We start from the raw sequence: 60,948 nt of genomic DNA, 5'->3' as shown, positions 1-60,948 counted from the left end.
TTCTTCATATTAATATGTGCTTGGGGACCAAATTTTACATTTTTTGGAATTTGTTTACTATTTATTAAGCAATTTTGAAAGTCGCTGATCTGATGGTCCAGAAAATTTTACTGTTTTTACACAGCAAAAACAGCAATTTTCAAAAATGCTTAATAAATAGTAAACAAATTCCAAAAAATGTAAAATTTGGTCTCCAAGCACATTTCTATATGGATTAAACATCTAACGGTTCGGATCGGTCGTTTGGTACTTTAAATCCGTGATTATAGTGCAATGCATAAGGGGGTTCATGCATTGCAATGCACCATAGCCCATCTCTCTCTCTCTCTCTCTCTCTCTCTCTCTCTCTCTATATATATATATATATATATATATATATATAGTAAGGCTTGGGTGCTATGGATAGCATAGCGGCCTACGGTGCTACGGTTTAATATTCGAGTTTTTAAAATCCTAACGGTTAATCCGAACCGTTCATCTTGTTCTCCATATTAATAAGTGTTTGGAGACCAAATTTTACATTTTTTGAAAATTTTTTACTATTTTTTTAGATAGGTAGAAAATCAAATATCTGAATGGTGCAGAATTTTTTAGATCGAGTGATTTTCTACCTAGCTAAACAAATAGTAAAAAATTTCCAAAAAATATAAAATTTGGTCTCCAAACACATATTAATATGGAGAACAAGATGAACGGTTCGGATCGACCGTTAGGATTTTAAAAACTCGAATATTGAGCCGTAGCACCGTAGGCTTCTATGCTATCCATAGCACCCAAGCCTTACTCTATATATATATATATCCCGTATAGCAGTGCAACATTAGCGCAACATCTTTTGGAAGGTCTATCAATATTTCAAGTTATATCACTTGCTTTAGCTGATAATTAATTAGCTAGTCAGTATAATTTTTGGACTAATTATAGTGACGTACGTAATCTCTTACATACAGTGAATACTAGCTAGTCATCAAATCTCACAAAATTAAAGAACTATATGGAGCATTAATTTTAAGAGTTGATTAAATTGTGCCTACTGAACTCCCTCCCTGTTGTGCAGCATCGAGTGGCGTGTTTATGCGTGCATGTCAGAGATGTTGCATGTCGTACGGTAACATACTGAAAACTGTAAGAACCGAGTCCCACAAGCGTAAGGATATGATACGTACTGGCACATCGTGCATGTGGATCATGAGCATGCATACCACAACAACAAAATTCGTTTGGTGTAACATACTGATAGCAATGCACATTCCCACTAGACTATTCCTAGATATGTCTAGCTATGCATACCATTACACATGTCTAGTGACGTGTTAGGCGTGCCCAGGCATCCTTCGTCATGCTCGTGCCGTGTCAATATGTGTTTGACAATTACTAATCGTGACCTAGCTACGAATGCATATTTAAAAAAATATATATACATGTATTTACATTGTCTTTTTTTTTTTTAATGAAAATCGGGCATAAGCTGCCAGGCGTACGTATGCACATTATCTAGTTATTAACAAATTTAGCTTTCTTTTATATGTATTTAGATTTCTTTCTTTTTGGCTACGCCAGTAAAATAATTAGCTAGGTAGATAGGAATGAAGTGAAAACAGAACTACTACCTTCATTCCTATTCAAAAAATTACAAATTACAAATTCGAATTCGAATTCATTAAATTCTGAGCAGATAAGAAATTAATATCATGTTGAGAAATATGATTGCTAGCCTCAAAATATTCATCATAGGCATATTTTAGACAACATATCAGCTAGCTTTCACAATGGGTACCTAGCTTGATTATGTAATTAAGGTTTAATTAGAATAGAATCAGGCAACATATCTTGCGGTCTTGCCTTAATTTGCAAATTAGGAATTAGCCCAATTAACGACTAATAGGGATACACATCAAATATTAGACTAATAGGGATACACATCAATATCAGAACAATTCAATAAGAATTATTATTTATCATTTCTCTCTCTCTCTCTCTCTCTAAATTCAATATATCATTTGGAAGTATATAAGTATATAAGACAGAAAATAATACAGTTTTGAATGTTATCGGTACTGATCTAGGAAAAGTTTAGATATCCAGATATAGATACTCACATATTTTGCAATCTATTATTAATATACTATTTCAATATTTAAATACGGATTCAAATTAAATATTCTCAAATCACAAAGCTTATTAGCCAAAATTTTATTTCTGATATTAAGTGTATTATAATTATAACTTTTATTCTTATATATCATGAAATATATGAATCCAGTCTTTTCACTCAATAAAAGATTACTTGTATCGTACAGATACATGACTTATTATTATATATATAATCATGCATATATGATAAATAATTTACTAATTAACATTATTAATTTAAATAATATGTTTATAGTGGCTGTTGGATATTAGAAGTTATTCATATGGCTATATATAATATATAGTTTGATTACTATCTGGTTTGTATCCGTCTGTGTTCACCCCTGATCTAATTAAGCTTTTAAGAGTTAATGATTTAAAGCTCTGAAATTATACAATCTGAGCGTACGGTTTCTGTTGGTTGGGTCGACTGTAGAAATGTTTCGTTTAGAAAACATGCTGGATTCGACGATTGTGTGTTAGTTGGGTCCACTCTAGAAAAGCTCGTAAATTAGCTAATTAATTATAGTACTAGGATCTGTCACCTTCTTAATTGATTGCTTAATTAATTGCGATATTCTAGGCTAGCTACTTAATTCATATACAGTAACATAAACAGAGTCAATGCAATACATGATTCTATTCAGGTCAAAATATAAAACAAATAATTAATTTCCTTGTAACTGTGATTTCAGTGTGGTTAATATATAACCTAACTTTTCAGATTAAGTAGCGAGAGTTACAAATAATTAACTAATTATATTTGCTTTTTTTTTTTTTTTTTTTTAGTACCTCGATCCCAATACGTACCAAGGAATTAATATTAATTAGACGGCTGTAATAAATTTATACAAATAGTACGCAATTCATACTCAGTAAATATTGCTGATTTTATAAATTCATACTGTTTTACAGATCTGTCATCACTGTTGTACCGATATTGATGATGTCTTCTGTACTAGTGGCAAAAAAAAATATATATATTTCTCTTTAGTTTATTATTTGCATCATATAACATTAAGCTACTTCTAAATTATCTCCCATACTATATACTCGTATTATATATGGATTTTAAATCTGATCTAGAAATATATTATGAATTTTAAACCTGCAGCTTTCAGTTCATGTGCACAGCACCGTACGTCAGGGTTAATTAGCTTTAGCAGGAAAACAAAATTATAATATTGGAAGAGAAAAATTGGGGGCTAAACATGCCAATGCCACGTATTATGGTGATGGTGTAGATTTCAAGATATACATAAATGGATAAAATTATTCCTTCTTATTTTTTTACTACTTTTAGATAACTAAATTGTGAAGTAATGCGAAGAATTTAGACATGCAAGATGTGTCATCCTTCTTAATACTACTTACCAATTGTAGTCTAGGACTATATATATATATAGAGCTGGGCTACGGTGAGTTGCGAAGTAAAGCGACTATTTTACTTCACGCTCATATTTTGCGATTTTAAAGTTCAAAACGTCGATCCGAACCGTTCATCTTGTTCTCCATATTGAAATGTGTTTGGAGACCAAATTTTACATTTTTTGGAATTGTTTTACTATTTTTTAAGCAATTTTGAAAGTCGCTGATCTGATGGTTCAGAAAATTTTACTGTTTTTCACTGTTCACAGCAAAACAGCAATTTTCAAAAATGCTTAATAAATAGTAAAAAAATTCCAAAAAATATAAAATTTGGTCTCCAAGCACATTTCAATATGGATTAAACATCTAACGGTTCGGATCGGTCGTTTGGAGTTTCAAAATAAAAATACGGCTTGAAATAGAAACGCGTTTTACTTCGCAACTCACCATAGCCTATCTCATATATAGAGTTAGGCTAGGGTGCTATGGATAGCATAGTGGCCTCTGTGCTACGGCTCAATATTCGAGTTTTCAAAATCCAAACGGTCGATCCGAACCGTTCATCTTATTCTCCATATTAATATCTGCTTGGAGACCAAATTTTATAATTTTCTGAATTTTTTTACTATTTATTAAGTATTTTACAAAATTGTTGATCCAACGGTGGCTGCACAAAACAGTAAAACCGTTGGATTAGCAATTTTCAAAGTGGCTTAATAAATAGTAAAAAATTCAGAAAATTATAAAATTTGGTCTCCAAGCAGATATTAATATGGAGAATAAGATGAACGGTTCGGATCGACCGTTTGGATTTTGAAAACTCGAATATTGAGCCGTAGCATAGAGGCCACTATGCTATCCATAGCACCCCAGCCTAACTCTATATATATATATATGTATATATATACATATATATATAGAGAATGGCTAAGCTCAAATTGTTTGTTCCTGGGCTCAGGAACAAACGATTGGGTTCTCCAATTTCCGAAGTTTAAACGGCCGATCCAAACCGTTAGATGTTTAATCTATATTAAAATGTGCTTGGAGACAAAATTTCATATTTTTTGGAATTTTTTTACTATTTATTAAGAGGGTTTGAAAGTTGCTGTTTTTATTAAAATTCTGCACCATAAAAAAACAACGACTTTCAAACCCTCTTAATAAATAGCAAAAAAATTTCAAAAAATATAAAATTTTGTCCCCAAGCACATTTTAATATAGATTAAACATCTAACGGTTTGGATCGGCCGTTTGAACTTCGGAAATTAGAGAACCCAATCGTTTGTTCCTGAGCCCAGGAACAAACGATTTGAGCTTAGCCACTCTCTCTCTCTCTCTCTCTCTCTCTCTCTATATATATATATATATATGTATAGAGGTGGGCTACGGTGAGTTGTGAAGTAAAACGCATTTCTACTTCACGCCGTATTTTTATTTTGAAAGTCCAAACGACCGATCCGAACTGTTAGATGTTTAATCCATATTGAAATGTGCTTGGAGACCAAATTTTACATTTTTGGAATTTTTTTAATATTTATTAAGCATTTTTGAAAATTGTTGTTTTGCTGTGAACAGTAAAAATTTCTGGGCCATTAGATCAGCGACTTTCAAAATTGCTTAATAAATAGTAAAAAAATTCCAAAAAATATAAAATTTGGTCTCCAATCACATTTCAATATGAAGAACAAGATGAACGGTTCGGATTGACGTTTTGAACTTTAAAATCGCAAAATATGAGCGTGAAGTAAAATAGTTGCTTTACTTCGCAACTCACCGTAGCCTAGCTCTATATGTATATATATATGTATGTATATATATATAAAAGTATAATAAGCTAGATAAATAAGATGGAAGATTAGAAGATTATAACCTCTAGAAACGAGGGAATTTCATGTATGCCCTTCAAAAAAATTTGAAATTCCCCCTATAAAATTCATAATATATATCTTTTTGAAGGTCTGGAATTAATAGACACCAAAAAAAAAAAAAATTAGTTATCATCAGCTCATATTGTACCTAACCTATCTAGTACCTGCTGGTACATGTATCAATCTCAATCTAAATCTGACAAAAAGATTTTATAACATCTTATTTACCCTTCTAAATTTAGAAACACACAAAATTTACTCAATTAATTATCCTTTCTATTAAAATTCATTTAAAATTTATAAAGTATGATTTTACTCTTTATTAAAAAAATACATAGTACGTTTAAGAGAATGTTCATTATTATAATTGATATGTATATGAGGGTAAATGATTCATTTTTCTTACTTTTGATGAGCACACAAACATATGCTTTAATACTACTGTATGCATCATAAATAAAAAAATAAATCATTTTTCCTCAAAAATTGACCAAAGAAGAAGAAACATTTTTCTTACACAAACTAAATATTTTATTTTTTAATAAAGGACAAAATGTGATTTTTATAAATTTAAATAAATTTTAATAGAAAAGGCAATTAAGTAGGTAAATTTGTGTGTTTTTGGAATTTAGAAGGGTAAATATGGTATTATAAATTTTGGAGGAGCACATATGTAATTTTGTAGTTTTGAGGGCATACATGAAATTCCCCGAGAAACAAATTCAATACTGGACCTCTGCCGCTTTTCGTCACCGGAGAAGGCATAAATCATTATAAAAGATAACTATGTCCTATTTAGCAAATTGGTATATATAGCTGCTGGTCATTATGTCAGAAGTCAGAACTCGGATGAATGCAACACACATTGTCTCAAAGGTTGATTCCGCAGGCAATCCGGACAGAGCAGTGAGATTTGGTGATTTATTTTTAGGAGAAGAGATTTATTTGGTGATAAGACCGGGGCCAGAGGCGCACACGTGTGCACTGAAGCACCGATAATTCCTTTCCCCAAGTCAGCCACTTGTAAATTATAATTCGAGGCTTAAACATTAAAAGGTGGATTTTCGAGTCCAATGAGTCACATGCTTTTGTATCATCTCTCGGATTCACGCCAACTTTACCCTCACTCACATGGCTTCAGTACTTAGTATCATCTCTCGCAGTTTCCACAGAAATTTAGTTAATTACTTCCCCAAAAGGTCGGGCACTTGATTTCAACAATACATTTTTATTAAGAATCTTATCTCATAACTAAAGGAATATTTTTAGGCACAAAAAAAAGGAATAATTTCTTGGTCTCATTAAAAGTGCTTTGATCCTGCACGGATTTTTAGTTCAAATGAATTGAATCAAGAATCCAAAATGTACATCCGTTTATCCGCCGTGTTGATTGGAATACTTTTCATCATTCGCAGAATCTTGGCCACACAAAATTTAATGATTTTAATCACTTCTAAAAGTTTCAATAAAAGGGCAACATGTTTTATTGAAGGCGTTACGATATCGGGCCTTGGCCCAGTACGATGTAGTATAAGGCCGAGAACATAGGACCAATAAAAGGCTTATAAATTCAGTTGTAAAAACACTGAAATAAACATAGCTACGGATATGAATTTTCCCTAATTGTTGTTCTAGAAATAAATTATTTTGTAGGATTGGCACAATTTCCATCACGTATAGTCATACAGAGAAAGAACACTGCTAGCTCCACTAAATTTCCAAGCAACTTTAATGCACAAATGTGAAAGTATCAACCAACTATTTAGTATTAGGTCTTCAAATTTCAACCAACTAAAAGCCTGTTATACAAGTTGGGAGGGCAATGAATAGCATAGCAGAAAACAAACAGTAAATTTCTCAATATACATTAATTGTTTCCATCCAATATGAACACATACACATGAATTCATTTATATTAACTAATTTACTATAAATACTAGGTTAATGGAGATGCATTTATCTTGCAATCATCACAAGAAGAACAAATATTCTCTCTAATGGATGCAACAAGACTTGCAGTTTCTGGGTTTTCCTCTATTGATGTCCTCCTCAAACTCTGCAATTGTGTTGTAAAATCAGGGAACAATGTATAACTAATATTGCATTTTCAAGAGGTATAGAGAACCATTATTTGGTCTAGTGACAAAGGCACATATCTCTTATGTGAGAGGTCATGAGTTCTAAACCCAGATAAGGGAAATCCTTTGTTACAAAGGTTGAAATAAAGAGTCTTGGGTGGCCTGACCCCCATTACTCATTTCAAAAAAAAAAAAAAAAAAAAAAAAAAAAAAAGAGGTACAGTATTGGACTATTGGTACATCTGGTAAAATTTCCCCCACAATGGCCCAATGGTTGCAAATTTCCCAATAAAGCCTCCAATATATATTTAATGACTACAATTTTAATTTAAATTTTAAAAAAAAAAGGACTAATATTTTAACAAAAAAAAATAGGACGAACATACTAAACTGGTAAGACTAGACTAGCACAACCATCAACTGATATTGTTTACATGTTATTGACTAGTATATGTGCGCACTAGAAAAAATTAATACAACTTTACCTCAGATGGCCATAACCTATCACCAGCTTTACGAGGTATTATGTGAAAATGAGTCTGTCAAATAAAAACAAAAAAAATCAGGTTAATTACCTTTTAAAATATCAAAAATCAGGTGAATTACCTCAATAGACCCACATTATATAAAATAAAATAAAAAGACAAGGAAATAAAATAAGTGACCATGCCAATATGATAGCACTCCTGATGGTAGATGCTTTCATTTGGTTCACCTGATTAAAAATCAAATGCAATTAACCGACAGTGGGGATCACTTCACAATATGACCCCAGCCCTGGGATCAATGCACATAGTAGTGAGTGAGATTCAACTTAGATCACTCCCTTTTACAGTAACAGGAAACCCCATCCCACTAGTTATATCCTAATAAAATTATGTCCATCTCCACTACTTTGGGTGATCTGTGTTAAATTACAGGATTTTGCTATACACCTATTAAAGGAGTGCTATCACTTTGTCTGAAAAATTCTGCATCTAGTAGGATTTAATTAAGAAGAAATCTTCAAATTTTGATTAGCATCGGATGATATGTAAACTAGATACTAAATATACTGTTATTGGATGTTGTTGTTAAATTGTTAGCAATTTCAAAATTTTGTGGTTATAGTCATGTGCGAGGAGAAATTATTGAACATTAGACATCTATTTTCTCACCTTCTGATTTTTGAAGTAATTTTGAGTATTATTTTGTCAAGATAGGATTGAGGTTTTAAATTGAAGAGAGAGAGCATGCAAGGTGAAAACTTATTAGAGTTTCTAACATTTTTCTCATGGGACTCAAAAGCTTAGGAAAGGAGAGAGAGTGGAGAGTAAAGAGATAGGACACAGGAGAGCTCGTGTGCTGTCAGTATGAAGGATTAGATCATAAATCTCAACTGCTCATCAGAAATTTCATCCAATTTCTGAGATTAGATTGTCAATTTGTCAAAATTTTCATTGTCTAGTGATCCCCACTCATTAGAACAAATCAAACTTTTGTCAGATTACAACTGGAAAACAAAATCAAATGAAATTATATATCAAACTGAAGCAAATTTTGCATAACTAATATTTACTATTAACTTTTTTATTATGTGTAGGAATAGGATCTCTTCAAAATCAAAAGGTTTGTAAGTGTGTTGTTGGATATATTCATAATCCCCATACAAAATTTCATGCCATTAAGTTCAGCCCACTGAGAAGTTTAAAATCATTCAATGAATCGTACAAACATGCACCAAATTCATTTACTTTTTATATGCATGATCTGTGTACCACATAGATCAGACCTTAATATTGGATTTCATAATTGAACTTTAAAAGAGAATGTCAAATTAATTAGTACTCTGCCGATGCCGTTGTGATGTGTGCCTTGTCTTTCCTGACAAAAAGTGATGCCAATTTTCTTGAAGTTTATGTGCTCAAAGACCCAATAAAAACAATCTCCAAAAATATATGAAATACTTGTAGTACTTAACTTTGGTTTATTTGGTCAGTTCGGTTTATTTTGTTTTAAATATCCAAATCAAACCGAAGACCAAAAAGAACAGTATAATTTCTTCAGTACATGAGTTGCAAAAGAAGAATCCTACCACCTAGTACCAAAATCAGGTATATTTTGTAGAATACTCACATGAAATATAACTTGACCAGCAGCTTTTCCATTGTTGACCAGAAAATTAAATGAATCTGCAAAGCATACCATTAATTAGAAATGTTTAGTTCCAGATAATACGTTTGACAAGAACACCATTTCAGAAGCAAGACATACCACATTGAGCAGCTCTCATGATTGCATTACTGAGAAATGGTACTTTTGAGCACATTGCTGCCACAACCTGCATTGCCAACACCAGCTAATTAGAGAAATAAAAATCTTTCTCTTTCTTTTTCCTATCCAAAAAAGAGAAGAACTTACTGATGGAGGGGTTGCGTCAAGAGAAGGAAAATGACACTTTGGAATAATAAGAGCATGCCTGCACAAACCAACACACTCAAAAAATAATAAGAATGTTAGTTCTCGTAATATTATGATAACCACATCAAATGAAATTAGGCTGATGATTTCATTTGTGATAAACACATAGCACGCAATTCTCAAGTAAAAAGGCTTTTCCAATTAATATATAGAAAATAACATACCCGTGAGTTAATGGATTAGAATCCAAGATACACAAGCATACATCATCTTCATACAGCTACAGAGAGGACAAAAGAATTCATATAAAAATTAAATAATTAAATAGTACAATATTTAACAAAAATAAGAGGTCATTTCTTCATGTATAGTACCCAAGTATTTTCCACTTCAGAATTCCCAGTTAAGGCTTCATTTTGCCTTAATTGTTGATTTACCCCAATTGACTACTTCGTCCTCAATTAAATTGGTTCTCATGCTAGCAGAGTATAACTTGGTTAAGATTTTGCTTATGGAATGAATAAATATGGAGTAGAAAAGAGCACCCTTTAAACCAAAAGTTCGGAACAGTTCTATTAGGAGAGCTCCTAATTTGAACACCAAAAACAACTCAAACCAAAACTCAGTTAAGTTCCTCTCTAAACTTCACATAAAGAAATCAAGAAATTGTACTGGAATGACAAAATAGCATGAGACATAGAACTGTTAACTGCAGAGCAGAAAGTTGCAAATAGCTGCTGAAGAGAAAGAATTAAATACCAAGTAATAAATTCAACAAAACTTGAAGAAGAAAGGAGAGAGACTGAGAGAATAAATTACCTTAAAAGCAGGCGCCTCGCCGCGAACTATCATACAAAACACACATCCGTCCTGAGCGCAGCCGTTTCCGTTCTCCCCCTCTTTGGGGGCGGAAGTGGACGCTTCCAGTGGAGCTTCCCCAGTGGACGGGGAGAGGTGCGAACAGAGGACGGCCAGCCTGCGCGTTTCCATTCTTCGTTCCAACTGGAGAAACGATTGGATAGGGTGTCGAACTGTCGATTTATCCGATTGGATTGGATTGGATTGGATTGAGAGAAGATGGAAGTTGTTTCCGATTTTGGGACCAGTCAGTTGCAGACTTGCAGTGTGAAAGATATAACCTAGAAGCGAGAAAGGTCCTGATTTCTGGGCCCACCGGTATGTTAAAAATTATATGGCACGCCACTCTGTCTCCCCGAGGAGACCGAATTTTCTGCATCCTGAGATGAGCTACGGTATGGTTATAAAATTATATTGCAATATTTTATAATATATATATATATATATATATATATATATATAGAGAGAGTTAGGCTGGGTGCTATGGATAGCATAGTGGCCTCTATGCTACGGCTCAATATTTGAGTTTTTAAAATCTAAACGGTCGATCCGAACCGTTCATCTTATTCTCCATATTAATATCTGCTTGGAGACCAAATTTTATAATTTTCTGAATTTTTTTACTATTTATTAAGTCACTTTGAAAATCGCTAATCCAACGGTTTTACTGTTTTGTGCAGCCACCGTTGGATCAACAATTTTGTAAAATACTTAATAAATAGTAAAAAATTTCAGAAAAATGTAAAATTTGGTCTCCAAGCAGATATTAATATGGAGAATAAGATGAACGGTTCGGATCGACCGTTTGAATTTTGAAAACTCGAATATTGAGTCGTAGCATAGAGGCCACTATGCTATCCATAGCACCAGCCTAACTCTATATATATATATATATATATATATATATATATATATATATGAGAGAAAAGAATCTGTATTGAAAGGGCTGTAAGCCTGTAACAATATGTTAGGATATGATAGGATATGATTTGTCTACGCAATACAAGCTTGTGGGCCGAGATTGTTAGATTTCTGGAGCCGTTGCCCGTGGTAACTTTCCGTCCTTTTTTCTTTTACTCAAATATCCATTGGTCAGAATTGGTGTATTTGTTCATCCGAAAATCAATTATAAACAGTACATGAGTTTATAGAGTATAATCTTGAGATCACCACAAAATGAGCTTAATTATAAAATTTATCAGATTAATTTTAAATAATAAATTTAAATTATAAGTAATTTTGTTTACATTTCAAATTTATAATTTTTTTAAATTAATTTAGTATAAAATTCAATAGTTAAAAAAAATGTAAAATTAGCATATTAAAATTAACTTATAAACTTTATTTGTTTTTTACTACTTTGATTTATACTGAATTAATTAAAAAAAATTAAAATTTTGACTTGTAATTGTGTGACTCGAGTAAACCGGTTTCAATAATTTGAATTTATCATTTAAAGTTATTATGATGGATTTTAGAGTTAAGTTCACTCATCTTTGGATGAGATTAAGAAAACCCTAGTTGTACTAAGTTTATGAACTTAATCAGCACATGAGCTTTCTCAAAGAATAAAAGAGAAAAAAAAATTCATGTCCCCGTTTCTCAAAAGTAGTAGTCCGAAGAATTAGACTGAAGACTCCGATTTTGAACTCAAGAACTCGAGAAATTTAATCTGATTTTTTTATTATTTTACTGAGAATTGAGCATCCGAACATATCAGTGTTAATTTAAGTTGCTATATTAATTGACTAATACTGATACTTTTTTTTTCGGTTACAAGACTCTTAAGATCCAAAACTCTCCTAAGAAAACAGACCTCATCAATGTAATAGCTGCAAACAAATCCAACCGAGTCAAACTTAACTCAATTCAAGTTCGAGTTTGAATTAATTTCAAATCGAACTGGTTCAAAAATGAAGGAGGGTTACGAACTAAAAAGAAGAGTTCAAGTTTGATTCGGTGCGATTCGAATCAATTTTGAACCGAATTGGTTTGAAATTGAAACATGATTTAGAACTAAAAAGAAAAGTTTCGAACCGAGTCAGATTCAGTATGAGTTCAATTCAAATCAATTTCGAGCCAAACTAGATTTGATTCATTTCAAAACCGAGCTGGTTTGATTCGTTTCGAACCGAACTCCTTTTCGAATCGAACTCAATCGAATCACAAGCTAGGAGCTTTTTGTGCATCTCTAATTGTATGGTTCAAAGGCCAAACAAATAAGTAGATTTAAAATGTTTGAGAAAAAACTAAAGTACTAATTTATATTCACCAACTACGGTTACAGATTCAGAATTTTAATATAAAAAGGTCTAAGAATATTTTAATCATTTAGGAGAAAGAGTAAATACTATTCATTTTATTCATAAAATAAAATTATACTACTATTATTTTTGAATTGTCAATCTCGATTTTCTAATCCGTACACAAGTGAAGTGCAATTTATTGTAAAAAGGTTGTATGGTGTGCATTTGACCTCGTATATATGGTTGCAGTGCGACAATGCTGATAGCGGTTGACAGTGGCTGTCAAGAGTACAATGGCATATTAGCAGATCTAATTCTCGCTTCTTATTTCTAATTGACTTGAAAAATCTTTCTGTGTTTTTTTTTTCTTTTTCTTTATGATTGAAACCTCTCCGTAGGGGTGTCAATGGCACATTTTTACCCGTTTATCCGATCCGTATCGTATCCGGAAACACGGATAAGGGTAAGATTTTTTTTTTTCCGTTAGCTAATCAGGTACGGGTAAGGGTAATGATTTTTTTCCGTTATCTTACCCGTTTTCATATAAGATAATTTTTAAAAATAAAATTATATATATATAGATATATATTTATATGAAGATGATACATGATACAATAAAATTTTGTATTTTATTAAATTTTCATATTACAAATTAGTTGTATTTATTATTTTTTTTCTTATTTTGAAAAATATTTTATGGAAAGCACAAATTGAAATATTAATGACACTTTTTAATCCGTTTACCCGACCTGTATTGTATTCGAAAAGACGGGTAAGGGTAAAGATTTTTTTTCGTTATCATAATGGGTACGGATATGAAAATATCTCCACCCGACTCGTATCGTACCGATTGACACCCCTACCTCTCCAAGAGAAAAAAAAACAATTTAATTAGAATGTGAACCTTGATGCATTTACATTTTACAAGTTATCCCAACACTCCCAATACTTTAGATAATTTGGTAACAGTATAAAAAAAAAAAAAAAAAAAAAAACTGTTTCTAAACGAGAAGCTTGCATAAAGGCGTACACTGAGAGAATTAAGGAAATTTGAATTGAATAACAAAAAAAAGGGCTTTAATTGGGGCAGTACTACATATTATCAACTGAAAATCTAATAGAGCTAAGTGGGGGCGGTCCAATGTCCGGTTGGAACCATCTAATCCGTACACATAGCTATAAGATTTGTGCGGATCAAATGCGCACGAATCTTGATGCGAATTTGATGGCTCTGAATTCGGTCCGATGTTCATGGTTCGCCGCTTACTCCCTAATAGAGAAGCACAACTTATCACTTGCATCAGATTTAATTGAAGGGGCCTACTCGAAATTTTAAAATCATCCAAGAGAAATAGCCCCCTGGTTCTCCTCTACCCAACAATGTTTGTTATTTCAAAGAGTAACAATGCATGAAGGAATGACAACAAATTATCAAATAAAACACTTAACCTATATAACATTTGTGGTGCAAATGATTGTGAAAATTTTAATTTTTGGTAGATTATGATGGTACAAAAACCCGACATATCGTACACGTATACATCCCTACTCTATGGGGGCACTGATACCACGTTCGTCATTTTCTCAAAGGCAAATATGAAATGGAATCAAATTAAATAAAGTTCCATAAAATTAATTGATTCAATTGGATTCTAATCTTTTAGAATATAGCAATTTGGAACATCACTAAATTTTTTTTTAACCAAATCTTTTAATTGACGATACTGATGAAAAATACTGACTTTGCTATTGAAGTTATTCTGACAAAATAATTCATCAATTCGAGTGCTAATGAGGATTCTCCTTTGTTCTCACAAAACTATTGACGGCATGAACCAAAGAGAACAAATCCGATTATTTAACTAGTCATTATAAATAACTGTAGGCCTAGTACATATAATGTTGAATCTTGCAGGGACATGCACAGCTAGAACTGCGGCATACGGGGCCCGAGAAAAAAAAAATAACAAATTAATAAAAATAAAAACCTGCATGAGATTTCTAGTGGTGTCCTTCCTGATCAACCCAAGAAGGTAGTTTATTGGCAAGAAAAGGAAGGTCAAAGCTCTGGTAATCTCCAACCTCCTGTTACTGTCCCAACAGTAAAAAGGCAACGACTTAATGCTGGTGACTTTAGCCTAGATACCTCTTCCTCTGATTCAGTGACTTAAACCTAAGAAGATTTATCTTCAGTTGAGAAGGAGAGGCTGGACTAGAGAACCTAATGAGCATGGGTGATGTACTTGAAGCCTTGAAGGTAGTGTGGCACTGCTAAGTGCTAACTGTTAGTTGTGTATACTGCTAACTGTTCTCTGTGATGGATAATTTATTTGATGATGGTGCACCACAGGTGCAGTACTGCAGAGAGAGGCACCCAGGTTGTCTCCTAAGGATACGATCATGCGATGTGTGACGACAGTGCACATTTGGTTCATTTGACCCAGCAGCTGCCAGTAAACATCATAATTCTTCAAGTTAAAAAGAGACTCACTACCTCTAGATGAGCTTGATGTGACCTCCTTTGCTCAGCTACTGCCTGGAGCAGCTCGGCATGGATTGAAACAAAAGAATCAAAAAGAAGAAATTCAAGGCAAACGATCAACAATTAATGGTCTTACTAGCCTCCCTCTCTGATAAGCAAGATTTAATAAGGCACAATAATTACCATTTATGAATAAATTGGTATATATAACCTACGGAAGTCAAAAAAAAAAAATTCAGATCCAGTCAAAGTGCCTGAATGAGATCTGTACCGTTTATATTAATCTGGCACGAACATCAAATGCCCGTGCATCTAAGCCAGGTCCGAATAGAAATTGCTCAGCTGGGACTCAGGTAAATGTGGTGCCTGAGGGGATGCTCATTCAGAAAGAAAAAAAAAAGAAGCGGATAAACTGATGGATGAGATATGGAGACGCCAGTTATGCAGTTATGTCAATATCAGGAGATCAAATCAGATGAGCAGATCATGAAGATCACATTACGTTGAATTTGATTTTGAGGGTCTTAATTAAATTTGTATAATTTCTCTTATGTTGTTTTTGTCTAGTTAAAAGGGTTATTGATTTTTTTTTTTTTAGGGTTTTTGATTTTTGTTATTGATTTAATTTGTTGATAGGTTACTTCCTGGTTTGATAGTACTATTAACTGATAGGTATCAGGAAATAGCCATGGCGTGGGGGTAATCATAATTTGAGTTCTTTTTTCTTTTGTTAATTAAACTCATGTAATTTTGGTTTCTATAGAAATAAAAATTGGGCAATGCCACTCTTCTCAAGAAAAAAAACTAACCATTATAAAGACTAGGGGAATTTTAACATAAAAATAGAAAGCATCAAAAACTTGGAACTTCCAAAATTAAGAATATAAGAATTATTCGGGATTAAGAAGTAGCACAAACCTTGTATGATAAGCAACATTATCCGTATAACAACTAATTGTTCTCGCTTAATACAAAGACAGCGCACGCCACCTGTAATTCATGCAAGAGGCATTTTAATTAATAGATCTGTGGTCAATTAATTACTAGAAACTCATTCGGTGGTAGCCGAATCTGATCCAATATTCTTTCCTCTTTTAAGGTTTCCTTTTGTTTAGAGATAACTCATTTTAAGGTTTTAATGAATTATAAAGTATAATTAAACTTCACTCGTAAATGGTTAGGGCATCTGGTTCTTCTAATTAATTGATTAACTACCAATCGGAGTACTGTAATGAGAGAACTATACAGATATATATGGGTGCTGATGTTAACACAATTTGTTTTCTTATCAACACTGTGTTTTTACGAATTCTACTTTTTGGTCGTTAATTTTCCATTCAAAATATACTGTGCGCTCTCCTATTTCATCGTAGTGTTCCTTATAAGCTATATAATTTCTTTAATTGGTAGATTTTTTTTCTGTAAATATAGTGCTTTTTGGAAGGAAAAAATAAAGAAATGCAAAATAAAAGAATGTATTCATGTTAAAATAAATTATGATATGAACAGTGATGGGATTCAAAACGTTTAACGGATCAGATCCTTTACAAATTTCAGATAGACCAATCACACGGTCACAAGTCAAGTAAGTTCAAGAAAATAATACAAGGATTGGTGCAATTCACTGGGACTGATATGGAAGCATTATCAAGCAAGGTTCCAACATGTAAGATGGGATTAAAAGAAGAAAGAAATATAATTAATTTGATTCAGGCTGTGGCAGAAGGCGGTGTTTTAATTAGAATAATCGTTATGTTTTATATTTAAATAATTTTGTACATGAGTTTTATTTCCTTTCAGTTTTGATCAGTAACCTTGCTGATTAAGTTTTGTGATTTTAAGTTTTTTTTTTTTTTTTTTTAAATTTTGGACAACAATTCAAATAATCTCTGCATGCTGCAGCGGCTCCGCCTGAACTCCACCATAAGCTGCCTCATACTCCTGGAATTGGAACTCCAAAGCATCTGGAGTTCCACCAGTTCCTTCTATGTCGCCGTTGAGCATGTTCAAACTCCCCTTTGTTCTTCCTTGCAAGATCTTGTCGCCTTGAAATCGCCTCCTTAACCGGTCCTCTTACTTGGATCCGCTCCCGATTATAACCCTCCAAGTACATATTAAAATGGAGAACAAGATGAACAGTTTGGATCAGTTATTTGGGTTTTGAATCTGGTGATTTATAGTCTAATGTACAAAAATGCCTATGCATTTAGCCTTACTATATATATATATATATATAGACACACACACACACACACACACACAGATGGGCTATGGTGCAGTGCAACGTATAGTCTCTTTTGTACATTAGACTATAAATCACCGAATTCAAAGTTCAAATGACCGATCCAAACTATTCATCTTATTCTCCATATTAATATGTGTTTGGAGACCAAATTTTACATTTTAAAAAAAAAATTACTATTTTTTTAGATTTATTGAAAATCGTTGTTTTCAGACAAATCTGGACCATAAAAATACAGTGATTTTCAATAAATCTAAAAAAATAGTAAAATTTTTCCAAAAAATATAAAATTTCGTCTCAAAATACATATTAATATGAAAAAAAAAATTAACGGTTTGGATCGGTTATTTGGACTTTGAATCCGGTGATTTATAGTCCAATGTACAAAAGAGACTATACATTGCAATGCACCGTAGCCCATCTCTATATATATATTAACATAAAATTTGCTCTTTCTACTAAAATATCTGAAAATTGTTTAATCTCTATTATAAATACAAAATTATACAACTTTAGTTTGCAACATTTAAAATCTCTCCGTTCAATTAGGTGGAAGGGGACGAATGTGGGGGTACATAATGGCAAAAGAGAGAATACTTATCGAACTATAAAATGATACTCCATGCACACATGCCACCGGTGAAGGAAGAGCAACTACCAGTCCAAGTGTTATCCGACAAGTATAATAGATAGAACACACAAGTTTAGGATTCATATTAATCCCAAATTGTAGGAGCAAAATAAATTCGGATTCCATTGGAATAATCTAACAACGTCAGAAAATGGTCCCTCAGCATTGAATTAGAAGGAACTCTCTGCACCAAGTTATTCTATTACAAGATTTTAAACAAATTTAAAATATAAAATCAAGAAAAAAAAAGATTCATTTCGTTATAACTACAGGCGGAGTCAAATTTTCAAGCTGTAGGTCAAACATGAATAAAGAGTAATCATATAAATTTTTCATGTATGGAGGTCAATTTTACATGTATATTTTTTTTTAATATGAATGTGATCAATTGACCATATATGTTAAATGTGCATATGCCTTTGATTATACCAATAAGGCTGTTCGGCAACACAACTAGGATTAAATCTTAATCCATGTTAAAGAACCGATGTTGAGTTGTCTTAATTAATGGGTGAAAGTTAAGGAAGCTAAAAGAAGGAATAAAGGTGTCTTAAGGTTCGGACAAGGAATTAAGATCCAGATAAAAAGAGGATAAAGAAAGTGATCTTAATCCTCGCTAAGAAACTAGTATTCAGTAAAATTAAGCAGCTATAAAAGTTAAAAATTAAAAAATCCTTAAGGCTTAAGGCTTAATTCCTCCTTACTTAAACAGCACCAATGCGACCTGTAATCCACTGGGAAAAACAAAGTATTCTAAACTATAGTATATCAGACATGTGAGATATTGAGTTTCTTAATTAGCTTTTGAACAGTATAATTTGGTCAACCTCCGAAAAAACAAGATACAAATATACAATCCAAATTTCACAATTTAATTAAAAACAAATTGACTGCTTATTTTTGAGTCAATGCTAATTAATGCATATTTTTACTAGTCGGAGAGGATATGGCTAGTTTGCTAAGCATCCTTTTCTAAGGTATAATGGGACACTTCACAAAATGAACCAAAGAAAGCTAGTCGAATATATAAAACATCAATTTGGTTATTCGAGGATAGATCGCGCGGTGAGAGAGAATGTACACGTCTAAGCAACCAAAAACACATGCAAAGGAATAAAGGATCAAGTGATGACAACAAGAATCGTTTTCATTCCCCTCAAATTGCTTGCCTAATTCCTTTCATAACTCTTGGCCTGCTGGCCGTAAAAAAAAATTCCTTTATGCTACTGGCCTATACGCATCTAAGATCTCTTCATATTCCTCAAATATTGGTATCCTCGTCACACCTCAATATTTATTCTAGTTTTGTAACTCCATTAGCACACTATAAATACCGAACCGTGCTTATCCATTTCCTCATAAACCTCCTACAATTCAGTTTATATACTTTCAGAGACCCATATTTAAACGCACATGGCTGTTACAACCAGGACAAATAGTTGTAATAATTGGTATTCATGTCTAACACTGAACCATCATCAAGTAGCGAGCGAGTCGGTACATGGAGCCAGATTTGCACAGGCCCGTCTTGCAGAGAAGTACAGTACGAAGTGTTCTGTTTGTGTGGAAGAGAACAAGGAATGCAAGTGTACAGATCATACAAGTCGGGTTGCGATTGCTGTAACTGAGCATCATGTCAAGCGTAGCAGCTCTTTTACTCACTCTGTGATCAACATGATCGGAATGCTTATAGGTATAACATAGCATATATAACATAAAACACAAATTAAATAACCACAGAAACATTGTTAGCAATACAAAGTTAGGTAATATAAATGGTAGAATGATAATATATATAACACAAATACTGTTGAAAATAAGTCATGAATGTTTGGTAGATATCATTTGCTTACATATCTGACATAGTAATTACAGAGAAATGTGTCCCAAATGGACAATATCATTCAAAAATAGTTATATCTATATTTATGCCATATTGTGGATTTGTGTCTAGGTTAAATTTGACAACAATTTCATCGAGGAGTGGAGCTAGACTTTCAAACTATGGGGGTTAAACGTGCAATGGGGGTGAATTATATAAAATTTCCATACTAAAAATGAAGTCAATTATATAGTTCATAAATTACATAGAAAATAATACATAAATATAAAAAAAATTAAAAAAAATAGGGGTCCCCCTTTCATTGTTCATGCCACTGCCCCTGATTTCGTCAATACATTTTTTTCTTTTCATTTAGGACTTGGGCAACTCTCGACCCCTTATGCACTAGAGAATGGAGGTTGGGCCTCAGCATTCCTACTAATAGGCCTAGGCATCATGTGTGCATACACTTCACACATCATAGGCAAATGCCTTGACAAAGATTCCAGCTCGAAAAGTTACCAAGACCTTGGAGAGCAAGCATTTGGAACCAAAGGTAGGGTTCTGGCCTCCACATTCATTTACCTAGAAATCTTCTTTGCGCTCGTGTCATACACCATTTCTCTCAGTGATAACCTACCGTTGGTGTTTGCTGGAGTGCACATGAACCTGCCTTATTTGCATATATCTACTGCTCAACTTCTAACAGTTATAGCGGTTTTGGTAGCACTTCCTAGTGTTTGGTTGAGAGATCTTTCTACAATATCTTTTCTCTCTTTCGGCGGAATATTGATGTCATTCCTCATATTTGCGATGGTGCTGTCGACTGCAGCCTTTGGTGGTGTCAGTGCCAACCAAAGCATTCCCGTGCTTCAGTTGCGAAAAATTCCTGTAATTTCTGGCTTGTATGCCTTTAGTTATGCCGGGCATATTGTTTTCCCTAATATATACACTGCCATGAAAGACCCTTCCAAGTTCACCAAGGTAACTTTTAACCTAATCATTTGCCATTATAATATCAATTACTTGCATTCCTAATCTATGACTATTAATCACAGTAGAGTGTTTTCAGGGAAAAAAAGAAGAAAAAAAACAGAGACACACATACCAACAGGATAAAATTAACATTACAAATTCTTTTGGAGAATACAACTAATGACAAAGTGGATATACCCAGTATTCAATTTGCAAAGAGCAACTAACAAAACATTTTTATATGGAAACTGATGAAATACTTGACTATTTAGTCCAAAACATTTTTGTGGTATTTTTCTATTTATCAAGACAATATCCAAACTTGACACCTTTCACCCCGATTTAATTATACAGGTCTCAATCACAAGCTTCACAATTGTCACAATCCTCTACACATGTCTAGCCTTCACAGGTGCAAAACTCTTTGGTCCATCTGTCAGCTCCCAGATAACCCTAAGCATGCCACCTCATCAAATCGCCACAAAAATCGCACTATGGGCCACTGTTCTCACCCCTATGACCAAATATGCACTCGAGTTTGCACCGTTTGCTATTCAACTGGAGCAAAACCTCCCACCCTCGATGGGTCGCTGGTCTCGCACACTCATTCGGGGAAGTGTTGGGTCAATTCTGTTGCTTCTAATACTTGCACTTGCTCTCTCTGCCCCATATTTCCAGTATGTCCTGAGCCTGACAGGTTCTTTAGTAAGTATTGGCATCTCAGTGGTTTTTCCCTCTGCTTTTTACCTGAAGATCTGCCGGAGACAGTTGCCAAAGTCTGTGGTGGTGCTAAATTTACTAATTATAATTTTTGGGATGATAATTGGAATTATTGGAACCGTTTCATCGTCAAGGTCACTAATTCAGAGCATACAGAGAGGAAAATCTTCTTGATTATGATTGAGAAAATGAAGCTTGCATATATGATAATATGGCCGAATATATTCCGCTTTCCTTTTTTGCCTTTTAGATTAGAATTAGAAGCTTGAGCCGACTTCTGGTATGGAATAAAAAATGGATACTATGTTTGTATGCATGTGTAAAGAAGTTGATTCGTATTCCAATCATCCAATGTAATGGGAAAGAGAACATATTCCTATTTACATTATTTGCCAGTCATATATATTATTCCTTTTCTATTCTTGTTTCTGTATGTTAATTCCAATGTAATGGGAAAGATAATCTTTTCCTTTAATTTGCTCATCATATCTTATTATTTGCTCGCCAAATAGCTAGCAAGGAAATAAATGTTGTCAAACGATTGACTGCATCAGAGAATAGAATTTTTCTTAACATCAATCCAAATATAAAATTGGGGTTTGGTTGCAGACTTAGCCTTTCTTTTAGTCAGTTTATTACTGTAGTTCTTTAGTCAGTTTATAATTTTACTGTATTTTTATTAATTATTGCTTGGCAGCTATCTTCCTTTGTAAAATGTAAATTAATCTTCGGTTAGCAAATATTTTTCTTGTTTAGAAGAATTAGCTTCAACATTTAAGCCTTAAGCCCCTCCTCAACATTTTCAACATCATTCAAATATAAGCTCCACAATTTAGCAACAAATGGGGACTCGGTGTTGACTAGATTGACTCTGACAGAGATCTGCTATTCCAATTTAATGGGCCGATCTTGATATTACAGGCCATGATTGTAAAACTTCATTTGTTGGTTTTGTACCTTTTTAGGAGATTTAGCTCAACATGAGACTGCTAATTTCTTATTGTAAATTCACTGCAAGCCCATCTGGGAGGACCGCAGACCTCTATGCTTTCGTTAAACAGGAGAATTAAAACCGGCCTCCGGTATCCCTACTTTCATTAGCTGCATCCTGCATTTGGTTTTGGCAAGGAAAACAAGTAAGAAAATAATCGACACTAATTAGTTAAAAAAAATTATAGAGTTCACTTTTTATTTAAATTTTTTGGCAAGATCTGTAAACAGATGGAACACAAAAATATTTCGGTATCTCAAATTTTAACTTATTTAAATTTGAGTTAAATCAAGGATCTATCAGTTTGAGTCTGCTTTTTGTTCCCTTTTGAAATTAATATAACAATAAATACTAAATAATTCCTATGTAATTTTAGGTGAATTTGCAATTACTAAAATTTTATTGATCACATAATATAAAATGTTGAGAAAACTTAAGTTCTTTATATATACATATATATATATATCAAGGTTCTAAATAACGTTTATCGCGTCACAGCGGGAATCCTACAAAAAAAACTATAGCGAAAGCTATGTCACATAGGGTTTTTTTTATTTTTATAAAAATTATATCATATATTTGTACTAAATATCAACATTATCTAAGTCTCATAAAATAATAAATAACATCAAATTGATTAAAAAAATTATAATATTCATATTGAACCAATACAAAATTCAAATTGCAACTCAAAATATCCATAGTAATACTAATATTATAAACTATCAATCTTTTTCTATTCAAAATATATTCAGCATCATGACATAATCTATCTTCTTTCTATTTAAATTTCAAAATAACCTAGACATCATGACATAATTAACTATCTTAATCTATTCAAAATATTCAAACTACCATATAGTAAGTATTATTTAGTTACTTCAAGAAATATCTTAATATATTCAATCTGAGCCTTTATTTAAAGCCCATATAAATTGAAAAGAAAAAAAAAACTCATGTTGCATAGCACGCTGTAGTTTCTTTATTTGATTTTGTTTGATGGATCTCTCATTTAACAATTAATAGTTTATAAAGCTTAGTACGTCAATTGCAAAAAAAAAAAAAAAAAAAAAAACACGGTTAAAATCCAATTTGAGCCTTTTTTTTAAAACCCATATAAATTGAAAAAAAAAAAAAAAAAACAGCTCATGTTGCATAGCGGGCGCTATAGCAGACCGCTATTATCACTATAGCGTCTGTAGTTCAAATAGTGTATTTTGATGCCATAACTTAGCGTGTATATGTATATGTATATGTACATATGTATATATATACATATATTCTAAGTGTGCCAAATTGAGTCGACCTCAACCAGCCAATTCAGATGCTATTGAACAGATTGAACTCAAGAGCGTGCCAAATTGGTGCTAAGTTAAAGTCCACTACAAAACGAGTCACTCTTTATGAGCTAAAGTAGCAGCTTTAGTTTAGACTTTCAGACTGTTAATTAACAATGATTAGCTTTTTAATAGCTTTACAGACAATTTATAGTATTTTATTTCTCTTCATGGAACATAGATGTAAACCTCGTGGCTTGTGTGTGTGTGTGTGTGTGTGTGTGTTGTGTTTGTGTGTGTTTAATAGCTTTTTAATAGCTTTAAGACTATACACACGGATGATGTAAACCTCGTGGCTTGTGTGTGTGTGTTTAATATTTAACAATTTCGTTTGTCAAGGTACATAAGCGTTGAGAAATATATTAATATTTGACCTCTGTGCATTTTTACCAACTGACGAAAGGTCAACCTTCAACCGTGTGAAAATCAACCGGTGTGAAAGGTATGACAAAATCAGGGAGAAATAAAATAGTATTTTACTTTGGAATCAGGCTTTATAGTCAATGATAACAATACATTAAATAAATACAAAGTTTAACTCGGCTTAATTCTTGATTTCCAATACGCGGCAATGACACAAGGAAAGATATGTATAGCGACACCGTACCGCACAATTTCCTGTTGAAAGATTTTGGGCGGAGGAAACAGGAAAGAGAGAACTTCTAATGTTTTTTTTTTTTTTTTTTTTTGAAAAATAGACATAAATGCCCTTCTTTTATATAGAACTTCTAATGTTTCATTGATCTTCACGCCATTTAAATCCAAAGGTGGATGGCGTGCTCAAACATTTCTCCGCTGTCGAGGATAAAAAGCCGAGATTTTAATTAACTAGCAATTAAGACGCGCTCTGCAGCCTCTGCTGCGTCTCACATTCTCCAAATAAAAGTTGATTAAAGACCTTATAACAATTTGCACAAAGATATGAACACATAGTATAATAAATTATAGAGAAATTTAGTTATAACCCCATCAAAACTTGTCTTTTTTTATATTTCCCCATCACAATTCAAAATTTAGTTATATCCCATCAAAACTATACTTTTTTATTTATATCCCCATTTCATCATTTAACTATTTAAAATTTAAAATTAATATTATTAAAAAACTTGAAAAGACGATTTTGCCCCTAAATAATCAGGTGCTAACCATTCCTTTTCTTTTTTCCTGCCTCTCTACCCTTCCGTTTCTTTTCCATTTCTCTTCACATTGATCCTTTCGTTTCTTTTTCTTGCCTCTCTGCCCTTCGTCAAGTATCGTGCTTCTTTCTTTGGAGTCCGCTATTTACAATTTGAATATCGAAAAGACAGTGGGTCATATGGTAACATTTCTTCCATGCCTCTGACAGATCTCTCTCTCTATTTACCAGTATGTACCAATGATTCAAAATTAACTGGTATGACCGAGCATATTTACTGGTACGACACAGTAGACTTGAAACTCTTTACTAGCTACTCTCAATAACCACCATTTAAGATAATTCAGTTGCTTGCCGTTTCATTCATACTTATTGATTGTTTTAATAAAAAACGTCACAGTGAAGACATTACATGAATAGTAATTGTAGAAAAAAATGAAAAAAGCTTGAAAAGAAAAAAAAAAAATACAACAACTACCCACTCTATTCAATTTCCTATGTGCATTAACAAAGAAAACGGATCAATATTGTTTGAATCTTCGTCCATCATATACAATTTTTGTGAGAGGGAGAAGAAAGAAAAGGATTGAGAGGAGAACCCAGTTGAGATGTCCAATGGTAAGCAAAACAACTCAAAATTGCAACAAGAAAGCAACAAATGGATTTTTCTTAAAAAAAAAAAGAAAGAAAAAGTTCATATCTAACAGTGGAATAGAATAATTTATTGCTGAATTAAAAAAAAAACTGATAAAAGTTTCATACCGTAGATCAGATTAATTGAATTAGGTAGAGAAAAAATGAGGGAGAGGGAGCATCGGAACAAACGTGGGAAAAAGAAAAAAAAATGAAGGTTCAGCGGGAAGGAAATTAGCGTGAAGAGAAAGAAAAGGAAGGGACTAGCACCTGATTATTTAGGGGCAAAATCATCTTTTCAAGTTTTTTAATAATATTAATTTTAAATTTTAAATAGTTAAATGATGAAATGGGGATATAAATAAAATAGTAGAGTTTTGACGGGGATATAACTAAATTTTGAATTGTGATGGGGAAATATAAAAAAAGACAAGTTTTGATGGGGATATAACTAAATTTCTCTAAATTATATATGCCAGATTCAAATCCAAGTCAAGGACGAAAAGAAAAGAATCAAAAAGAGAAAAAAAAAATGTGTTCTCTGTTGAAGCCCGATAAGAATGTAGAGTAGGGTTAAAATCGGGTAAATATATTAAGATAGCAGTTTTTATTTCATGCAGCGCACTAAGCCAGTAACCATATCTGGTATTGTTTTGATTCTATAGTCCGTGCACTATCTTAAGCCAAAACTGCTCTGTTAAAATATTTTTATCCTTAGAATGCGATATGCATTTACAGCACAACTTACAACTACAACATATATAAGATACAATGAAGAGTCTAATGTACAAACCGATTGATAGTTCCATGCTTAATGCTTAATTCTAGATCTCTACTTACATCAGTTGAATACATCTTTTCTAATCACTAAGAACAAAATAGCAATCTTTATTCGTTCTACCAAATTAATGCATTTTTTCTCATCACAGAGAAAAAAAAGACAATAGAATTTTTCTCTGACCAAATAAATCAAATCTACGGTATCCTTGAACAATTCCATAACAATACTATTTTGTTAATTTCCTCTACCTAAATATCACCTACAAATTCACACTTTGGAGTTTGGACTGTATTTAGCACTTGCATTATAGAAATAACAGCTTTCTTATTGCTTCACTATACCTTTCATGCATCATGCTGATTTTCGCACAACTGTGAAGGCTCCGTCAGGAAGCATCGCAGCAACCAGAATCAACACAAGTCATAATTAAATTTCAAACAATTCAATAACTAATTCAAAGTTCTCTCAAAATTATGCCAAATATTTGCAAAAAAACACTCAATAGTTTAAGTTTTTTAAAAACCAAGCCAGGTTAGAATGTGTGGCACTCATGGAATTATACTATATCCTAAGACAAATTTTATTTGCAAATAATACCTTCAAACTAATCTGATGAAAAGATATATTCAATTAAATGGGACAATTTCAGCTCTACCATTAATGTGTTCTGTATTTTCTCCAAATCAAAATAATCAAGCTGAAACTAAACAAATTAAGAATATTCCTATGTTGGCTTCAAGCTTCTATGTTGTAGGCATAACATATTTGGTTGGGTCCGAGGTGACAAAATCAGGAGCAATATAGTCAGTTTATAAACTCAAGCTTGTATGATGTCGGTATAAAATATTTCGTTGGGTCTGAGATGACAAAATCAGGGGGATAATATAGTCATTTTTGCTTTCAAGGTTTGGTGCCTTTTTAAATAGCCCGAAAGAGTGTATGTCATCCTTCGCAAATATTATGGAACTCTGAGTTTATATCAAAGCCTTGTTTTATCAATGATTATAACTTACAGAGAATTGAAGAACTTCACCAATATAGTGAAAGTGAAAAACCGACGAAATCCTTTCCACGGTCATTGTGAGCAGGTGCGCTGAGCTTACGACAGCCTCCAGAAGCCCTCCCCCAATTCGGTACCTCCGTCTTTGGGACTGAAAGTATGAATTAAAAATTATTACTCTTTGTTTTTACTTCATGAATTAAAAGCATATTCATTTTTTAAGAACAACAACACAAATCACTTAACAAATTAGAAGTTTACTAAATTAGTTACTAACAACCCAAGTTTCTTAGAAGCACACTAAATTAATGTGTCTAGAAGTATGTATATTTTGATTAGGTTGAGGTTGGTTGTATGAAAAATCATTCAATTTATGATAAATAACAACAAAAATCACTTAATTCCTGAAAAATAAATAACAACAGTTGGAAATATATGTTAGATGAACTAACGTAGAACTTGAAAGTACCCTCTCTCTCACCTTGACTTTGTATGTCCTCTTCATTTTTTATACCTCATCATTTAAACCTCCTATACAAATTAAGCATTAATTCAATAATCTGAAAGCTAGAATAAGAGACATCTGGCCAATATATAACTAATCAATTAATTCCGCAGTTCGTCATAAAGTTTCTTCAAAGACCTAATGAATTAACCATAATAACAACTAATCCTTACATTACAACTAACAGGGTCAGAAAAAGTTTCTCTTCTAATTGAGACTCAACGTAAGAAAAATTCAGTAGTATTCCATTAATTGAATGTATAAGATATTCGCTTGTAAATACAAAAACCCTTTTATTCACTTAATGAAGCATATTTTAAGTATAATTATTAAGCAACTATTTTTGGATCAAACAGAGGCACTGCATATTTTTTATGCAAATCTAAACAGTACTTGCTTCCAGTTGTATGTAGAAGAACACTTTGTAGGATGCTATTAAGGGTACATAACTTTATTTAAATATGGTACCTCTTCTCCAGATCTTGAAGAACTGCTGAGCTGCTACTTTCTGCATTATTGTTCAAGGAGGAGTCTTATTGGTGCTCTTGCTAATTCAATTAATATTAATCCTGATAACATGTGCTGAAGTTGTTAGATTCTGCAATTAGGAGCAAACATGACTTGGAGAAATTTGAGACTAATTTCCCTTTATTATTTATTTTTTTAATTTTGGAATAAAAAAAAGGCGCATTACCCCCCACCAGTTCCCTTTACCATCAAAGAAATATTTTTACACTGATTTTTCAAAGCCAAAACTTGTTCATCTGGTACTGGTCAGCTCCAAGCCAATGTGTTATTTTTGAAGATCTAAATAAATATTTTGGTACTGTACTATAAAATACTATCAACATAATGGTACAATCCTAGTAACCCGGTCTGACTTTTCAGTAGGTCAATTGTACTCGTTGTCTCACGAAATAGTGTTTCTATTAATAATCAAACCACCACACCTAATTGGATCACTAACAGCTCTATTTAACTACACATGAAATCAAATATAAAACATTATGCGAAAATAAACAACCTATTTTTACCATAGAAAGCATGTGTTACAGATATATCAAATACAGAGCACAACAGTGTTAATATATCTATTATGCACCTTTTCAAGTCTCTCCTTCACCATCTCAAGAGATAGTGGTAACTGGTAAGTATTACCGTACATCAAATTTGTATGCCATAACAGTCTAGCACATAAAGTGCTAACCTCACACCATCAGATACAAATTTTGACCTTCACAGAATCATCTACCTGCTTGATGAAAAACAATTTTACCACTATTGAATCATTATTCATACTGTCGTACAATTAAGTACAATGATAATTAAATCAATTGCCCTCATAGAATTATAAATTTATAATTGATCTTAGGATCAGTATCACCGAAAATGAAAAAAAAAAAAAAAAAAAATTCTTCTCCAACTGGGTAACCCACTGAGAAAAATATTCCAAATTAGACATTTTATTAGAATTAGAATATATGGGAAAATAATAGTTCAATAACAATAGAAAAAATAGATACATGGAAACAAACAATATAGAAAGTCATACCGTGACAAATATTCTTCAGAGCTGCTCCCTTTCCCTGGTAAAATTGAAAAAAGATAAAATTGAAAATTTTAGTAACAATGACTCACCTACTCGTCATTAGTTGTAAAGAGGGCAAAAACATCAAACATTGAAAATAATGATGTTAAATTACCTTCTTGACCACAATTTTTGAGTGAATTCTTCTGGTATATTTCCACTTTTTCTATTGGCCCAATTTTCTGCATGACATTAGGAACTCCAATTAAAATTGCACTATTCTACCATTTCAGTTGAAGTACAACTTAAGACTATATATACCTCTATGTAACTAAATCAATTAGGAAAAGAAGAGAGCGCGATAATGTCATAATCTCGGAAGTACGTCTAACGTTTAGGCAATGTTTGAAAGTGCTCACAGAACTTCTTTTTCAACACAAGTACGTCTAACGTTTTCTTATTGGCATCCTTTCCCCTCTTTTTTATTAACCCCTTAATTTCATGATCTCGGAAGCCTAGCAACTCATACAACTCGTCGAGTCTGTAATTTCCATTACTGGATCCCCCGAAATAGGCAAATCCTATAAACAACTCAAATCCTCCAGCGTAACTATAGTTTATTTGACTTGTCAGTAAGAAATACAAAAAAAAAATTATTTGAATTAGTTAATACCTGTCATCTCTCCGAAGAAAGATAAAAGGTGTGCGTCTCCAGACGCCACCACTCGATAAGTCCATGAACAGGGGCTGCATCGAGAGCCATATCGGGCATTATCGCAATATGATATAAGCTCATTTGAATTAAAAACGGTGCGTACTTATTGTTATACTCGCAATTTTGTCGATAATGTCTCACGGTTAAAATATCATCACTCTAAATTAGGAAAAAAATTAATTACAATATAATTTGATTACTGAACGAGTTATGAAAAACTAAATAAATGCTTACCTCCTTAGAAGCCTCAGATACCCTATGATTGCCGTGAGTTATCCACAACAAGTCGCAAAATGTATGCGAAAGTACTTCGTCTGACATACTAAAAAATTCGAACAATATTCTAAATCATTTTATATATTTTTTAAATTATTCTATACCATTTTAGAATTTTCTAAATTATTCTAGACCATTTTAGAAATTTCTAAATTATTCTACACCTTTTTTGAATTTATTAAATTAATAGGGCAATATTCTAAACTATTTTGGAATTTTATAAATTATTTTAAATCATTTTTGGAATGTTCTAAAAAATTCTAAATTATTCGGACAATATTCTAAACCATTTAAAATGAACTAATTAATTATATTATAAATTCAAATTCAAATTGCAAAAAAAAAAATAGTCAGAGCTCCAAAAGGGATCTGAAAAGGAAAGAGGTTCCTAAAAAAATTCTAAATCATTTTAGAATTTTCTAAATTATTCTAAAATATTTTCAAATTTTCTAAATAATTCTAAACTATTTTGGAATTTCCTTAATTAATCGGAGAATATGTAAACTATTTTCTAAATTATTCTAAATTATTTTGAAAATTTCTAAATGATTCTAAACCATTTTGAAATTTTCTAAATTAATTGGACAATATCTAAACTATTTTCTAAATTATTCTAAATTATTTTGAAATTTTGTAAATGATTATAAACCATTTTGGAATTTTTAAATTAATCAAACAATATCTAAACCATTTTCTAAATTATTCTAGACCGTTTTGGAATTTTCTAAATTATTGTAGATCATTTTGGAATTTTCTAAATTATTCTAGACCATTTTGGAGTTTTCTAAATTATTCTAGACCATTTTGGAATTTTCTAAATTATTCTCAAAGTTCTAAATAGCGATTATAGAGGCATAGCGGGGAGACAAAAAAAAAACTATTGTGAATAGCGTAGCTATAGCGGAAGCTATCACACATAGCGATTTTCCCTTTTCAAACTTTATATTCTATATTTCTACTAATTATCAACATAATCAATATTAGAGAATTGATATAACAACTAAATGACAACTAATCTAAGTCTAAACTTTTTATCAATTACACAAATAAGAAGAAAAAAAAATCTAAAAAGTAACATTATTTAATAGTTTATACTTCATGGTATTACATATTATAATAGACAAAGAGCAATTAATTTTATAAGGTAAATGAAGTCAATATACATATTTAAACATTTTATAATTATAATAATAATCAAAATCAGCTTTCAATTGAAACGAACGATAATAATTTTACAAATGAATACTATAAAAAGAGTAATCAAAATGAAGAATTAGTATTTGAATATTTCTCGATATAGAATGATAGAATAAATCACAAATAAAAATAGAAGCATATAGTTTGGTTTAGTATACTTATCGTAGAAGACCATGTAGCATTAGAAATAAGAATAGAAGTCCATATAAATTGCAAAAAAAAAAAATGTAGCATAGCGGTAGCTATAGCGGGTCTCATATAGTGGTAATAGCGGTCGTAGCTGAGTTAGCGCAATTTTATCTCATAGCTTAGCGTTTATGATCTGGAAAAGCTATAGCGCCGCTATAGTTAGCTATTTAGAACCCTGATTATTCTAGACCATTTTGGAATTTTCTAAATTATTCTAGACCATTTTGGAATTTCTAAATTAATAGAGCAATATTCTAAACCATTTTGAAATTTTCTAAAATTTCTAAATTATTCGGACAATATTCTAAACCATTTAAAATTAACTAATTAATTATATTATAAATTTAAATTAAAAAAATAAAAATACCTAAAAAGAGCCGATCGATCAGACAATCAGAGCTCTGGAAGAGAACCGAAGAGATCCGAAAGAGAAAGAGATTTGTGGGGAGAGAGGGGGCCGGCCGGCCTTTTGTAGGCAAATTCCATTTCCGGAATTTTTTTTTCCGGTTTTGGGACTAAAAACCGGAAAAAAAATTTCGGAATTGGGATACCGGAATTTTTTTTTCGGTTTTGGAGATGAGTTTCTGAATTTTTTTTCTTCTGGTAATTGGTAATAAAACCGGAAATTATTTTTCTCTGGTTTGGGTACTTTTGAAAATACAGCCCTCTTTGGTTATTTAAATTTTTTTTTTTTTTGGATATAAATAAAAAAATCGGCTCCGACGTCTAACTTCAGAATTTGTTTAATGTGATATAATGGGCCGGTGCTGTTGAAAATTTTACCAATTAGTTCAGTTCCAATTGATTTCTTTTCTAAATATAAGTGCGTTGTTTTCAAAGGTTAATTAGTCAAATAACCGTACCCAATGTCAAAAAATATTAGTGTAGCGGTACTCACATTCAAACTATCCAAAGGTAGTATAAATGTAGAATTATAGAGGTAGGTCGATAACAAATTCATTTAAAATTATGTTTTCTTTTTCTAGATTTCCAATATGCTATAGCTTATCCTATGGGCTATGAGCAATCCATCTAATTGCTTGACATAATATAATAAAATTAGTGCAAAACATTCACACACAAAACATAGAAGAACTTCGATTTTCCTAGGTTCAAATGCACCCAAATTTTTATGCACCCAAATGCACCATATCTTTCAAATCATTTTTCTCCGTTTTCAAAGTCCGAATAGTCAATTCGAACCGTTAGATGCCATATATATATTAAGATGTGCTTGGAGACCAAATGTTACATTTTTTAGAATTTGTTTACTATTTATTAAGCCACTTTGAAAATCGCTGATTTTACATTTTCTGGATCATTGGATCAGCGATTTTCAAAGTGACTTAATAAATAGTAAAAAAATTCCAAAAAATATAAAATTTGGTCTCCAAGTACATCTTAATATATAGATGTCATCTAACGGTTCGGATTGACTATTCGGACTTTGAAAACGGAAAAAAAGGATAGGGTGCATTTGGGTGCACCAAAATTTGGGTGTATTTGAACCCTCCTCTTCTTAAATTGTCCTACATGACTTGATGTTCCTGTTTTTTCCATTCAAGCAGAGATAAGAAGAAAGATAAATGAACGGAATGAATGAAAATAATTGCCAATTAATCACGAAAAACCAAACCATGCATGTAAGAAAAAAGGGTCACAGTATTGCATCTTAATTTATACCTTGCAAAAATGGAAAAAGTATCACATACTGCCTGCCAAAAAAACATACAGAGGATATAAAAAATGATGTCTGTTGTTTATGTGTAGGAAAAAAATGAGATAGTACTGTTTTGCTAGAATGTACATATGTATTGTAGTGAACTAAATCCATGAAAGATGCATGTTCATCCACGTACACTGATATAGCGTGTTTCATTGAGTAAATAAATCATAATCATTTTGCACGATGAGATTATAAGATAATGTTTTAAGTTTCGAACTGACAATTTTGTAACGTGCAATACAGAGAATTCCTTAAATTAAGGAATTGGTTGTCTTTGTGGCAATTGTCCAGTGCTTTTGATTGCTGTAGCCAATATATGAATGAGTGGACAACATTTTTTTTTGTTGTAGATGATCAATGATATTAATTATCATTGAAAGCAAATGGCAGTTACCATTTATTAGAGTGATAAACAAATCAAGCAAGATGATACCTTAGGTTGCTTTCGAGCACTGTAATCGACCTGCCACAAGTAATATGCATTGAAAATATGCGAAGGATCGAAAATAGTGTATGTGAATGCAAATCGTGATCGTGTACTATCACTATCTTTTGTGGATATATAGGCTTCTAAAGGTTTAGATTGGATGTAGACAGGGGTTTCAAATTTTCAATCGATTAGTTGGTTTCTAATTTTGAGGTCTTGACATTTTTGCAAATGGTCGAATTAATAAGCAAACAAAAGACCAATGAATTTTTTATTACTATCTACTATGCAATTTTCAAATTTCAGAAACAATGGCATAGACTATCTTGCTGAGTTGAAAATGAGGACAGAGAGAACCAATCGTGACCGCAATACCATTGCTTGTTGTTCACCTGGTGGCTGGTGATGTATCATACTATCTCATTTTACTCAATATATACATATTTACTTTCTTTGGCCATTATGAAGCCCCTGTCAGTGCCTTGAGCTATTAATTAGCCTGTTTAAGACTTGTAGATCGTTAATTTGCCGATTATTCTAGCAACATATATACCTAACTACGAATTTTATGCTATATATCATTTTTGTTTGTACCAATATATTCTTCTGTGAAATGATGTTTCTACACGACGAAACTGTAATGCCTATAATGAATCTGCACAAGCACAACCTTAAAAAATTCTGGTAATTATTTATACATTCTCTTTTTTTCTTTGCTTTTTTTATTTGTGGAAACGTTTTCTGGTTAGTTCGACCTTCATTAACATATGTACTTTTGAAGAGAAGAACAGACTTTCAAATGCAGCTTAGTTTTTTGTTTTGAATAGTGATCAGTCAGTATTGCGGAACTGTACATGCATTTAATTATTTAAACCAGTATGGTTGATACATACTTCCCATATATATATATATATATATATAAGTTTTCTCTTTCTTTATTGAAAAACGTTTATAAGCCTCTAAGTACTGTTCTGATTGAGAGGTGTAGAGCGGTTTCCGAAGTAGAAAAAATGCCGTTAAGGAGAGAGTCACTATCTATAAAACCGCCCATGAACTCCATGCATGGCAGAGACAGAAAGAGAGAGAGATTACTTGCAACTGCGGCCAAGATTTCAAAAGAGAGAAGAAATTTTTGTGAAGTCTTAATAGCCGCTGTCAAATTCTCAAAAAAAAAAAAAAAAAAAAAAAACACGAGAGAAGAAATTCTTATGAAAATATCAGTGTGAATTAGTGTTCTAAATAGCACGCTATAGCGTTTTTGGACCCTAAACGCTAAGCTATGGCATAATAACGCGCTATTTGAGCTACGGACGCTATAGCGGTAATAGCGGTCCGCTATAGCGTATAGCGTGTAACGCAAATAGCGCCCGCTATGCAACATTTGTTATTTTTTTTTCAATTTATATGAGCTTTAAATAAAGGCTCAGATTGGATTTTAACCGTAATTTTTTTTTTTGCAATTGATGTACTAAGTTTTATATTAAACTATTAATTATTTTAAATGAGAGATCCATCAAATGAAATCAAAATAAGAAAGCTACAATGTGCTATGCAACATGAGCTGGTTTTTTTTTTTCAATTTATATGGGTTTTAAATAAAGGCTTAAATTGAATATATTAAGATATTTCTTGAAGTAACAAAATGATACTTACTATACAGTAGTTTGAATATTTTGAATATATTGAGATAGTTAATTATGCCATAATGTCTAGGTTATTTTGAAATTTAAATAGAAAAAGATAAATTATATCATGATACTGAATATATTTTAAATAGAAAAAAGATTGATAGTTTATGACATTAGTATTACTATAGATATTTTGAGTCGCAATTTGGACTTTATATTAGTTCAATATAAATATTATAATTTTTTAATTAATTTGATATTATTTATTGTTCTATGAGACTTAGATAATGTTGATATTTAGTATAAATATTTGATATAATTTTTATAAAAATATTAAAACGCTATGTAGCATAGCTTTCGCTATAGCGACACTATTCGCTATAGTTTTTTTTTTTTGTAGGTTTTCTGCTATGACGCGATAAATGTTATTTAGAACTTTGGTGTGAATACACACAAGGTGGACCAACTTTATCAAGCCTTGATGAAACAAACTGATCAAATTTATTTCAGGATAGTGATATTGATGTAATTACAAATCTAGTTACTATTGCAATGAATGAAACAACTTTTAATTTCTTCGCGCAATTGAAAGTACATAATTTGCTCAAATGAATTATAATCAATTAACTAAGTAATGTGTTTTAAGTATTCATCATCCATTAATTTCCTTTGATCACAAATTGTCAAGCTAGTTATGTCAAATCTCAGGCGATGCAAATTTCCAGATTAGAAAATCAACTGATCAATTTGAGCCCCTCAATTTAGTTGAAACAATGACACCTGTCAGCAAATATTCTTGCAGAATCTTGAGTGTTATTATTTTTCTCGTCAGTAAATTCTTAATTAAACAGTTAATCAGCTACACCATGGCTAATTTGAGATGCCTGGGAAAAGAAAATTTCCATGCTCTAGAAGGAGCTAGCTACTTGGCTTATTATAGTTAGAAATTTTGAGAGGTGTAATTTGGGTATTTTATAGTTGCATCTTCAAATTTGGAGGCATTTTAAGTTTCAATTCCTATGGATACAGATGGTAATATTAAAAAAAAAAAAAAATTTAATGATAGTCAACTTGTGCTGAAGTCATACATAGTTTCTAAGCTGTTCCAATGATTTATAACTAGATACTGCAATCTTTGAAGTCGTGTTATTGGTTTCTAGAAGTGGACCAGTGGGATTGCAGCGGTACCACCAGTGGGTTTCTAGCTGTAACAATGTTTTCCGTACAGTTTGTACAGTACAATTCTAAGTTTTTCAACAGGATAACACATTTTTGGGGTCCATCAGAAAATTATATATATATACAGAGAGAGAGACTAGCTAAGTTCGAAAAGTTTTTTCTAGTTTTCAGGACAAACGACTCAATTTTTCGATTTTCAAAGTTCAAACAGTCGATCCAAATCGTTAGATGTTCAATCTATATTAAAATGAGCTTGGAGACCAAATTTTACATTTTTTTATTTTTTTTTACTATTTATTAAGATGGTTTGAAAATCGTTGTTTTTCAATGGTGCAGAATTTTAATAAAAACAACGATTTTCAAACAATAAAAAACATAGATTTTCCATAAATCTAGAAAAATAGTAAAAAATTTCCAAAAAATATAAAATTTGATCTTCAAACACATTAATATTTAGAACAAGATGAACGGTTTCGATCAGTTGTGTGTGTGTGTGTATAGGGAATGACTTGGGTGAGCCATGGAGTAAAACGCGTTTGTACTCCACGCCATATTTTCATTTTGAAAATCAAAACAACCGATTCGAACCTTCCAATATGTTCTCCATATTGAAATGTGCTTGGAGACTAAATTTTACATTTTTGGAATTATTTTACTATTTATTAAGCAATTTTGAAAATCGTTGTTTTGCTGTGAACCAGTAAAAATTTCTGGACCATCGGATCAGGGATTTTCAAAGTGGCTTAATAAATAGTAAAAAAATTCCAAAAAATGTAAAATTTGGTCTCCAAACACATTTTAATATAGATTGAACATCTAACGGTTTGAATTTGTTGTTTGAACATCAAATACTAAGATATGATCCCGTAAGCACTTAGGTCGAAGTGCTACCGGTAGCAATTTAGTCATACTCTCTCTCTCTATGTGTGTGTATGTATGTATGTATGTATATATATATATATATATATATATATATATATATATATATATATATATATATATATATATGCACACATATACACACACATACATACATAGATACATACATATAGTTTGGCTACTGTTCGCGAAGTAAAGCAAATATTTTACTTGACACTCACATTTTGTGATTTTAAAGTTTAAAACGTCGATTCGAACCGTTCAAGTTGATCTCCATTTTAAAATGTGCTTGGAGACCAAATTTTACATTTTTTTGGAATTTTTTTACTATTTATTAAGATGGTTGAAAAATCGCTATTTTTCAATGATGCAGAATTTTAATAAAATTAGTGATTTTTAGGGTATCTTAATAAATAGTAAAAAAAAAAAATTTCAAAAAATGTAAAATTTGATCTCCAAGCACATTTTAATATAGATTTAACATCTCGTTTGTTTCAGAGGCTAAAAACAAACGTTTTGAGCTTAACCAACCACCCACCCAGCCGCCCCCCCTCTCTATACATAAATATAAATGCCCGACTTCTACTAAAGCCGAAAAATTTTCAAAGTCATTTAATTTATGCGATAAAGTATGAAGGTCTTCATTAATTATATATAGTCAGGTATGAAACTGAAAACTTTGTTGAAAATATTTGCACTTAACTATGATCTAAGTACAATTTATATAGGAAAAAAAATTCAACACTACATATTAAACAGTAAACTTTCGAGGCTTTTTCCAATTTTGTGTTCCTTTTATTATATATATGGTGGTAAGTGGAGAGGAGTGTTTGAGGGGGAAAATTAAGAAGATGATAAAATTTGTTTGTAGTAACAAATTAGCAATATTTATGTAGTCATCTATGTATATAATATGTATATAAGATGTTGAAATGGGTAGGATTTGGATACTATTATATTTTTCATTTAAAAATTATTTTATTCTGAATTTTCATCTACATAGCTTTTATTTTCAAATTAGATCAAGATTCAGATCCGATACTATTTTTATTATGAATTTGTTTTTATCTCGTAATACAGATTTGCATATATATATATATATATATATATATATATATATATATAGTAGAACTAGGGTGCTCTTAAGCTTATCAAAGTTTTGGTGAGCTTAACTCTAAAACTCATCAAATCGATTTCAAACGATGAATCCGAACCGTTGAAACCCATCTACCTTACATGTGATGCATCTACATGTGAAATTTTTAAACATTCGAATTAATTTAGTATAAAGTCAAGTGGTCAAAAACGTTCAAAAAATGAATGCACTAAAATTAATTTATTAACCTTCTAATTTTGACCGCTTGACTTTATACTAAATTAATTCGAATGTTTAAAAATTTGACATGTAGATGCATCACACGTAAGGTAAGCGGGTTTCAACGGTTCGGATTCTTCGTTTGAAATCGATTTGATAAATTTTAGAGTTAAGCTCACCAAAACTTTGGTGAGCTTAAGAGCACCCTAGTTCTACTATATATATATATATATATGAGTAAAACTAGGGTGTGATATGCTCACCAAGTGAGTTTGGTGAGCACAACTCTAAAAGTTCATCGAATCAACTTCAAATGTCGAATCCAAACCGTTGAAATCCATGTGCTTCATGAGTGATGCATGTGCATGCAAAATTTTGAAAGTTTCGAGTTTATTTGTTACATGGTCAAGCGGTCAAAGAAATGGACATTTTATTAAGTTAATTTATAAGTTGTTTTATATAATCAATTTTTATTATTTCTTTGACCACTTGACCGTGTAGGAAATAAACTCAAAACTTTCAAAATTTTGCGTGCACATGCATCACTCATGAAGCACATGGATTTCAATGGTTTAGATTTGACGTTTGAAGTCAATCCGATAAACTTTTGGAGTTGTGCTCACCAAACTCTCTTGGTGAGCATATCACACCCTAGCTTTACTCTATATATACAGGTATTTCATATCTTGTTTGTAAACCGTCGGGTTTGAGAATTTTTTTTATAAAAAATAGGGTTTGAGATGAATGTTAATCATAAGTGTTAGACAAATCCTTTTCTTTTGCACATTATAATTATTAGCTATCCTCTCTTTTAAACATTTCTTATCAAACTTCTTTAACTCAAAATTATACTAATTATTGTTATATAATACAATGTGATATTAAATTCAAATGACGAATTCAATCAAATTATAACATTTTTAAATTAATATTATTGCGCTTATAAAGCATCTGCATTAAAAATATCTTAGTTACACGAAATAGATGTATGCATTAATGATAATTTTTAATTTATATTGGATTCATATCAGACATAAAAATATCAATACTATAGCCGTATTTATAAAAAAAAATTGAAGGAGAAACCGTAGGTATACCGTATTTATAACTTAATTAGTAATATTAAACGAGTAAAACTAATATGCACTTAAGTGTACCGTACACTTAACTTTATGACCGTCAGATTTCTTTAAAAGTCGTATAGATTCTTTAAAAGTCGTGGTAGCACGACTTTTAAAGAAATCTGATGGATCTAAGGTTAAGTGTACGGTACACTTAGTACACTTAAGTTTATATTAGCTTTACTCATATTAAACCATATCTCATCTAATTTGATCGGGTTGATATATTTGAATATGAATCTAGATCGAAATTAAATAATTGAATAAGAATAACATTTCTGTGTGCCTCCATTATGCCTTCATTTTTAAACGTTAATAACTTAAAATTTAAATTATAAACGCCAAAATAAAACCATTAGATGTGATTTACGTTATTTTCTTTACGTGCTCATAAAAAAATATCATATTTTGGTTTTGTTTATATGTGATTCAATAAGTTGAAAAATCAATATTTATAAATTATCCACATTAGTACGTTTTTACAAGCTCTTGATGGCAACCAAAACAAAATTAAATTGTTATAATTTTTGACATGTGTATAAATAAAATGATGTAGATCATATCCAAAGTTTTATTTTCACTTGAAAATTTAAAAATTTTGAGTTATTAAAGTTTTTTAAAAATAAAAGTATGATGGAGACATAAAAAATAAAGATATTTTAATCCTTCTTATAATATATATATATATATATATATATATATATAGAGTACGGCTAACGCGCTTCCTCTAGCATATGGGCCGAAATGCTTCCGGTGGAAATTTGAAATTTCAAAATCCAAAAAGTCGATCTGAACCGTTCATCTCCTTCTCCATATTAATATCTGCTTGGAGACCAAATTTTACATTTTTCTGAAATTTTTTACTATTTATTAAGCCACTTTGAAAATTGCTGATCCAACGGTGGCTTGCCAAACAGTAAAAATCAGAAGCTACCGTTGGATCAGCGATTTTCAAAGTGGCTTAATAAATAGTAAAAAAATTCAGAAAAATATAAAATTTGGTCTCCAAGCAGATATTAATATGGAGAAGGAGATGAACGGTTCAGATCGACTTTTTGGATTTTGAAATTTCAAATTTCCACCGGAAGCATTTCGGCCCATATGCTAGAGGAAGCGCGTTAGCCGTACTCTCTCTATATATATATATATATATATATATATTAATAATTCGTTCTAATATATATGCGTCTAAAGTAAACTTTCTTTATATAGGCTATCAAAAAGTCAAAAATCACATTTTTTTTTTAGCCAATGCAATGCTTTTATATGAAAAGTCACATATTTAACATTTGATTAAGACAAATCTCGTGAATAATAAAATTAAATAACTTGATCCCAATCACTCTTCTCAAATATAAGCTATCTAAAATCGTAAATTTTAGTAATATACCGGCTAGCTACTGATGAGTATATTCTCTACGCACTACAACAAAAAGAGGCAAATATATATTAGTGACCGCTATAAGCGACTAATTTTTTCTCTCAAAAAATGAAAAAAAAAAAAAAAAAAACTGGTTTTCGAGAACAAAAATTTTCAATGACTGTGTTGCGATCGATATCAGCATTGGTCGCTAAAAGTTTTGGGTAAAAAAAAGAAAGGATTTTACGCGCCAGTAGTGAAATCGTACGAAAGTACTAAAAAATTTCAATCAGTGAACCAAAACTCTCTCATTTGTGTGATTTTGTCCAAAACCATTTCCTCATCTCTTCCAAATTCAAATACATTCCCTTCGCTCCGCGACACTCCTTTTTTCTGTTCCAGATCCAAAGCCCTTTCCTCTACTTCGCGCCACCTATCTCTTTCGTGCCAGATCCAAAATCACTCATCCGCTTCTGTCACACCCCAAATCCCGCGGGTCTGACAGCCTGCCGCGTGTATAAATCAAGCGTCACATATACACGCAAGGCAGTGGATCTTTTATATGCATTACCAGTATCCTCATTTGCTGCATCCGTGAAATCAACCTGAAAATAATTGGGAGGGTGGGGGTGAGAATAAATTCTCAGTGCGAAATTTGCCACAGTTTAGATTATTGGACTTGCAATCAAACTCTATATTCAAAAATGAAACTCAAACAATAAACAATGCAAACAGATACATATAATCATAAATAACAGAATGCCAATGCTCGACAATAATTTAATCAACCTGCAACACAGTATACGGAATTTCCAAGATTAATTTCAAACACAACATATATTTTGGCTTAACTCGACTCATTAGGGCTTGTAGCAACTACAGATGTTCTTTCGAGCTGAACCATTATCAAACCCACATCTGTAGGGTTACTGACACCTACAGATGAACAACCTCTGGACTCTTTATCTAACACCCATCTGCAATCGCTTGGCTTAACAGTTTATTAAGATCTGGTTCGAATCATATAAAGAAAATCCTCTTTAGAATCGTTTCCAATATTCGCAATATTCAATTGACCTTCCAAATGCATTAACACGTAGGAGAATGCCACCGAGCCATAGACGTTACACAAGTCACCCACAATTTCCTATCACATCTCATAACATAATCACCCTCCCTCGTCCCAACCGGTACTGGGAATATCGAGGGTCGTTCACCTAAGGCCATTAGGATCCTGGGAATCCAAGTCAGCATACAGCCCGACTTGGCAAATTCATTGGATCCAAGTGCTTAACTTCGTAAATCCATTCACATACATATCAAATCAAATCAAATCGTGGTGACTTTCAATCAAATCAGATCATAATAGATCGACACAACCTACAACCATACCAGCATGCAAATCACTCAAGTCATATCAATTCGAGTTTAATTTGATTGGGCTATGCAAATGCTTTACACAATTCAATGATGCAATCAATGATATTCAACATGAAAAATGAAAACACAGTTTAATTCCTGAAAATAAAGTATCAAACAAGTCCAAGAATCCCGTACCTTATTATGACGAGCGTACCGCTTAATTTAAAGATCAGGTGTCTCGAATTGCCTCGCGAAATCTGGCTCGACTGAGCCTACACCTATATTATACGTTTACTTGGTTTAGTTCGGTTACATTATCAAAACTTAAATTCCAAAAGCCATTGTTACACCCCAAAGGGGTATATAGAACAAAGTTTCAATACACCAAAAGATGTACAGTTTAAACCTTGACCTAACTATGATTCAGACTGCAAGTGCACAGTCCTATCTTGGTAGTAAAGTCAGGTATCGATCCACAGGGACGGGACTCAATTACTAAACTTGGCTTAGACTCGAATTGGTTAAGTACTAGAAGTGAGAAAGGGGTGTTTTGAGTATTTAATGTTCCTAACAATTCAATCAATCAATTCTAAGTAAAGAAAGCGATATAAACTTGGTTTTGGTTTATGGTAAGAGGCGCTTCATGGATTTCGGATTTCATTTCTGTTTTGCCTCAGTCTGTCCGACCTAAGAGGTCCGACCTTAGGTCCGACCTTGGTTGGTCCGACATTAGGTCCGGCCTTTGTGGTCCGAGTCGGACAATGAGGTCGGACCAGACTGAGTTAATGTACCAGATTGCTGGTACCAGGTACAAATCTTGTGTGTAGGGTTCATCTGACCATACCTAATGTTCCTAAACCTCAACTATCGTATATTGGTTCGTTAACTTGGTATAGAACTGCAGTTTTTACCCTCTAAGGTCTCTAATCCTCAACTTTCGTGTTTTGGTTCAATTCACCTTAGTTGCTTGTTGGAATTCTAAAGGTATCCTCTAATCCATCGATTAGAGGAGATGTTCACCTGTCGGTTACAGATCGGGTTCACCTTTCGGTTCACTACTCCTACCTCAATTGCTTGGTTTGGTTCAAGAAAAGGTAATGGTTACATAACCTTGGTAGATGTGATCAAGCATCCATAGGCACACCATATACAATCAAGAAAGACAGATCAAGCAAGTAAAATCAGTTCAATCACAAGCAAACAAACACAATCAAGATTCAATACAAGGATTCAACAATTCAATACAATACAAAACAAGAAAATAGATCCTAATCCATGAAACTAGGTCAACTACTCATCCATAGATCTAGAGATCAAAGAAAGTAAAGAGAGAGGGAAAGCCATGGCAGAATGGAGATGGAGGAGGAGAGAATTCGCAATCCGTCGATCTCTTTGAGCTCCCTTCCTTCTTCTCCAAGTCTTCTCCAAGATTCCTTCAATTGCTCCTTCTCTTGCTCCTCTCAGATCTCAATTTTTACTGGAAATGGTCGTTTTTTTTCTCCCTCGGAAAGAGCGAATCCCGCCTATTTATAGGGTTTGAATCGTCCTGACAGCTGTCAGCTGAAATAGAGCTGTTCTGCGAAGGCTGGTCCGACCCGGACATAACTCTGGTCCGACTCGGACCAAGAGGGTCGGACAGAGGCGGTCGGATCAGGGGTCGGACCATGGAGGTCGGACCGAAAGGTTGAAGCGCTTGTTTCCACCTTAATCTTGCTCGTATCCTGCAAAACAAGAACAAACTCACAGCAGTACCAAATCTTGGCATATTTCAATGAAACACAGCTGATTAAACAGTTTAAAGCAATTGTCTGGTATGAAATCAGGACCGAAATGTAGATATATTTGCGGGATATCAAACTCCCCCAAGCTGAACCTTTGCTTGTCCTCAAGCAAAAGATTCAAACTTAGGTAGATGGCTGGACTAAATGACCTAATATGCAGATACAATCCTAAATGTGAATATTTACGTGAGTTTGCTAAAATCGAGAACTTTTAAAATCATTTTTGTCAATAACTTGGACATCCCTTAAATAAATTATAATTCACCCCACGAATTGGCCAATCGAATGTCATATTTTGAGATGCTTTAAGGGTTGTAAAGACTAGTCATTTGAAATGATCAATTCTTTCATTCTACTAAGCCTATGCCCTCATTTGTGGTGATTTTATTTCATTTTCCCTCCCCCAAGCTTGGAACAAGCTTAGGATAGAAAGTTGCGAACTTTGTGTGTTGGTACATGCAAAATTTTCTTTATTTGGGAGACGAGCTCAAAGGCGCCCAATTGGACTTATTGCCAGTACCCTTATTTTCTCCATCTTTTCATTTTCTTTTCTTTTTCTTTTTTTTTTCTTTTTCTCTTTTTTTTTTTTTTTTTTTTTTTTTTTTCCTTTTTTTCTTTTTCTTTTTGCACGTACCATGAATACACACATCCATTGGTATTCATTCATACCAATGGATACTCCAATCCTTCTATATTTAAAAATCCCATTTCCTTATTTAAAAGGCACAGTTCAGTTCTAAATGATTTTCCTTGATACAAGTCTAATGTTTCATCTTTTCAATCGCTTTAAAACATCTCATCCTAAGCAATTCTTTGGTCAACTATGGGGTTAGTTCAAATCATTCAGGGTTATCCTAATTAAAACAGAAATTTTTCTAAAAATTCTCAATTCTAGCAATCCAAGCAAATTTTCACCTAAAAATGCAACTGAAAAACTAAAAATGCAACTAGAAAGTGCAACTAAAAAGTAAACATGATCTAATATGATAAAGCGAAAGTCTTCCCCCCCAAGCTTAGTCTGAGCATTGTCCTCAATGCTTCAAGACTGAAAGATAGAAAGATGTAAAACTCGGGGATAGGAAAGCAAACCTGATCAGTAGTCATACTCGTCATCTGGTGGTGGCATGCCTGGCCAGTAGCCATACTCCTCATAGTAACGCCAGTCCCTCAGCTGGTCCTCTACAGACTCGAGGCGAGATCCCTGCGCGCGCAGCTCAACCTGAATATCGACGAGTGTGTCGCTCTGCGCAGTCTGTATATCTCGGATGTCACTGAAAGCGGCACGCTGCTCAATCCTCATGTCTGAAATGAGGCGGTACAAGTCGTGGATGGTGGGATCAGGTGGATATGAGGGTGCGGCAGTAGAGGTAGAGGCACCGGCAGCAAAGGAGGAGAAACCTCCTACAAAAGTGGAAGGGCCGGTGGCAAAGGTGGAAGGGCCAGCAAAGGTGGATGGGCCAGCGAAGAGAGTGGATGGACTGGCAAAGGTGGGTGGATGTGGAAAAGCACAGGTGGATGTGCCAGCAGCGAAGGTGGAAGGGTGAGGAGAAACGTGTGACCGCAGAGGAGAGCGCGGGTGGGTCGGCAGAGGAGACTGAGGAGGATCAGCTGGACCCTCATCGCGCTGAGGAGACTGGTGTACATCCGCCATCGCCACATCAGTATGTAGAGGAGAAGGGGGTAAGGGACGAGCAGCTCGAGATGGTCTGCGGAAGAACCAGGTGCTGCTGTCATCGAAATCGAGGGAGACAGGGAAAGGCATGCGATAACTGGTCTTAGTATCTGGCATGACCCAGGCATAGTAGGGTCCAGTAGGTCCTTGCTCGATCTGGATGAACTTGTAGCTGCGGAAATTCTCGAGGGTGAAATGTCCCGGACCTTTGCATAGCTTATCTCTGGCGATCTGAAGTCCCAATTTCTCCGCAATCAGAGTGACATATGCAGAGATAGTGATGGACCCACCTCCCTTCGTGGCGCTCTGCAAATGAATCCAGTGCTTGATCATGAGGAGCATTAGGTCGGGCCGCTCTAGCTCGTCGGCAGGACGGAGCATGTGATCCAGCAACTGCAGATCGTCGACATTAGCACGGGCTAAAGTCTCCCCACGTGCAAAGAATGTGCCGCCAATAATCCTCAGGATGCAGCGGAGAACAGGATGGGAGACGTTGAGGCTCTTGTACTGCCTATTGATCACAGATCCTGCCCTCATACCAGAGATCAACTGCCAGAAATGGTCTCTATCAAGGTCCCCAGAGAAGGAGAGAGAGTCGGTGGTGGGGTCCGCCTGGAAACCAAACCACTCACGCATGGTGGAGAGCCATAGACGGTGAGTCTCGCTTCAGAGACGGAACTTGATGTAAGGGATGTCCCGTCTGTTGTACTTGAGCTCGAGAGAGGAGAGGAACTCGAGGGTGCTCAACTCGTATCCTTTCTGAGCGATGGCCCAGAAAGCGGGGGTAAACCCGATCCGACCGGTAAGACGAAGGAACTCCTCCTCAAGTCCCAGAGACTGCAGGGCCGTGAAGTCTACAATCCTAGTATTGACAATCTCCTTCTGGCGCAGAACATCAAAGCGCTCGAACTGACGACGTGAAGTGATGGGGAAGTACTCAGCGATGTACTCATCAGCCCTAGCAGTAGTGTCAGAGGAGACGTCGTCGGTGCCAAAGGAGCTGGAATGAGAGCCCGAGCCAGAATGAGCAGGCTGAGCGGGCTGGGCAGGCTGAGAAGAAGCAGACCCTGAAGAACGAGAAGAAGTGGCAGAAGGAAGGTAGTCGGACGCAGAGGCGGTACGCTGACGGGACTGAGAGCCGACTGTGGCGCGAGATGGAGAGTGGTCAGCGTCGGCGTCAGATGGAATGCTAGCGGTCTCACCGTCGCCAGAACCAGAGGGCGAAGGCGTATGTGTGCGTTGCGCGGCCTCTTCTTGTGCTCGTTGCGCGGCCTCCGCGAATTGAGCACGAATGCGTTCCTGCCGCTGCAGTTGAGCGTGCTTGGCGCGGCGTTCGTTCAATGGGTCAGACATGGTTAGGGTTTGACCAGACTTTGGTTTGACCTGTGGTCTGACCTAATGTGGTCCGACCTACTGTGGTCCGAGTCGGACAAGGGAGGGTGGGACAGGGGGTCGGACTGGTTGAGGTCAGACAAGGGGTCGGACTGGTTGAGGTCAGACAGGATTTTGGTCCGAGTCGGACTGGTAGAGGTCGGACCAGATCTAGGGTTTGCAGTTCCTTGGTACCAGAATCAATGGAAAACCAGTTAAACCGAAAAATCTAAACTACAACCTAAATCTAAACCTAAAATCTAACGAAATGATGAAGAAAAGGAGAAGAAAACCTACCTCGGTCCTGCGGCGATCCCCTTTGTGCTGTGCTCTGGTGCGTGAAAGAGAAGGGAAACGGCGGAGAGGGCGGAGAAAGAAACAGAGGCGGCGGCGCTGTGCTTCGCTGGTTCGGCTGGTCGGACGAGAGAGAGGGCTTGGTTGGGTCGGACTGAGTGTGAGAGGGAGAGAATGAAGGGACGGACGGGTGTTAAATAGGGAGTCCGAATTAAATGCCCGAGCGGACGCGTCTGTTCGTCTGCACAAGTCTGGTCCGACTCGGACATAAGTGTGGTCCGACTCGGACCAGAAAATGTCGGACCAGAGGTTGGACCAGAAGGAGTCGGACCTCAAGAGGTCGGACCAGAAGGGGTCGGACCTCAAGGGGTTGGACCAGCTTTGATTAAATTAGTTCTTCTCTCTTTTGATCGTCTCAAATCGTCAAAATGCAAATGCAAATGCACACCTATCTAAAATGCAAAAACGAGTAAAATGGCTTGGGTTGCCTCCCAAGAAGCGCTCGTTTTAGGTCTCGAGCTCGACCGTCTCTTTTTTCAATTTGCAGGTGGGGCAGGATCAGAAAGATCCAATTCCATGCGCTCGTCTTGAGGATGGTCAGCAATGTAATGCTTGAGACGCTGACCATTGACCTTGAATGTTTGCCCTTCCTTGTTCTCAATTTCAATCATGCCGAATGGGTACACCTTCTTCACACGGAATGGGCCAGACCATCTTGACTTCAGCTTCCCAGGAAAGAGCCTCAATCGAGAATTGAACAAAAGAACAAGGTTCCCTTGATTGAATTCACGAGGCATGATGCGCTTGTCATGGATTTGCTTGGTCCTTTCCTTGTAGATTCTCGCGTTTTCATAGGCGTGCAGGCGCATTTCCTCCAACTCATGCAAGTCAAGGATGCGCTTCTCTCCAGCTGCAAGTAGGTCCATGTTGATTGCACGCGTGGCCCAGTACGCTTTGTGTTCGATCTCCACAGGTAGATGACATGGCTTGCCGTACACCAGCTGGAAAGGGCTCATCCCAATCGGCGTTTTGAAGGCGGTACGGTAAGCCCAGAGTGCATCACTCAGCTTAAGCGACCAATCCTTTCTCGTCCTAGCCACAGTCTTTTCCAGAATTGACTTGATCTCCCTGTTGGAAATCTCAGCTTGACCGTTGGCTTGAGGATGGTAGGAAGTGGTTACTTTGTGAATTACCCCATGACGGCTGAGAAGATTGTCGAACTGGCGGTTGATGAAGTGCTTGCCTCCGTCACTGATGACGGCTCGTGGCACTCCAAAGCGAGGAAAGATGATGTCTGTGAACAGCCGCTTAACTGCATTGGAGTCTGCCTTCTTACACGCCACTGCCTCAACCCACTTGGAGACATAGTCAACCGCTACCAGGATGAACTCATTCCCACATGAGGGTGGAAACGGTCCCATGAAGTCGATACCCCAGACATCAAAGATGTCAACCTCTAGGACAGAGTGAAGGGGCATCTCGTTGCGCTTGGTGATGTTCCCGGTTCGTTGACACTTGTCACAAGCTGAGACAAAGGTCTTTGCATCCTTGAAAAGAGAGGGCCAAAAGAAGCCAGATTGCAAGACCTTTGAGGCAGTCTTGGAGAAAGAAGCGTGTCCTCCATAGGCTGATGAGTGGCAGTGCTCGAGAATGGAGCGCACTTCGTCGTATGGCACACAACGCCTGTAAATGCCATCGATGCCTGTCTTGAAGAGATAAGGGTCATCCCAGAAGTAGAACTTGGCATCAGATCGAAGCTTCTTCCTCTGCTGGTACGTCATGGTGGGAGGTAGCACTCCTGAAGCGAGGAAGTTCGCAATGTCTGCATACCAAGGCACTGAATTGGTGTTGACGCGGCTCGTGTTGATATCCTCCATTGCAGAAACTGAGTGGAATTGATCGTCGAGAAATGAGTCGTTGATTGGCAAGTTGGCAGAGCCCTCATCTTCCCAGCGAAGCCGGGATAGATGGTCAGCCACAGTGTTGTCGACTCCCTTTTTGTCCCTAATCTCAATGTCAAATTCCTGTAGTAGAAGAATCCATCTGATCAAGCGAGGCTTGGCGTCCTGTTTGCTCACCAAGTATCTGAGTGCGGCGTGGTCTGTGTAGATCACTATCTTGGAACCAACCAAGTAGGATCTGAACTTGTCAAGAGCGAACACGACTGCGAGAAGCTCTTTCTCAGTTGTCGTGTAGTTCATCTGGGCCGGATCTAGCACCTTGCTAGCGTAGTAGATAGCACAGGGCTTGTTGTCTTTCCTCTGCCCGAGAACCGCTCCTACAGCATAGTCGCTTGCGTCGCACATCAGCTCGAATGGTAGCGACCAGTCAGGTGGCTGCAAGATGGGCGCTGAGATGAGGGCCTCTTTCAATTTGCAGAATGACTCAACGCAATCTTCTGAGAAAACAAAATCAGAATCCTTGACGAGCAGATTGGTGAGTGGTTTTGCGATCTTGGAGAAGTCCTTGATGAATCGGCGGTAGAAGCCAGCATGACCAAGGAAACTGCGGATTCCTTTGACATTCGTTGGGATCTCGAGCTTCTCAATCACCTCAATCTTTGCCTTGTCAACCTCAATGCCTTTTGAGGTCACGACATGTCCAAGAACAACTCCCTCTTGAACCATGAAGTGACACTTTTCCCAGTTCAGGATCAGGTTGACTTCCTCACACCTTTTCAAGATCTTGCACAGGTTCGCCAAACATGACTCGAAGCAAACACCATAGACAGAGAAGTCGTCCATGAAGATCTCAACTTCATTCTCGATGAAATCAGAAAAGATGGCCATCATGGCTCTCTGGAAGGTTGCTGGTGCGTTGCAAAGACCGAAAGGCATCCTACGGTATGCGTAGGTGCCATATGGACAGGTGAAGGTGGTCTTTTCTTGGTCATGTGGGTGGATGGGAATTTGGAAGAAGCCAGAATACCCATCGAGATAGCAGAAGTAGGAGTGATTGGCCAGCCGTTCAAGGAGTTGGTCGACAAATGGCAGTGGGAAGTGATCCTTGCGTGTGGCCGAGTTGAGCTTTCTGTAGTCGATACACATGCGGTATCCAGACACCACACGTGTTTGGACTAGCTCATTCTTTTCATTCTTCACCACTGTCGTGCCTCCCTTCTTTGGCACCACGTGGACGGGACTCACCCACTCACTGTCAGAGATAGGATAGATGATGCCCGCATCAAGGAGTTTCAGAATCTCCTTTTTGACTACCTCTTTCAGATTGGGGTTGAGTCGTCGCTGGTGCTCAACAGACGGCTTGTGATCATCCTCGAGAAGGATCCTGTGTGAGCAGATTGATGGGTCGATTCCTTTCAAGTCCTTGATCGAATACCCGATTGCGCCTTTGTGAAATCTCAGTTTCTCCAGAAGTTTGGCGGTCTGATCGGGGTCGAGGCTGGCATTGATGATCACAGGACACGACTTTTTCGGATCGAGGAACTCGTATCTGAGGTTGGTCGGAAGAGGCTTGAGTTCAGGGGTTGGATGCGGTGTCAGGTCGTCTACACCAGTCGTGTCATCATCGTTTGACTTGTGTTGGAGATCCTGAAAATCGTTCGTGGTTGCATCTGCCGCACAAATCGACTCGAGCTCGCTTGTTTCGTCTCCCAGCTGAGGCAGGAGATCAGAATGGTGTTGAAGCGAGTTGTCGAATTGTTCAAGGAAGAAGTCCTCAGCCAGACCCAACAAGTCTTCTTCGATCTTGTCTATCCTGTAGCAAGTCTCGGAAGATGATGGGTACTTCATTGCGCGGTCGATCTGGAATTTAACCTTCTCCCCACCAAAGCTCAAGGTCAGAGTACCTTGTCGAACATCGATTATGGCACCTGCGGTTCTGAGGAAAGGTCGTCCCAGAATGATGGGGACTTCCTTGTCCTCTTCCATTTCCATCACCACAAAGTCGACAGGCACAAAGTACTTGCCGACTTGAACTGGCAGATCTTCCACTATGCCGAGTGGTAGTCGTACCGAGGAGTCAGCCAGCTGCAGTGACATCCGCGTGGGCTTGAGTTCACCTACTCCGATCCGGTCATAGATGGTGCGTGGCATGAGACTCACGCTTGCTCCCAAGTCACACAGAGCTTTCTTGATCGTGGCTTTCCCAATGGTGCAAGGAATGGAGAACTTTCCAGGATCATCCAGTTTGGGTGGCAGCTCGCTCTTCAGGATTGCACTGCACTGCTCTGTCAACTTGACCGTCTCGTGCCCCCCCAAGCTTCGTTTGTTGGATAGAATATCCTTCAAGAACTTGGCGTAGGTAGGCATTTGAGTCAGAGCGTCGGTGAAGGGGATGGTGATGTGCAGTTGCTTGATCACGTTAGCGAAACTGGCGAATTGTTCGTTCAGCTTGGTCTCCGCTAATCTCTGAGGGAAAGGGACAGGTGGACGATATGGGGATGGTTTCTCGGTCCATTTCTTCTTCCCTCGTGTTTGTTCGTCAGATGGATGTGGTACGGCCTCAGATTGAGTTTGACTTGAGTTGGTCCCACCTTGTGGTCCGACCTTGGTTGTCCGACTCGGACTGCTTTCCTCATGGTGGTCCGACTCGGACTGTCTTGCAGGGGTCGGACAAGAGAGGGTCGGACCGACAAGGGTCGGACCACAAGGGGTCGGACCGGAAGAGGTCGGGCCACAAGGGGTCGGACCAAGGGTAGGACAGGACATGGAGGTCGTACCAGGGTTCGTTTGATCTGGCATGGGTGGTTCTTCGTATTGGGTCCCACTCCGCAGAGTAATTGCCTTGGCCTCTCCTTTTGGGTTGGGTTCTGGTTGACTGGGCAGTCTACCAGGTTGAGTTTGGCTCGAGGAGGCATGGCCACCCATTTGATCCATCATCAGCTTGTTTTGGGCCATCAGTTGAGCTTGCATCTGCTGCATGGCCTGCATTTGATCGAACACCATCTGGTTCATCTTCCCTTGCTCATGCATGAAATTACTGAAAGTAGGATCAACACGCGGCTCGGGAGGACCGGATTGGGGTGCTCGATTGTTCTGATTTGGAAAAGAGGCGTTCTGGTAGAAGTTTCTGTTGTTGTTTCCACCGGGTGGGTTCCTGTTGAAGGAATTGTTGTTGCGAGGAGGAGGATTGTTCCAGTTGTTGTTAGAAGAAGGGTTGTTGAAGAAGGCGTTCTGCTGAGAGTTGTTGAAAGGAGGTCTTGGAGCGTTGTTGAACGGCGTCTGGTTGTTCTGATTCCACCTCCAATTTTGTTGTTCAACTGGATCTTTGGAGTAAGATCGGTTGAAAGGAGGTTTGGGAAAGAAAGACGGTTCGTTGTTGAGAGAGTTCACTTGCTCCACTTCTTCTTCTTCAGCTTGCACCAAGGGACACTGCTCGTACGCGTGTCGCTCGTCTCCACACATGACGCAGACCTCGGGCTGCTGCTCGACCGCCTTCACGCTCAGCTTGTCCATCGCTAGAGGCATAACATCCATCTTGGCGGTCAGAGCTGTGATGGGGTCGACGTCGTACTTGCCACCGCCTCCTCCCTTCGATCGAGTGTTGTCGCGTCCAGACCATTGTTGGTTCTGCGCCATCCCGTCAATCAAGTTCATAGCCTCGAGAGGCTCCCTTGACATCAAAGCGCCTCCAGCGACGGCGTCGACGTAAGCTCGCGTGCTCTCAGTCAAGCCGTCGTAAAATGTTTGGATTAACAACCAGTCTGGTATGCCGTGGTGAGGACACGAATACTGCAACTCCCTAAACCTTTCCCAAGACTCGTTCAACGGTTCATCAAAACTCTGTCTAAAACTGGTTAAGTCATTTCGTACCTTGGCAGTTCTTTTATGAGGGAAAAATCTGGTCAAAAACAGTTTGGACAATTCCCTCCAGGTCAAGATAGAATCCCTCGGTAATGACCCTAACCATTTTTTAGCCTTATCCCTAAGAGTGAAAGGAAATAAAGCGAGTTTTGTGTAATCAGCGTTCTCACCGTTGGTCTTGATGGTGGTGATGCACTCGAGGAAGGTTTGGAGGTGAGCGTGCGGGTCCTCATGATCCATGCCATGGAACGTGCTCTGCTGCACCATGTTGACAACTCCAGGATTGAAATTCGGTTGTTGCCCTGGTATCCGTGGCAGTCTGATTGCCCCTCGTACATCGCCAGCTCTCGGGACATTGTACTCACGCAGAGTCCTTGGCAGAAAGACGTCCGTGTCCTCGTCTGTCAGATTTGCCTCCTCGTCTCTAGCATTCCTGTCTTCCCTTTCCCTGGCTTCCCTCTCTCGAATTTGTCGCTCCAGGTCATTCTCCTCTGGAATCTCCATCTTGTCAGGACTTGATTGCTCAACTCTGGTTGTTGTCCGACCTTGATTGGTCCGAGTCGGACCAGAAGGGGTCGGATCTGTTGACTTGGTCCGAGTCGGATCGGTTGTCTGTGTCCGGGTCGGACCAGGAGGGTCGGACAAGGAGGTTGAGTCAGAAGGTGGTTGTGCAGGAGGAGTTGAATCTGGAGGGGTTTCGTCAAAGAGAGGTCCTTTGCTCCTCAGGTGGTACTTCAACTTGTATTTACCTGCAGGAGGAGGTTCAAAAGCCAGTTTTTAGAATTTTGGAAAAAGAAGAAAAATAAAGGATACAATTTTAAAATCTAGATTAACTAAGTCAAGTAAAAACCTAGAAAGTAATTGATTGCCGTCCCCGGCAACGGCGCCAAAAACTTGTTACACCCCAAAGGGGTATATAGAACAAAGTTTCAATACACCAAAAGATGTACAGTTTAAACCTTGACCTAACTATGATTCAGACTGCAAGTGCACAGTCCTATCTTGGTAGTAAAGTCAGGTATCGATCCACAGGGACGGGACTCAATTACTAAACTTGGCTTAGACTCGAATTGGTTAAGTACTAGAAGTGAGAAAGGGGTGTTTTGAGTATTTAATGTTCCTAACAATTCAATCAATCAATTCTAAGTAAAGAAAGCGATATAAACTTGGTTTTGGTTTATGGTAAGAGGCGCTTCATGGATTTCGGATTTCATTTCTGTTTTGCCTCAGTCTGTCCGACCTAAGAGGTCCGACCTTAGGTCCGACCTTGGTTGGTCCGACATTAGGTCCGGCCTTTGTGGTCCGAGTCGGACAATGAGGTCGGACAATGAGGTCGGACCAGACTGAGTTAATGTACCAGATTGCTGGTACCAGGTACAAATCTTGTGTGTAGGGTTCATCTGACCATACCTAATGTTCCTAAACCTCAACTATCGTATATTGGTTCGTTAACTTGGTATAGAACTGCAGTTTTTACCCTCTAAGGTCTCTAATCCTCAACTTTCGTGTTTTGGTTCAATTCACCTTAGTTGCTTGTTGGAATTCTAAAGGTATCCTCTAATCCATCGATTAGAGGAGATGTTCACCTGTCGGTTACAGATCGGGTTCACCTTTCGGTTCACTACTCCTACCTCAATTGCTTGGTTTGGTTCAAGAAAAGGTAATGGTTACATAACCTTGGTAGATGTGATCAAGCATCCATAGGCACACCATATACAATCAAGAAAGACAGATCAAGCAAGTAAAATCAGTTCAATCACAAGCAAACAAACACAATCAAGATTCAATACAAGGATTCAACAATTCAATACAATACAAAACAAGAAAATAGATCATAATCCATGAAACTAGGTCAACTACTCATCCATAGATCTAGAGATCAAAGAAAGTAAAGAGAGAGGGAAAGCCATGGCAGAATGGAGATGGAGGAGGAGAGAATTCGCAATCCGTCGATCTCTTTGAGCTCCCTTCCTTCTTCTCCAAGTCTTCTCCAAGATTCCTTCAATTGCTCCTTCTCTTGCTCCTCTCAGATCTCAATTTTTACTGGAAATGGTCGTTTTTTTTCTCCCTCGGAAAGAGCGAATCCCGCCTATTTATAGGGTTTGAATCGTCCTGACAGCTGTCAGCTGAAATAGAGCTGTTCTGCGAAGGCTGGTCCGACCCGGACATAACTCTGGTCCGACTCGGACCAAGAGGGTCGGACAGAGGCGGTCGGATCAGGGGTCGGACCATGGAGGTCGGACCGAAAGGTTGAAGCGCTTGTTTCCACCTTAATCTTGCTCGTATCCTGCAAAACAAGAACAAACTCACAGCAGTACCAAATCTTGGCATATTTCAATGAAACACAGCTGATTAAACAGTTTAAAGCAATTGTCTGGTATGAAATCAGGACCGAAATGTAGATATATTTGCGGGATATCAGCCATCTTTTAATTCGTCAATTCTTTTATACCTTTCGGCTCATTTATAATCATTTAATTCAAGTCCAATTCCAAATTTACATATAAACATCATGTCATATTCATTTCAATATTACAAGGCTTATGAAATTACAAGTCCAATTCACCTTATTTATCCAATTAAACATTCAAAGGCCCAATTTACTCAATTATTTCACTTTGGCCCATTTACGTATCAATTATTTTATTCCAATTCAATTTAATTAAAGGCCCATAATTTAGCAAAGGTTTACGCCTCTAATTAACAATTCACATTTTACTCCAAGTCCATTTATCACATTTCTAATGCATAGGCCGGCCATAGCCTCAAACAAATTTACATCTTACAATTTGGTCCCTTATATTTATACAACTCACATAGGCCTTATATTTTATAATTCATACCCCTTATTTTTATAAAAATTCCCAAGGCTTGTATTTTGCACAAAACAACCCTCAATTTAATTTATTTACATTTTTGGTCCCTGTCAAGTCAAGGACTGGTACACACACAAAATCAGCACCATACCAGTAGTATACTGGGCTGGTACCACTGGTACCAGCACTTCGCAAGTCAGCACAACAACACCTTAGTACAGGTCAAAACAGCCTCAACAAGGCATCAACAAGCAACGGCAAAACAGGAAGACAGAACAAGGCAACCAAGTCAGCAAGGCAACCAAGCACACACAGGAAAACAAGCCAACCAGACCAGCAAAACAGAAACAAGCACCAGGTCAGATCAGAATAGGCACACCAGAAATCAACACACGGCTCAAGCCTCGAGTCAGCACCATTTGTCGGGAAAATCAACAACCCGAGCAAAGGTGAAATTAACTACAATTCCATTTATAAAATACAATCAATTAAATAAAAGGCTCGATAATTTATCTGATTAGAGCTAGCCTGATATGGAGAGAGCAAAGGGGAAAGGGGAATCGACACCGGAGCAATAACAACACGCAATTAGCACGGCTCAGCACCAACCAAGCATCAGAACAACACCAAGCAAGCACCAAGGCAGCACCAAGCCTAAACCCTAGTTTCTAAGGTTTCACGGGAGGGGAGGGGAGGCGGGAAAAGAGGAGGGGCAGGGGTTTCGGGCGGGTCTGGTGGGTCGGACAGAGAAGGAAAGAGAAGAGAGAGTGGGGCGGCGGCGGTGGCTGGCCGTTGCAGCGGCGGAAGGGGAGGGGGCGGAGCCCTGTTTTTGGTGGAGAAGAGAGGAGAGGGAGCGGTTTGGGTTGGGGACGGGTCACTGACAGAGAAGGAGAGGAGGGAACGGGGGCGGGTCCAGTGGGGATCGCCGGCGACGGGAGAGGGGAGGCCGCCCCCTGGGGTTTTGGCGTAGAACAGAGAAGGGGGCGGGTGGGGGGGGCTGTCACGGTTTGGGAAGGAGAGGAGATAAAGAGAGAAGGGAGAGGGGGTTGTGTTAAATGGGTTGCTTCAAGATCCGTGCTGGTTCAAGATCAAATGGCTCTAAAAATTCTGATTTTTAATATATGGTCTCAATCGATTATTTTAAGACGTTCTATGTTACAAAAATTAGAATCAAGTCTCGTAAAATTTATTACAATTTCGTTCTAATATTCAGGATGTTAAACTTTAGATTTATGATTCGAATAATTCGTTCTCAAGTAATATAATTATATATATTTCATTAACTCTCTAAAATTCCTAAATGAACTAGTTTTATAAATTCAAAAATCCAATTGTACGAATAATTTCGTATAATTATGCTCTTATTTGGAATTCAATTTATTTATTTATTTACACGAATCTAATTAAATAAATTTCTTCTTTTCTAAAAATTCAAGAAATTGTAGCGAATTTTCTAAGTTTCTGATTTACCGAATAATTATAATTTTATTTCTAGTGCTATATTTTATTTTATGTTTAAACTCTAAATTTTAATATACATAATTTCATACTTCCTTTATATTTCAAAATTTTAGTTTCGTTTTAGTCGGTCAGAAAATTCCCAAACGATCGTTAAGTTAATTAAACTTTTTATTTAAGCCAAATGATCAATTTAGAAATTTAATCAAGTTTTAAAATTTCGGAATGTAACAGCTTCGCACCACCCCTCTCCTCTCCGCTAGATCCAAACTAAGTCACCTATCGAGCCGTCCAACCCTCCACTTCGTTCCTTGAGAAATCCCTCATCTCCTAGTTAGCTCATTCGGTCCCAACCACTTTACTTCTCGCTTAGTCGCTCTCATTTCTTTTAGAAATTTCTTTAAACTTCAATAAATTAACGTTGCTAACTTTTCTTAGCTAAGACCGAAATACCTTTAATTTTGCTTCTTAAAAAAATTAAATGTAAAGAAATTTGCATCTTGGTACCAAACTTTTTGAACTACATATTTAGGGTGAACTGGTAACCGATGTCTATTTTTTATTTGATACCATAAAAGTCCAATAATTGAATCGTTGAAAACATGTATCAGCGATCAGTTTTTGACCATCAGAGTTTAATAGTTGGTTACTGAAAATATGTATCAGTGATCGTAGTTTAAACATCAACAACCAATAGTTGGTTGCTGGAAACATGTAATAACGATCAAAAATCAAACGCTGAAGGCTATAACGTCAATCAGCAACCGGTGACGTCCTCACCTACGTATCAGTGACCATAACATCTGCGACCAGCACTGTTTATTATCAACGACCGAATTACTGGTTGCTGATACTCTTTTTTGCTATAGTTACACACTGCCCGTCAAGTAACAAAAGTCGGTGCTGGCCAACCTTCTATAAATTCGGTCGCTAATACTCTTTTTTGCTATAGGAACACACTGCCTGCATGCTAAGTAACGCAAGTAGATGTCGGCCTACTTTCTATAATTCGTTTATGTTTTAAAAATAGAATAATTATATCATTCCCCTCACCCATGTCCCCCCTTTTATCCCACTACTCTCTCTCTCCAAATTAACTTCCTTAATTGCCTTTTATCCCTCCATTAATTCCGCTAAGAATTTCCATTTATCCCCGCATTAATTACTGTCCTTTAGTAACAATCACCGCATTAATTATACTGTCTTTTTAATAACAATCATCACATTAATTATATTGTGTTCTAATAACAATCTCCGCATTAATTATAATGTCCTTTAATAACAATTCCCACTAACAATTATTTATTTGTTTATTGATGTTCAAGAAAATATTTACCATTGTTCTGACAAGTATTAATCATTATGTCTCTGAAGTATTTATCATTGTCACCGACATGATAATACTTTAATTTGATTAAATATTACTTATTGACAAGTTCAAGAACAAAGTTAAAAAAAGTATTTATCATTGTTCTGACAAGTATTTATCATTATATCTTAGAAGTATTATTATTGTCTTTGACGTACATATGTTTTACTGAAAATTGCAATTATGTCAGAGAAGTATTTATCCATGTAGCATAAAGTATTTATCATTGCTTCTGAGAAGTATTTATTGTTGTCTTTGACATACATATATTTTACTGAAAATTATAATTTAAAGTTGATAAAAATTGATAACAAACAATTATTAAAAACAAATAACGTTATATGGTTTAAAATATTTATATGAAAAATATACATTAAACTTCCGTTGAGCCGATTATTATATATGAATTCATATAAAATCATAGAAAATACTAACATATTACAATTTGTGCAACATATGTATACATAGCATTTTGTACATGCAATCTCATGTGATAAAACATAACATATACTCCTTAGGATCCAATACAATGTTTGTATAAAAGTTATATCATTACCACTTAGTAACCATGTGATCAAGGTTTGGCCCAAAATTTCATACATTCTTAGTTGTTTTAGATCCAACATATCAAAAAATGAGTGTGCATGTGATTCGTGACATGATACCTCTTGGTTAAAGGTCTCCAACAAAATTGCATCTCCAATAGAAAAATACAAGGATCAACATATATTGCATACATACTAAGAAAATTATAATGTGCATGCATACATACATAATAGAGAATAAAAATTCTCAGTTAAAATTTCCGTCTAAAATTATAAGAAAATATTTATACATAACAAAATTGCAATTATGTCTGAGAAGTATTTATCCATGTAACATAAAGTATTTATCATTATGCTCGAGAAGTATTTATCATTGTTGTTTTACTAAAAGTTGCAGTTATGTCTGAGAAGTATTTTTCCATGTAACATAAAGTATTTATCCATGTAATATAAAATATTTATCATTATGTCTGAAAAGTATTTATTATTGATATTTTACTGAAAGTTGCAATTATGTTTGAGAAGTATTTATCCATGTAGCATAAATTATTTATCCATGCAACATAAAGTATTTATCATTATGTTTGAGAAGTATTTATCATTGGGTGAGGGGATTGTTTATTTAATGGTCCCCAGTTGTGCGGGGACAATCAAAAAAAAAGAAATTTTGTGCGGGGATAACTGACAAGTATTTATGAAGGGATTGTTTATTTAATGGTCTCCAGTTGTGCGGGGACGATTCAAAATAAAAAATTGTGCGAGGACAATTAATG

The 60,948-nt window shown here is 35.5% G+C and overlaps 2 protein-coding genes and 1 long non-coding RNA gene across 4 annotated transcripts; 1 reads left to right on the top strand and 2 right to left on the bottom strand.

Annotated features, from left to right (window-relative positions):
- Positions 1-7,111: 7,111 nt before the first annotated feature.
- HINT3 (histidine triad nucleotide-binding 3) lies at positions 7,112-10,940 on the bottom strand. Its single transcript, XM_078294144.1, has 7 exons — positions 10,667-10,940; positions 10,072-10,127; positions 9,848-9,905; positions 9,701-9,767; positions 9,563-9,618; positions 7,933-7,986; positions 7,112-7,425 (listed from the first exon to the last, which is right to left on the bottom strand). The coding sequence occupies exons 1-7, from the start codon at positions 10,835-10,837 to the stop codon at positions 7,306-7,308; spliced, it is 582 nt and encodes a 193-aa protein (XP_078150270.1). The 5' UTR covers positions 10,838-10,940; the 3' UTR covers positions 7,112-7,305.
- Positions 10,941-19,655: 8,715 nt separating this feature from the next.
- Positions 19,656-22,238, top strand: LOC144545562 (Transmembrane amino acid transporter family protein). The gene is made up of 3 exons (XM_078294137.1): positions 19,656-19,999; positions 20,505-21,112; positions 21,458-22,238. The coding sequence occupies exons 1-3, from the start codon at positions 19,720-19,722 to the stop codon at positions 21,995-21,997; spliced, it is 1,428 nt and encodes a 475-aa protein (XP_078150263.1). The 5' UTR covers positions 19,656-19,719; the 3' UTR covers positions 21,998-22,238.
- Positions 22,239-27,761: 5,523 nt separating this feature from the next.
- LOC144550580 (uncharacterized) lies at positions 27,762-30,019 on the bottom strand. Of its 2 annotated transcripts, XR_013510506.1 has the most exons (4): positions 29,909-30,019; positions 29,240-29,791; positions 28,674-28,774; positions 27,762-27,851 (listed from the first exon to the last, which is right to left on the bottom strand). It is a non-coding gene; the product is annotated as an uncharacterized LOC144550580 (long non-coding RNA). The 2 variants fall into 2 exon arrangements; XR_013510505.1 differs by having other exon boundaries at positions 29,240-30,004.
- Between the last annotated feature and the right edge of the window lie 30,929 nt (positions 30,020-60,948).

This window comes from Carex rostrata, chromosome 2 (genome assembly GCF_964058835.1).
Source record: "Carex rostrata chromosome 2, lpCarRost1.2, whole genome shotgun sequence".
Lineage (NCBI taxonomy): Eukaryota > Viridiplantae > Streptophyta > Magnoliopsida > Poales > Cyperaceae > Carex > Carex rostrata.
Note: the sequence above shows the minus strand (reverse complement) of the source record. Positions and strands in the feature narration are given on the sequence as shown.

Bases quoted from the DNA above. Each gene is read 5' to 3' on its own strand.
- HINT3 (XM_078294144.1), bottom strand. From the start codon at position 10,837: ATGGAAACGCGCAGGCTGGCCGTCCTCTGTTCGCACCTCTCCCCGTCC. The intron at 7,987-9,562 runs GTGAGTATTCTA...TTTATTTGACAG, and splicing joins CTGGTCAAGTTATATTTCAT to ACTCATTTTCACATAATACC. The intron at 7,426-7,932 runs GTAAAGTTGTAT...ACACAATTGCAG, and splicing joins ATAGGTTATGGCCATCTGAG to AGTTTGAGGAGGACATCAAT.
- LOC144545562 (XM_078294137.1), top strand. From the start codon at position 19,720: ATGGCTGTTACAACCAGGACAAATAGTTGTAATAATTGGTATTCATGT. The intron at 20,000-20,504 runs GTATAACATAGC...CTTTTCATTTAG, and splicing joins CATGATCGGAATGCTTATAG to GACTTGGGCAACTCTCGACC. The intron at 21,113-21,457 runs GTAACTTTTAAC...TTAATTATACAG, and splicing joins ACCCTTCCAAGTTCACCAAG to GTCTCAATCACAAGCTTCAC.